Genomic DNA, 71746 nt, shown 5'->3' on the forward strand with positions numbered 1-71746 from the left:
GAGGGTGAGCTACCGGCTGACACGGCCTCTGCAAGGGTGTTGCACGGATGGATTGTTGAAAAAAATGTATGTACCCAATACACTATTTCAGCCAGAAATATAACCTTGCACATCAGACCAGTAACATTACAAATGCGCATGCATGCAATCTCTCAGATTGCTTTATCTCTGGATCTACTCCGAGGCGAAGAATCCAAAGATAAAATAGAGAGTGTGAAAGATGTCTTACAGCAATTAAAAAAAAACAACGGGGCTTGTGACTGGGTTAAAAAATCCAGCTCTTCTCCTCCTTTTCATCTAAACAAGCAGTTCTGCGAGAGCCAGTGCAGCTCCTGCTTGCCTTCAAAAGCCTGAGCTTTGGGGAAGCTTTCTGCTCACCTGCAGCATCCCTGCGAGGTGATCCCTCTCCTCTGCTGATTCCCTGCTGCTCAGCAAGGAGTTGAGGTAACACTTCAGCCTTTCCCGTCATCTAAAGCTCTGAAAAGGATTTTCTCTGCTGTCTGTTTTCACTAAATTTGTAGGAATATCATCGCTTCAAAGCCTCTACTATTGGAAAATAGGGTTAAAATGTGTTAACAGGTTGTAAAGTTGCAAGAAAAAAGGACACACCCTCACACAAGCACGTACGCTGGCAGCCTGATAACACGAGTGTCATTTCTTTAGGAAACCAAGCTAAAAAAATCAATTGGTCCATGCTGTGACCTGTATCCCTTACGTCAACTTTTAGCCAGTTTTTAATTTTGCGCTGCACAAATCCAAACGACACGGAGGCTATTCTGGGCTTAAGGAATTGGAAGAGGACCAGATGTCAGGCAATTGATTGTACTGACACAGATCCAGAGGAGTGCTTTGGTGGATCAGACCCAGCATTCGTAAGGTATTTCAGCAATTTCTCCAAGTCCAATTAGCAACTGATGTGTAATGCATTGAGAAAGCCTGCAGTTAAAGAGTGTTTTCCTATTAACTCTCTTATTACCTGCGGAGTTTGACATGTTGTCAGCTTAAAATGAATTGTAAAAAACTATATTTTAAATAAGGGTCAAGAGAATGAATGAATAGGCATAAACAGCATTTTACAGCTATCCATAACAGAGCCACAGCAATAGAAAATTAGTTAGAAAGAATACACAGCCATCTGAATTATATGATCGCAAAATTATGTCTCGATTGACTCTTGCCTTAATGCTTGCAATGGCTGGCACAGCTGGATCACAGAATTTCCTTCAACTATATTAACATTTATTAAAAAAATCATCCATTTTGAAGGTAGGAAATGCCTCTCTAATTTACTACAGTGCAATTTACTGCTAGGGAGCCAACCACTTTTCCAGACAGACACCCTGGGAGTTCATCCTGGCCTGTCATTTCTTTCAAGAAAATTATTTGTTTGAGTTTTATAACAATGCTGCTGGGGGGTAGCTGGGGGAGATGGTAGAAGTTAGGCAGAAAGATTGTGGTGGCTGTACGGACTATACTGTTTCTTAACCCCAGCTCTAGAACTAAACTAAAAAACTTATTATTCCACTGTGAAGGTTGCATACAAGAAAGAAATCTGAGAGCAATAATTTTAAGTCATCTTTAAGACCGTCACACACAAGCAGTCAGAAACTAGGGGCTAATCCTGACCTCATAGACATGCGTGGGGGAGACATCCAAAATAAGGATGTTTTCTTTCTGCTAGGCACCTGTAACGCTCATGAGCTGAACCGGACACGCATGTGGAGCACATGCTGCCTCCAAGTCCTGTCCAACTTCTCCAAAACACGATAAAACACGCGTAACTCTCCACCCTACCAGCCACCTGAGCCTCCTCCTACCGTCAAGGGGATGAAGAGCCGGACTCCCATCCCAGACACCATCGGATGAACGATGCATCTCACCAACTAGCCCATAGCAGTCGGGGAAAAATGGTTCCTATCCCCTGTGATACCGATGGACATGAATTAAGCATCACCACCATGAGCAGACGGAGACCCAGCTCTCCCCTCCACCACACGCACTTTGGGCAATAGCTTCCCTCCAGCACTGGAAGAAACTCCGGTTTGAAGAAGCTGCAGCCAAAGCCCAGCCCAAGCTGCGGTGTCCAACAGCACTGCCTAACCCGGCTCTTCTCAGCCCGAAGCCTGTACACAAGCAGGTAGCTGGTCTGCGGAGAAACAGCCCTCAAAATGTGTGTTTGGGGCTCAGCTAAATGAATGACGGCTGTAGGTCAAGATCCACATGGTACGTGTTTCTTTTGATTCGTGCCAGACTGGAATTACAGGAATTCATAAGGCTCACGGCTAAAGCAGCAGGTAGGGTGTTTATTTGATAACACACCTTCCAGCTGAAATAATAGTCACATCAATTAAACATGCATCTTCAGAAAATAGAAGTTTCCAAGACAAAAGATCTTCTACCTCACTGCTGAGATTTTCCGGGCTGCCAGGGATTCAATTGCCAAGATCTCAGTAGGAATTGAAAAAATCAATTATTGACGTTGTGATCCACTGCTTACAACAAAGCTGTTCACCTCGCTGGAGATCTGGCAGCAAGAGAAAGCATTCAACGGCTCTGCGAAACATCTGGACGGGGAGCTCTGATCACAGCACCCCGCTTCCAGCAGCCGCTGCCCCGAGAGGTGCTCCTCAGCCAAGTGGGCACGGGGAGGGATTGGGCAGATATACGGGAGACTCTCCAAACCACATGCTTTCGGTTTAATAACAGTAAGCAAATTGCAACACATTTGGCTCCCAATTGTATCTATCCCAGTTGTCTCGTTAAACATTTTGTGTAAGTTTGGAGACTCAGCTTTAGTGTATGTTACTACTAATTGCATTACTCCTCAGCTGTGCAACAGCAAACCTCCCTGAAACACGGTTTTCCATTAGTACCAGGCAAGGATTAACTAATTAGCCAAAAAATGAGATTTTCTTGAGATAACATGACATAGATAATAAAACTAAAAGGCTGCCTCCAAGAAGGACAACATTTTTCATAGCTAAGCTCCAGCTTTTGGCTTGGTTATTCCCCAGTCACACTTTTTCCTTTCCTCTGCCATGCCTGAGGCATAACAAATCATTAAAACTGGACATGCGTCCAATTAACAAGATATTATTCACACTTATCTTCAGGGGTCAAAAAGAAAACTTGCCTACTTCATTTACTTGTTACCGAATGACTAACCTGAAAGACCGATTAGTCGCTAAGTGCTCACGCAGTGGGATACGATGCCATTTCTGTACCTTTTTGTTTAACCAACAAACTCACAGTGTGCAAAGCGGCTGTAAAGCAAAGGAGGAGGGGGACAGAGTCCTTTACCTGGGAGGGCCCCATACTTTGCCCAGCAATAAGTCCCCAGGTCAATAACTGAGAGAAAGAGGTGAGAAGTGAAAAAAAAAAAAAAAAAAGAAAAAAGGTGTAGAAAGTTAGAAATAAAGGAAGAGAAAAGCAGCAGGAGAGGTGTTCAAACTGTCTCTGAAGCTATCAGGCTACCAACTTAGGAACTTTTTACGTGTCTAAGAGCATCAGTTTGCGCAGCTGAAATTTTTATGGCAACACTCGATATGGGCAGTGTGTCAGAGCGATTTTGCAAAAACATCTGATAAAAACATTGTTGGTACCAGCAAGGCAGGAACTTCTATTAGATCCTGACATCTAACAAAGCCTTTCCTGGAGCAGAGCTACAGATGGAGGCATTATAAACCCCAGCAACCAGCACCACTGCCTGCAGCCGCACGACTTTCCCTTTGAACAAGCCTGGAAGTTAAATGGACAATCCTTCTTGCTATTCTAGCAAGCAATGTGCTTGGCTTGCAACAGCAACAGAATATGCTTACTTATTTTTACAAAGCATTAACCAATAGGAAGGTCTCTGTAACTGCAAGCAGGAGAAGAATGAAGCCAGGAGATGATGAGACTGGCCATGGCCACCTCCTCCACAGAGGTCATGGTGTGGTCTGGACAGGCACGTGCCGTGGAGGAGGTAGCAATCCTCTCCTGGGAGAGAGAGGGATGGTTTGGGGAGGCACGAGGGCATCCCTCCAAAGTTGGGAGTAAAAGGAGCAATTAAAAGCTAAAGAGTTATAGTCTAACCTAACGAGGATTACTCAGAAGTGAATGAGAAAATGATTGAGTTGGACCCTAATAAGCATCAGCGAGTCTGTAACTGTCTGACTGCAAAGCCTGAATCTATGAGCGACTGTTCTTGGACTCTGAGAGCGTTTGGAATTAGGCACGGCCTCTTCATGCATTTGCTCGCATTGTTGAGCGGCGAATTCGATTTCACAGACCGCACTAACTCTTTGAAAGGAACTTGCCCATATTTTCTTTACACCAGCTTCTGTGCTGATCCATTTATATCAGCTCTTGTTTTGTTTCCCAGATTAATGAGGTTCAGAAATTGGAGCTCGGGAAACGTGTTAGCCCGATTCAAATGGACCAAGAAATGTCTTCCCAGGTAACAGATTAGTATCTTTTTCCATCATGGACCTTACTAGCACGCATCCATAAGATATCAGCACATGTCCACACACAGGTCTGAGCATCAGGCTTCCTTCAAAGGAATACAATCAAAAAGTTCTCCTGGCTCGCATCAAACTCACTCCTTCACTGTATTTGATAATACTTGTTCTTTATGCACAGACAGGAGAAGGGGAAAGAAAGGTATTATCTCATTACTGACACTGATCACAGTTCAGGCACTAAATCCTGCCTAAGAGAACATGCATCAAAATATTCATAGCTGGATTGCATGAGAAGAAACTATTATCAGTCTGCAGCGTTGAGAGGCATTGTCCTATGACATTCAGGAGAAGATGACCAAAGCACGCCCTTCAGGTTTTATGACTGAGACCAAAATTTGCCAGCATTTCATTATGATCTTGTTAACGTTATGAGATCAGGGGAAGAGTGTGGCAACAGGCAGAATAGAATTATTATTATTATTATTATTATTATTATTATTATTATTATTACAGCTATGTACCCATAACAAATCAGCTCTGTTATGTCCTAGGGCTTTCTCTTCGGCTTTCCTAATCTCATTGCCACTACATAACCTTCAGCTGGCTTTAAATCTGACTGCCACATGCCATTTTCTTATTTAAATCTCCTTGCTTTTTATCAGCTTCATTTTTTAAGTATATAATTTACATTTGGTTCCCAGTGGCTATAATAAAATGCCCAAATGAGTCATTCTCATTGTCTCGCCACAACATGAGGAAATCCCAAATGATGTGATTTCTTTTTCACTCAGCCTTGAGTTACAGGGGACAGTAAAAGCTAACTTGTCCTGGCTGCATCAGAACTTTGGGCACTTGAGACTATTTTGTTTTAAATAGATCAGGGACTGTGGATTATCATGGGTTTGTGTCTATTCAGACTGTGGATATTGGACACTTCCACTAGAACAAGGCACAGATTTCTAGCCCATCCTCTTGGCTGCTAACCTGCTGGGGTGACTTCTTGCCCCAAAGCATGGCCAAAACTTCTGACTTGTCCATGCCTGAACATTGGCACCAACATCTCCTAACCCCTGGCCATGAGCAAGTGACTAATCCTTCTCCTTCACTTTCTCTCTGGGTAAAAAAGGAGCAACGACTCTCCTGGTATAAATCACTGTTGGGAAATTGTAACTATTTTCCAGCAATTATGGGATAAGACAGATTCATTCAGTAAATCCAACCACGCTGCAACTCTTCAGTTGAGAAGCACGACTGCGGAGCAGGGACCTGCCATGGCAGTTTCTTGCTGCGCTTCCAAAGAGGCCCAAATTTGGGAACGAAACAAGGCTAACCTGCCCATTACCTGACTGACCAGGGCCAAGAGAGGTCAGAAAACGTTGGGTCTGCACAACTCTTGGGGAGCCCCAGGCAGAAGGCCTTTATGGGAGATGTTAAGGGACCCGTGAACTGTGTCACCAAGGAGGAAGATGCTGTAATTTACTCTCTGTCCTCCTTGAAGTGACTCCTCTCAGGTGCAGGAAAAGGTGCCCAGCCTAAAGCCCCAGGGACCGCAGAACAGGTAAAACTGCCTCGATAGCCAGGTTCCTCCCCTGTATAGTATTTTCAGAGCACTATTCCTAACAAAATCCGTGAAATCTCTGGCGCATCTTGAGCACAAAACCCATGATTTCACATGACAAAGGAGTGCTGAGATGTCATTCATACAGGAGAAAGACATTTGAAGACATCATTCATGCACCCTCGCTCCCCGGGTGAACCCTGTCACTTTACAGAGTTGTTCAGAAGAGGTTTCTGAAGACAACATGCTCACGGTTTCCATCACACTGCAAGTCTCCTCTAGTCGGGATTTAGATTAGCGTGAGCATGCGCTCAAGTCTTGCTCTTCAGGGAAGAGCACCAAACCAGTAAAATACACTGCAGCTGTGAACTGGAACCAGCAGACGACACAGCAGCCTTTGTGGGGCAACGTGTTCCTGAATGTACTAATTTTTGGAAATCTGATAGTTTGGGTTTTGTTTTTTTTCTCTCGGATTTAATTCTTCATTGCCCTGTGAAGCTGTGCAGCCATTTACGTACATGTCAAACACATGCAGGACAGACGTGAGGACTTGCTGCTGCAGCTGCAAAGCCCCAAGATGAATTCAACCATTTAAAAGTTCCCTTGAGTGCTTGCTAATATTCAAGTATCTATCTAACACCTGGGTTTTGTTAAGTTTTCTGGTAGCGTGGCTTTTGAAACTCTATTACTACATGCTGGGGTATGATTAAAGTGTTTGGCTTTCCACGGTAACATTACCCATCTATAATCTTGTTTCTTAGTGAGATCAGAGCCAACTGCACTAGTAATTTCCTCTAATAATAAGACTTCAGGAATAACTCTGCCCTTTAGACCCGGAATCTGAGGCAACACATGATTGACAGGTATCACGGCTTTCAGCTAATTAAATATTTTGAATGCTCAGACATGGGAGAGTTTTTAAAGGAAATAATTCTAGGTGCCAGACTCCCTATAGCAGTTCTGCCATCACCAAAAGGTCCGGTGCAGCCCCGGGGTGACTCTGCTGAGTGGTGGAGCTGCTCTCCCTCTGCACAGAGGGGGCTCGCCAGGCTCCCCCCCATCTAACTGGAGGTGGATGGAACTCCACCCTCAATTGCACAAAGCAATTAAGCATGCTGTGTTAATTAGTTACAGCAATAATGATCTTCTAGACAAGGAATGTGCTATTCCTTGTAAATGATGCTGCCATAGCAGTGTTAATTTCCTTTTATGATTAAGCTGCCTGGGTATACATCAGATGCTGCAACCACCCCAAAATACAAATTGCCATGCAAAGATCATAGTCAAAGGCAGGGAGAGAGAAGTGCTGGAATATTTTGCACAGACCAGATAGCCTTGCAGTGCTTGTGAGAAAGTCACAGAGACACACCGTGTTGTAACAGCTTAATTTTTTTTTTTGTGGTGTGAAAGCATGTTCAGTACATCACAGCTCTGAGCTGGGTTTAGGCCTTTGGACAGCCCTGTAATAAAATTATTTGGAGGAAATTATAGAACTGCAAAGGAAAGGCACATTGCCACTTAGCAAGTGTCACAGAGGATGAGCTCTTCTGCAGTTTGTCACAAGTTCAGCCCCACTGCTGCGACTGCTGCTCTTCAAGAGACAGCCTGTACAGCAGCAAAGGTATTTGAAAGCCCACCTCCAGCAGAGATGATTTGTTATGATAAATCTCAACCAAACCAAGCGTTTTGCCAACAGCAGTTGGAAGCTGTCCATGTTTTTATTGCATGCACATTCTACACATCCCATTGCTATTGTTCAGTAATAAATGTATTCATAGCTCATACCAGTTCCCTACCTCAGATTCAGAGAGTGTTACAGCCAGAGAAGACACCTGTGTGGACTGGAAAACACATACCTAATTTAACAGTCTCTCTCTCCCTCTCTAATACAGAATAAGTCAGGTGTTATGCACAATTTTGCTGCAAAGCATCTCATCTGCTCTAGGGCCTCCGGGTCAGCCGTAACCCAGGGTCTCCCAGGGCTCTGTAAATCCTTGGGCTGAGCTTTGAACAACAGGCTCCTTGGAAAGAGAAGCAAGGCAAAGGGGAAAAAAAAAAGGGGGGGGGGGCAAAAGCTGCATTCTTGGGGAAAAAAAGCTTTACAACATTTGCAAAACTAAGCCCGTTCACTTGGCAATTGAGCCTTGGGAAAGTTTTAGCTGCTCTACGCAGAAGGAAGTATTTACATCTTTTAGTCACAGGATGCAGGTGGTGATATTCTGGAGAAGATTGCAAACAGATTGTAGGCATCTTGCAATTTTATTGCCATGTTATTGTAAGTAGATCTAGGTACAGGACAGCACAGCCAAGTCCAGAGGGCCGTCATTAGGCACAGAAGTCGGAAATAACCCCTTGAAGGCAGCAAGCGCTGCCAGGATCGGGCTGCGGTCCCAGCCCTCGGACCCACCCGGGGACCACGCCAGGCTATGTTACGTGCAGGGTTAAGATCCCACTGCTTAACGAGGATGCGCGGATACATTGCACGGACAAGGAAAGGCTTGTCTTTCAGTTTGGCATCAAATAAAATACGTGTCGCATCATGCTGTTAATGAACACACACATCACTGGCAGGGCTACTGCATAATTTATCACCACAACTACTGTCTTTCTCCAGAGTTTTCATAATTCTCTTATCTTTATTTATAAAGTGTTAATCTGCTTAAAAAAGGGAAAGACAAAAGTTCACGTGTAAGCCCCAAAATGTGGTCAAATAATGGAAACTGTAACTGGAGAGGAAGGGATTCAACGATATATTTTTGCAACTTCCCAATGCCACATGTTCCTGAAATTCTGAGTTTTGTGGCAGTTACGCTCAGCACACGGGGGCTGAATCATGCCCGGAGCTGCAGCATGCTGCAGAAGAGGAGGAAGAGGCTCTGCTCACAGACTGCAGTTGAGTCACGCTTTAGCTGTGATTGCCTAAAGCCCAGTGCTACATTCCCCACTCTTTGGGTCACTTTGCAGCATTAAAGGCTCAAAAATCTCTTTGGGAGTATAAATTCAGTGAGGTAAGGGTTCTCATCTCTCTGTGTGACACCTGTGTACTTCCACATGCAGCCACAGTATCTGAGTATTTATAGCAACTACACTAACTTTGGCCCTTGCACTTTTCTTTTGGGGTCAAAACTCTGCTAGAAGCAACGGGCTTTTGTGTATCTTCAATAGAGGAAAATATTTGAGGGTCTGGGGTTTTCTTTTTTTTTTTTTTTAAGAGGTTTGATGGTAATAGGCAACTTGTGTATCTTCAATAGAGGAAAATATTTGAGGGTTTGGGGTTTTCTTTTTTTTTTTTTTAAGAGGTTTGATGGTAATAGGCGATATGTCACATTTATCATTTTTGCAGTGAAGACCTCTATCAGACCAGTGATTTCCGCAACAAATGGTAAATGCTCGTATAAAAAATCTGTCAATGTCTCACTCACCAAATGGAAGAAATATTGTGACATTCAAATATTCTCACCAAATGGAAGAAATATTGTGACATTCAAATATTCTCACCCAAAAGCAAAAAGAATCTTTAGCAGACCAGAAATGAAACAAGCAGATTATACCCCCAGAGGTAAGAGAATATGTTTGGAAAAGCTTTTAAGTATCTCAAGAGTAAAGGGTTATTTGAAAACCAACATGTCAGTTAGACACTTTGACATGAACATGCTGGTTCCATCAACACCTCTATAGTAAATATTTCAAGATAATCTTGTCCTGAAATAGAAAAACTAGCTACTTTATTCGAATGCCTTCATTGCTGTTGGGTTCCTAGCAGCAAACTAAGGCTCAGCATGATCAAGCTGGTCGAGCTGAGTAATCCTGGGGCTGGGGGAGAACACAGCCGGGCTCTGGAGGGTGATGTCAGGTTTGCTGGCATAGCGTAAGCACTCTCAACCCCAGCTGCTTGTTGAGTGCTTATGCAAGAGCTACCTGCCCATCTCCTGCCCTCAACACTGATGTGGCTCCACTTTCCCAAGAAAGCTTGCCTAATTTGAAGGGGAACGCAGCCAACGCCTTGCCTGGACCAACAGGGTGTTTTGAGCCATGCTTTGCAGCAAGCACCGTGAAATGAAGAGAAAGGACTGTTTGCTTTTAGAGAAGAAGTGGCATCTTTTTCCTCCTTTTGTAGTCACACCACAGCAGCTCCCACCCCAACAGGGCGTCCCTCCCCTTGGTGAGGTGTCAGCAAAGCTGCAGCCACGAGCCCTGGAGAGAGGGGAGGAAACCACCTTCTCCCTGCTCTCAAACCAGGACCAAGCAGCCAAACCACCCCCTGGTTTTCTGTATTTTCTTTTGTTTTCTCACACAGACAGAAGGTTTCCCCTTTGCTCCTCGCCCTCAGTGGAGCCTCCTGCAGAAACTGCTGACGTTAATCCCAGAAGTGTTTCAGAGAGAAGGAGACAGAGCGCTGTAAACCCAAATAAGAATGAGACCATCTGGCAACAAGAAGCAAAACCTGTTAAAAGCCCACTTCGTCCTTCCTGCACCTCCAGCACAAGCTGATAGTAGCATTTCAATAGGAACAAGTTTCATTTACAGTGCTCCATTTAATGTAGGGAGGTTTTTTCCCCCCTTCAATATTGTTTGGTTTATTGTACCGAAGCTGGTGGGATCGCTTACACAGTAAGGTATAATCCAGCTTGAATAACAGCATCAGAGCTTGGACCATCATCTCTAAAGCCTCAGCCCTCAATTACTCAAGCATCTGTTTGCAATTCAGTGTAGAGAGGGAATTAAACAACACTCAATGCAACAAGAAACTCGACAGAACTATGCAGACTCATTCAACCTTGCTGTGTTCACAGCTCCAAACCCTTCCTGCAATAGTCACTCACACTCTTGTCCTGCCTTTTGAACATGGCCTGTCTTGGGTAAGTTGTTAGCACGACAGCTAGATCAGCGGGGAGCTTTGGTAGGGCCCTTACTCATTACCACTATTAATATCAGGACCTGAGAAGCTTTACACGACCTTAGAATTACAGAATATCTCAAGTTGGAAGGGACCCATGAGGATCATCAAGTCCAACTCCCTGCTCCTCGCAGGACTGCCTAAAACATTTCCAACCTTACCATGAGAAAGAAGCACCATGTCACTCCTGCATTCATCACTGGATGGAAACCAGAGAGGCCCAAAGAAGCTACAGCGCTTTTATTAAATGAATAATAAAAATGAATCCAATTAATTCAGTTCGGTCCAAAACTTCTAAGGATATTCAGCTTATGCAGAGCACATTCAAATATTTCAGACAAGCACTGGAATAATTGTGAGTCACCATCCAATATCACTCTGGTGCTTCCGCTGAACCACCAGTTCTTAAACATTGTGTCATCTCCACACTGTCCCGAAGTCTCACTGGCATATTCTTAATCAGAAACCCTCTCTGCTGCTGATATTTCCACCTCTGGATCCTACTCTGTGTTCTAAGACTGGCATGTTACAGAGAAATAAAGCGGGAAGTCAACCAGGAGGCGTGGTAGGTGCCACGATGGTCGTTTTCCTTTTAATAGTTCTGATTAACCTTTGTTAGGAAATCAATCACTTTAATCTTGGAAAAAGAAGCACATTCATGACTGCACCAATTTAGTGGGTGTTTTAAGTTTTATATTCAATTTTATTTTTTGCATGAAGAGGAATCGTATCAAGGACTGACGTTCTCCAGAGGTACATCAGAGTCCTTTGAACACTAACAGAGCTTTGCTCTGAGCACTCCCTGTAGGGAGTTACAATCACTTTTAAGACAAGGTAATTGCTGCTGTAAACATGAAAATGAATCGCCAGTATAGGACTGGCTTTAGTTGCTCTGGGACTGGGGAGGCTGGTTTCTGAGGACAGGGGATGGGAGATGCTCTTCTGCTCTCAGCTGTTATACACTGAATATAGCATCTGTGCATCTTCTACAGCCCTCAGAAGAGTCCATACGGCCTTTGATGGCTCAATAGCCTTTGGAGGACCCATACGGAGCATGTTGAGACTTGAAGAAGAAAGGCTGGCACGTGGATACTGCAGAAGATATACAATTCCCGCAGTGATGCTCATTGGTCTGAGGTCATTTTTGGCACTGGCACTGCATTTCCCTTAGCACTGGGAAAGGAAGGAGAGCTTAACTGGAGACCACCTGAGACCAAGCAGCTGTTAGCTGGGGAATTTTTCTGTCTCTCTCAGATGGAGAAATGTTTCTTCCCTGTTCTGAGTCTCTCCCACCTCTTCTAGGACACCTTCTTGCCCAACATTGCAGCTCCACGGGCATTAGCAATTCCCATATGGCGACTGCTGTCCTGGTTTCAGCTGGGATGGAGTTGATTTTCTTCCTAGTAGCCGGTATAGTACTGTCTTTTGGAATAACGTTGGTAACACACTGATGTCTTAGTCGTTGCTGAGCAGTGCTTACACCTGGTCAAGGGCTTTTCAGCTTCTCGCACTGCCCCGCCAGCGAGGAGGCTGGAGGTGCACAAGAAGCTGGGAGGGGACACAGCCGGGACAGCTGACCCACGCTGGCCGAAGGGATATTCCAGACCGTATGGCGTCACGCTGAACGGAAAAACCTGGGGGGAGTTGGATGGGGGGGGCGCAGCCGCTGCTGGGGAACTGGCTGGGCATCGGTCAGCGGGCGGTGAGCAATTGCATCGTGCGTCACTTGTTTTGCATATTCTTTTATCATTATTATTATTGTTTTCTTCCTTTTCTGTCCTATTAAACTGTCTTTATCTCAACCCACGAGTTTTGCTCTTCCCATTCTCTCCCCCATCCCACCGGGGGGAGTGAGCGAGCGGCTGGGTGGTGCGTAGCTGCTGGCTGGGGTTAAACCACGACAACTGCACACGTGTGTAATTGGAAGGAGAAATAGCTAAGCAAGTAATTAGGCAAGCAAACTATTTACAGATATAAAATAACCACTTTTCAGACACCAAGTTCAACAAAGAAATAGGTATTAGCAGCATGCATGTAATTGATCTATTAACTAGTGTTTTGGTGACGTATTTCTAAATCTGTATTTACTCAAGCACGTAGCAATCATTTCTATATTGCTCTGGAAAAGGTTAGATGCTGTCAGGTAAAATTCATCATATTATAATCCCATAATTAGCAACATTTTTTCTTTTTATATATTTCTGTTACCGCACAATAACATTTAGGGAGATTGGTGTCTTTGTTTTCCAATGTTTTCCTCTTGCACAATAATAGAAATGTATGCTGGGTTAGGAAACAGATTTATTTTCCCCAGGGTTAGAGAACATCTCTGTGATTTCGAAGTTGGAGGTTATTTTGCTAAGCCCCACAAGAGTAGAGATTATTTTTATTCATATAAACATATTATTACAGCTCAGATGGATTAATATATAAGAGCTCATGAAGTTAAAGAGACATATTTTTCAGAAGGTAAAAAAAGTACAGGTCTGGGGATGCACTGTAAGAAGAACATACTCAAAGGAAAAAAACTCCATTTCTTGGGGTTTTTTAAACTAAAAAGAGTAGGTCAACACCCCTCACCATCTCTGTCGCCTCGGTGCAGGGACCGTGGAGGAGCCGCTACGGCCAGCACCCCAGTTCACCTTGTCCTTAATGCCAGCGCTTGCCGGGCTGTGCAGAGGGGCTGCCGGAGCCCCTCCAGCCTCATCCCAGCACCGCGTCGGGGCAGATCCAGCACCCGCAGGTGCGACCAGAGCCCCTTGGACCAGACACTCAGTTGCACGATGCGATAGAGCCCTATCCCTCCTCGTTCCCCAAGCAAGCAGCTGAATGCAAAGGCTTGTGCTTTACGGGACCACGCCGTCTGTCTCACCGCGCCAGTTTTTGTCTGAAGGGACCCCAACGCTCATTTCTGAAGTTATTTTGCACTTCTCCGGCTTTTTGCCGGCTGGAAGGCTGCGTTGCATGGCGCAGTCACACTCCCCCCTGCTGGCTGCTCCTCCAGAAGTGGGGCAGCATCAGGAAAAGCAGGGAAAAAGAAATTATTTTAATAACGAAACTGATGATTATTTTTCTTCTGGGTATTACTTAGAGAAAAGTTGTCCTCAGCAATGACGGTTTCACGGCACCAGAAAGGTAAGCTTGATTGCCGGTTAAAATACCTTCCTCTGTTCTTTCCGTAACGCGACTTTCATTTAATGCTTTTTCTGCTCACCCACCAGCGGAGTCCCAGGCAGGGAGCAGGCAGTGCTCCGGGCAAGTGCCATGGAAGACAGCAGGATCCTTTTGTTCTCACAGCCACCACCCACCCAGCAGCAGAACGCATCTCATTTCTACTGTCATAGCTATAATACGCTGAAATGAGAAGGGACGAGTGTAGGGCTTTTCCGGGGCAGGAAGATAAAGAAACCACCCAGTTCTTTGTCCTGGCTTTCTTTTAAAAATAAGCTCCCTCTGCAAATCAGTCTCACGCAGACCAAGGATGATGTTGACGGACCAACCTTGTCTGTTAACACGTGCGTCCACAGGTGACTACAGGTGAGCTCACACTTCCCAGCTTCACCTCCCCACACAGGGCTCAGGCTGCTGGGACCCTCCAACCTGGATGGGCAGGAAACCTCCTGAGTCAGCAAAACTCTCCTAAACCTGTCACACCAACATGCAGCTGCTAAGGTAGCAGGAAGAATGAGAGTCAGGCAAGTGCATCCAACCTTTCACAATTTCTTGACCTCCAGAGTGAGAAATCAGGCATGGAGCTGACAAAAAGAGTAAGTCTGGACTCCTATAATGTCACATTCAAGAAGATCTCTCTCCAACTACCTGAAAGGGGGTTGTGGTGAGGTGGGTGTTGGTCTCTTCTCCCAAGTGACAAGCGACAGGACAAGAGGAAATGGCCTCAAGTTGTGCCAGGGGAGGTTCAGGCTGGATATGAGGAAAAATGTCTTTCCTGAGAGAGCGGTGAAGCACTGGCAGAGGCTGCCCAGGGAGGTGGTGGAGTCACCATCCCTGGAGGGGTTCAAGGACCGTGTGGCCGTGGCACTGCGGGACATGGTTTAGTGGGCATGGTGGGGTTGGGGTGGTGGTTGGACTTGGTGATCTTACAGGTCTTTTCCAACCTTAGTGATCCTGTGATTCTGTGACGATCATACTTTCAGCTGTAACATGGCACAGAAGAGCCTGTCCCACAGGCTTCAGCCACGAACAGTTGGAGTGTGCGGTATATAAAGTATACATAGTTGCTCCAGCGCTTTCCACCGCTTACTCAGAGCTGGGGTGATGATATTGGGACTCTGAAATACTCACATCTTACTACTCTCTGGAAGAACCATCCTCATTTGGTTCCAGATAAGGAAGGAGATCCCAGACAGACACTTAAGCTGACAGTCGTTCCTGCTGGTGAGCCTCAGCAAGCTTTTTGGTCAAAGCGAACCACCGTCTAATCACCTTGTCACAAATCACGCAGCCACAGGGAACTACTTCAGATGCTACCACCTCCCCCAGAGTCACCAAACTGCTACGTGTGAGCACGCCGCAGCCACCTCTGTGTAAAGTTGCACACCTTATATTAAGCTAAACATAACAACAAAGAGCCCGAAAGAAGGTTGCGTCTCAAACTGCCCCAATACCACTAAGATAACGTGTGTCAAACAGCCTTATTGTCATTTTGTGGTAAAATCCAGCCCAAACCCTCTGTACTCGGGATCAAGGACAGTGTTCCTTCTCTAGGGAGCAACCATTCAAATGCAGAGAACCTTTCCCACAAATTAAACTGAAAATGTGACATCACTACTTGGGAGATTGTGGCTTAATTTCTGCATGATGCCGTTATGCCCTTTGCTTCCACCTTCTTACACTCCCCAAACAGCGTGGAATATAATTCTCCTTTTCTGAACATCTGGCATTCCAGCTGTTGGGATTCACAGTCAGCGTGCATTAGAAATGAAAACATATTCTAGATTAACTGATATAATTTGTCAGCTAATACTGAAAGGACAATTTTTAGACGTTCAAAACAGTTTGCACCGTTTTAAAGGATAATCAGCTGTTCCTTGCCCCAGTGACTGCAGCTCAAGAACAGTCACCCCGTTACAATTTAATTTGGAGACTTAACTGTTAAGAATAAGCATCAGTTAACCTTAAAAGATAAACCCTGAAGTGAGTCATCACAGCTTGTTGTAACGCAGAAACTATGCCATGTGGGTACTTTTGAAAGTTTTATTCACTGTCCCCCACTTGCAGAGGGGGAACGGTTACGTGGAGAGCATAACCATTTTCCCCTCTGACAAACAGTAAATAAATGTGGGGACAAAAAGGACCTCCATCAGTCATCACAAGTCACCATGTGACACTGGAAGATGAAAGGCAGTAAGGTGCTAACAAAAACATACCACGGAATTCCACTGCCTTGCAGAGCTAGCTGATAATGAATGCCAGCCTTGTGATCAACAAATGCAAGAGGCCCCCAGTTCACGTAGCCTAAATTTGAAATATTTCAGCATCCTTGGTATATCCGTGAACCTGAACTTCAGTTCTTAACCCCAGAAGCTTCCTTAAATAGCTTGATCGCATCCATTTCAGCATTGTTTACAGAATAGTACAAAGTGATTAAATCTGGTTTCACTTAATCTTTAATAAAACCTCAATGAGTGCACCTCAATAAGGATAACATGACCTTCATATTTTCATTTTAATAAAGATAGGAAATTGCCAAGATTAGTAATTTTCAGTGTTAGTAACTTAACAAGGCAATAGACCTTATAATTAAAAGTAAGTTTAAGGAGGCTGCTAAATGATTTTGATAATGATTTAAGGACCAATTACAGAAAAGATGCCATTCTTCCCTTTCTAGTTAGATATATTGGGAACAGTGAAGCTGAGAAGTTCTGATATTAACCATTTTTTATTACAGTGACGACACTCACGCTCTGTATCAAAAAAGTCTAACAAAAAAACAGTATAGAGACTCCTCCTTAAAGGACAATTGATTGTAAAAGAAAGGGTGTAAGAATGATGTTATTAGTTCTGCTGCTTTGCAGTGGCTGGGATATACGGCCTTGAAGATTACTGCTCTATCAGCCTTACACGAGGATTTAGCACTCCCATAAAGCTGCTCAGCCTTACAGGAGCACAAAATGCAGCTTCGGTTTGGATTTGGGACAGGAGAGGGAAGCTGCACGGCCAAGCAGGTACCGTGACGTTAGGGTACCGTGACCACACCATGACTGCGACGGGGCAGCACCACCCCTTAGCCTCTCCGGTGAGTGTCCTTGGGAATCTCCCTCCAAGAAAAGTACCACAAAAAACAACCCAAACAAAAAGAAACCTCAAATCCTCAGGCTGGCCTGGCCTCTCAGCAACTAAAACCACTGTGCTGAGACTGCAGCGACCAGTCACTCACCTGGACTCCACAATGTAAAACACTCTCATTTGGGCTTGGTTTTACAAGAGCTTAGTAGCAGCTTTACAAGAAAGCAAATTAAGAGTTTGCTGCTACCGAACGGGGAACGTCCCCCTCTCTGTCCTAAACATTCCCATCACTTGCCTTGAGCCAGCTCTGATGCTGGTCTGGCCGCATGGTAAACCAGCTCTGTGGCCCAAAATGACTGAAAATCAACTCAGGAAGAAGAAAGATTCAAAAAGAAAGAGGAATTGTTTCCTGGGTTAGGAACCTGCTTACCTTCCAGAGCAGGGGAGCGTGGTGTGGCAAGGGGAAGCAAGAGCCTGCTCTCGGGGTGTCAGGCGCTCTCAGTAACCCAACCCCACTGCCGGCGGTACCCGCAGGACCATCCCACCACCCACCTGCAACCTTCACCTTCCTGATCACAGCTCAGGCAGAAGAGCTCTGCCTGGGACGACCTGCCCATCCCCTTCAGAGCAAGGACAGCTGCTGGATCACACCACCCTCCTCCCCCCAGCCCTGGGCAGCATTGCTGCCTCCAGGTTTAGGCAGAAAATTGAGGCCCAAATGAGTACCAGCTGAGAGCCAGATTCCTCTTTGCTGAGTGTGCCAGCTTTTCACAGACAATAAAAGCTAATAAAATCTCACCCACGGTGGCTCATCGCAGGTTTCCTAAACTGACCATGGCTTGGAAAATCCCTGACCGATGCTCTGTCCACCTTGGCCTGCAGCTGTGCTTCTCCCTATTTGGAAAGTAAGCAAAGATTTCCCAAGCCTGAGCTACAGCTGTAAAAGCATCCCCCTTCTCCTTCTAATATTAATAGCAGTCTGTTAGAGCCCCAGAAATACCCCTTTTCCATTATTTTTGTAGCATTTAAATTTATTTAAGAGACATCACATTTTTCACCTCCACGTTGCAAATTAATTTCCCATAACTCAAACCACTCTGCTCAGATAAACCTTTCTCCATTCACCCCGTATACAACTGAGCAATAGCCAAGGACAGTTGACTTAGCTGAATAATATGCACTGGTGCTAAATGAAAATTAAACTATAAATATTTTAAAATACCTGATTTCCTGCATAGTAAAAGTGAAATGTATCGTTTGTTTAAACTATCCTATTCATTATTTCTTTCTTCATTCCATAAAACCCACCCACTAACGAGAACCTACATAAATAGAGCTTCAACTTTCATCCTGAGAAGTCTAATCAGAAAGCTCTTCAGGAATATTTTATTCCTTTTATCAGAATATTGATGGAAGTCATAATTCACCTTAATGTGAGAAAGTTTCCTTTCTTCAGTAAAGAAATTAATCAAGACATTCCTTGTTAGTAAGATCTGACATAAATCTGCTTGCTTTTTCCTCTATTTGATCTCAGCACTTTATGAATTTTTGATTGCCTGCTCTTAATTTTCCACAAGCAAATTCAATTAAAGAAATTAAAAAACAGTAGCTCAATCCTGATTACCTCATCAGCAAATGGCTCTTTTATTGCACAACGGATGACACATGCTCCACTCTCCCGGTGCTGGTGGGGCCCTTGTAAAACTGGATCACGAGAAATCTTTCCCTTTTTATTGGTACTATTAGCAAACAGCGTTATCGACTACCCCAGCCAGCTCAGCAAGGCACTCCCCCTGCTCAGGCAACAATCCAAGGGCTATTGCGAATGAAAAAATATCCTTGAAAAAAGAAGTGTCGAAGTCATTGTGCGCATTTCAACTCTCTCGTCTCTACAAGGGTACGGTCCCTTTTTTACAGTACCAAGATGACAGAGTGACACACAAGTGCACTGGAGAAGCAATTCAGCACAGTTGTTAGCCAGGGCAGAGGTGATAGTTCACTATTTTCTAACTTTGTTTCTGGTACTGTCTTGCTACAAGCAAAGGCGAGCAATTATATTCCACGTTGCAGGGACTGGATGGCAAGATACCTTTGGTAACAAGGTGAGTATTTTGCATTCATCTTTTCAGAACACAAATAACCAGTGTTAATCGGTACTGCAGCCTCTATGTTATGCTGGCATTATTAGCTGAATGCTGGAGTGGGTCAGCAGCGGACAGGTTTTAAGAATAGTGATATTCCACAAACTTCATTATCTAAATTAATTTGCTTAGATGCATCCACAAACCTGCTTTGCTTTGACCAAACCTATCTGTTGGGGCAGCTTGCCACAATCAGTGCCAACCTGATGGAGCAAGATTCACCCCAAGTACTTAAAACACATTAACATCCTAGAAGTGAATCCATTTAGACAATTCCCCAAATGAAACCCCCTCTTTAAAGAACTTCAAGGATTTCAAATTCACGTTAATTCCCTATGAATTTAAAAACACTCAAATAAGCTGCCCTTAGTACCAATGGTAAAGAAGCTTATTAAAAAAAAATTATATAAATATTTTAAATAAATTTTTCTTACTTGTGAGATACAGAGGATGTGCAGAATAGCTACAGCAAGGAAAGAATAACTGCTCATCTGAAGCGCTTGGAGTGAAAACTTGGGAGTGAGGCAAAGCTGCACTCTGCTAAAGACAACACGCGTGGGAGCCATGAATTCATGACCTCAAGTATCAGTTACCTAACTCAAAAAAGATTTCAGTACTGATATGACTGCCAAGAGCAAAAGGCTCAAGATATGATTTTCTCCTCTAAGGTAACCTCATGCAAGAGCATCTTCAGAGAAGACAGCTAAATGGACATTTCAGAAGAGAATTTATTAACATTTGCAGTACAGCCAAAGCCAGCTGCAGTCCATTAGGCCTAAATACTGTTAGGTGCACCTAATGAATACTAAATCTGTGGGACAAGTATTGTCACAGCACAGCTAAACATAAAAGCATTTTAAAATGTGATGACCACAAAACAAACTGCAAAGAAGCAAGTTTAATAATTGAGTTGATGTCAGGCCTTTGACAGTTTTCCCTAAAAAGCTCACAAAAAGCAATCTTGTTATTAGCTCTGTACATTCCTCCTCCAGTAAAAGTTACAGAGTGAGTTTGTTGGAAGGAGCAGCTCAAACGCTGGAAAGCTACTACCCTTCTCTCCCTACAGACAGTCTTTTCACAAGGACAAACAATTTGAGGGAGGGAGGGCAAGGAAACGCAAGATTTTTCCACCAACATATTAATATACAGTCTTAAAGAGGACACTGTTACTTGTTCAGAAAGCCCAGAAGAAAAACATTTAGACTGGTCAGTTGAACTATGCTTCAAGAGATTTGGAAGACATCCAAGATGGAATAACACATCTATGAACTCCAGAAATCAACAAAATATGCCCTAGTTCTACTACTTTAGGTCAATGTTAATTTTCTAGTATTCTAGCTATTACAGTCAGTCAAGTGGCTGAAAATGTAACGTCTGCCTTGATGGCCTAAGTCACTGGATGGGTTGAAGAGAAAATGACATTTGAAATGAAACTTTCAACGCGGACATCATTGTACTCCTGTGCAGTCGGGTACTTCAGTACCTCATTCAGGTTCTGTGTAAGGCCTGTGGTACCAAGCTGAAAGGAACCACAAGCGTTCTGCAAGTTGGGAACATACTATTGCTAATGTCAAACCCACTGCACTTTATGGATGTTATTTAAAGAGAAAGCTACTGAACTTCTTGGGTCCAAAGACATTAGCCTCCTTCTCTCCAATTCCGACATTTAAACATCCTAGAGGAGCTTTGTAAAGTAACCTTTTCCTTTGGATCTTGACCACAGCAGTGTTATGCTTCAATGTGGGTACATTCAGGTAAGAGTTTCAAGCGTCTTCCACAAGGATTACTAATTATACAACTAGGTAAAAAATTACTTGTTCAAGAACTTACTAATTCCTACAGCTTAAAATATTTCATTTAAGCTTTGCTATCTACCCTACATACCATTTAACAGATGCATAAAACAAAACTCCGTACAGCCCCTACATAGTGAATTTAATCAGTCACAGAAAAGATGGGTTTGAACTGGTTGTCCAATCCCATGCATAAGGAAGCTCTTTATCATAAGGTAGTGTATAAAAGCAGTGAAACAGTTAAGATAAAAACACAAGGTTATTATTGTCATTTATTTTAAAAACCTTATTCAAAATATTAAGTGATACAAGTCCAAATACGATAAAAATTACTGCAAGAAAAGAGTTTTGGGATATTTTGTTTGTGCTTTACTGCTTGTGGTTATGAAAGAATGCATTTAACAGTAGGATTTAGAACTTTCAGCACTTCATTTGTAAGATAGTATCATGCCTTCAGACTCCTCATGCCAACAGCTGTAAAGTTGATTCTTTCAAAATGTTACATAACTACTTGAATACCAAGTCATTAATTACGGGGTTCTGATCCACCATTATTTACATATTTATCAGTTTGAAAACTAAATCACAAACAGAATGTACAGAAAACTAAGATTTTATATTTTACAACTCATGAAAACATAAATAATGAAAGTACAAAAGACAAGGTAAAAAAAACCCCTACTGTACCAGTAACTTGATTTACACTAATGCGTAAATGTTTGTCAAAAATTAGAGTGTGCTGTTCACAGACTGGCAGCCCCACACACCGTTACTTTAATCCGCCTGTTACCTGGGTCAGAGTAACAACAAAATAAATTATTCTTACATTGTCAGGCCTCCCCCACTTGTAATATAGCAAACCACGTAACTGTTTCCCAGCTGTCTTAAACTTCAACAGAAAGCTTCAATGTATTGAAAGCCTGTCAACTATCTATGTTTCAGTAAGATTACTCAACAAGGCTTATTTTCCATTCATTAATTACAAAGGTAATGAAATAGTCATAAATACCATTAGAGAAAAAAACTAGACAGTCAAGAAGCTGCATACCTTCACAGAGATCTTGAACATTTTAAAGAAATATATGGTATATAACTCCTGAAATAAAATGGTTGCTACATAATTACTTTTAAATTATTTACTGCATGAACACATACAGAAATTATGAAATTGCCATGCTAGCTATTCTGCCTAAAATAGGATCAAGTTATGCAACAAGAAAACAGAACCAAAAAAAAAAAAGAAGATGAAAGATTTGCAGCATCAGGATTTAAGCATAGAAAAAAGTAATTATATTTTAAATTTGCAATATAGTGGGATTTATGAGCCATGTAAGTGATTAGCAAAGAGATCATTAATTTGATTTAGTGATGCCAAAGTCATTAATTTATTAGACCTAAAATATTTTACGCTTATTTTTCGTATTACCACTATTAAGACTGCTCCAGACAGAAGGGATGATGCTTAATGAATGGAAAGAGCACTAATTACTAAACTCTGTATCTTTATAGTTGATATAAAACCTGACCAAAGTAGCAAACAGATGTATCATGCCCTTGATCTTGCACGAGATTTAATCTCAAAAACATCCAGGTCAAAGAGAGTACATCTCATTCCAGTACAAGCAGCGTGTTTAGAATACCTGAATATCGTTACATGACTAGGCAGGCAAAGAGTGATAAGTTCAGCAAACTCAAATCACAGTGCTTTCAAAATACGTAGTCATTAGTTATTTTCAGGGAAGGCATTGCTTCATTAACATTTTGATCTAAACGACGATATTCTACTGTCCTAGAGCACAGGCCATCCCTCCATCTTCGGCTCTGGACCAGTAAGAAGATCTGAAAGAAAAAGCAGCCAGCTTACATAATGCTATGGAGAAACACTTCGGGTTTGATAGGCAGCTTAACAGTTCTATTGATGCCGCAGTTCTACCCCTTGATGCTGGCAATGGCATTACTCTTGCTATAAAACACGGCACTAGTAGTCAGCCACTTCCATACCGCCCTTGCCACCCACTTACTGGCAACCTCAGTTGCAGTTTGGCAAATACATGGCATTGAACCCATAACTCTTTCAGCAAAGATATGTGTGTAGCTTTGGAAGTACTGCACAGACAGGCTATTAAACTATCCCCAGATGGTGACATTTGTTAGTTTATTCATCTTACCTATTCTGGCATTTCACCCTTGTTAAAAATAATTGTATTACTGGTGCTGAAACAAAGGCAACAGAAGCAGCAGTGGTGTAATTTGATAAACTGTTTCTGCATTACAGCTCAGTGCCCCCTTCAGCAACAACACCAGACCAGTTAAACAGGCTGTATGATAAATCAAAGCACTCAAGTCATCAGATTTTTAAATGTCTTTTATCTTCACCCTATCTAGCCTTGTTTCTTAGCGACATCATCTAAGAATCCACTTGATTAGACAGGGCAAGAATACTGGCAAAAGGAGAAATGGAACGGTGTAAGTGGGCACAGGGAAAGAAAAAGGAGAACCTAAACCAATGTGACTGTTGTCTCACAGAAAAACATGCCACTATCTATGTACTTAAAGTACTAGCGTATTTTCTGTTCCCAAAATTATTTCTAAGTGCTAAAAAGTAGTATCAACAGACAGCTTTTCAATTACCAAATGACACTACAAGCGTTACCTCACTTATGTAGCAAAGACAAGGCATTTTATCATCACTTATTTGAACTTCCCTCGAAGTTAAATCTTCAAATGTAACACAAACAGTCTTCAACGTTTTCCCCTACAAAGACTTTGCAATCCACATTCCAATATGCCACTGCACTGTAAAGCAGAAGTTTTGGGGTTTTTTTAGCTGTATTCTTTTCAGAGTCCCCCAAATCCTTGACCAAATTAGTGTTCTCTACAAGGATAAACACTAAGTTTTCCTCATATCTAAAAACTATGATTTAATTGCAAATTTGTGCATGCATCTGTACTGGGCCTGGCTGGGCTGGAGTTAGTTTTCTATGCTAGCAATATATTGTGAAATAACACTAAGCAAGCTACTTTTGAGATACAGGGAATTAGTTTGTACTGAAGAAACAGTTACCTGAAAACACTAACTTTGGGCTTCTCTAAATCTGGAAAGAGTGTTAAACATGTCCTAAAAGTTTGTAGTTAGGCCCTCAGAAGATCTATGATACAAAGACCCCCTTAAAGCGAATACTTATTACAAGGATTATCACAGTCAGAACAAGAACATTCCCACGCCATTTGGGATTAAACCTTCCTTAATTTGCTGTTTATAACCCTGTGCAGAAACCAAATTAGTTACTCAATCACATTCACTTGACTTGGCTCAGGTCTCATTTATAGAACTCATGTTGTACACTGCCAGTGTCCATTACTGAACTGATGGATTACTGATGTCATCAATTAATTGATTTGCCAATCTGTTTGATTCAAGTTCATTTTCATTGTGCAGATAAAAATGACAGTAATGATCTGCATATTAGTAACACGACAAGACTAAGCAGTCAAAGATTTCGTTCTCCAAAAAGTTAAGTTCCTCTTACTAAAAAAGTATACAAGGCAATGCAACTTCATTTTAAATACTAAAGCTGTTTCTCTCAACCTTTTGCAGCATACCTACCTTCCTCTTATTGTGATAGGTGACATAAACAACAGCTACTAAGAAGGCAACTACAACCAGATGAAAAAAGAAATGGCTGTCTTCTTCTTCTTCCAACCCTGTGACAGAAACACCTTTTATCTTCTCATCAAGGGACTTGATCTCTTCATTGTAGTTACTAATGGTGTCAGAGTCATCGTCTTCTGGCATCTCTAGGAGGTCTGGGTTGTACCTGGAATTCGGTGTCATTTCATAAGGACCATAGTCATCTCCTCCATCTGACTCCATAGTCTCTTTTATGATGGGTGGCGAACTATTTAGTGTGTCCTTCAAATCTGTTAGAAGATCCTCTTCCTCAATTCTAGTATCTTCAGAAGCATCAACATCCATTTGAGATACAGGACTAGCAGTCACCGCATGAGAGAGAACATATGGCGGGGAATCACCTTTTGCTGTAGATGGTTTTACTGCAGTCACCGAATTGATTTTAGCTGTTGTTGGGAACACCTCTTTTTTTGTTGGGCTTGCCTCTTTTTTTGTTGGGGTTATACTCTGCAAGCTGTCTGTCAAATTTTGGGATCTGTTTAGTGTTTCATTCTCACTGTTAGAAGAAATATTTTTTTGAAGCATCTCCACTCGCACAGAATCTGAGAAAAGGTTGAGAAACAGTCAATATTAAGCACGAGGCACTAACTTCTCTTGTGTATATATGTATATATATATAACTTCAGCTATAAATGAAAATTATTGCAAGGCATTTACTTTATAGACAAGAAATCATATGATGCACAGGGCATATTTCACACTGCAAACTTTTTAGAATTCATAGGCAGAAATACATACTCCTGTACTTTGGCAACTTCAAAAGCGAAGTCTTGAGTGGGACAGGAATTAAAGCTTGGAAACATGTGCTTTCTACACTAGTATGCCAAAGCGTCCCTGAAAAATTTAGCATGCATATTTTCCAGACTTAGAACTTGAGACATGACCTCCCTCCCTCCGTGGATTTATGATGTCTTGTAGAATCATATGTGATTAGTATTTTCTCCATCATCAAACTCTTTCTCCCACAGAATTTGCTGAGGTCTACAGAGGAAGAAGTTCTTACTAAAGCTTTTCCTGCAGTTCAAGTTTTTAATTTTTCACCATTGCATATTTTGCCAGCAAAAAATGAGAACACGCTGCAATGTCTCCTTCAGTCAGGACATAAGGTCCTAGTATCTCTTCCCAGGCACTAATTTTTATTGAATTTGTAGACACAGGAAAAGATTTCCAACCTTACATTAACTCGAATGAAACCCCCAAACCACACGTAAAAAACAAAGCTGAAGAAAGAACAATCTGTCTGCATATGCTCCTGTAGGAAAGCCTTTTGTCAGCAGCAAATTATTACAATTAAGAAAGTCAGCAACAGTGCTACGTGACAGTGCACCCTTGGGCAAATCATAATCTCTCCAATGCTAGGATGGCTTTGCAGAACTACGTAAAAAACAAGGTGAGCATCAAAACCACATGCAGGGCCCATCACCCTCTTCTCTATCCAAAGGAAGGTAAAAAAAGATGCAGAGGGATTTTATAAATAGCCAATGTTTTTTTAATCCTAAAAAAATAGCAGAGAGCAAACTATTCACGTTTACAGCACGTCACTTCCAGATTCAAAACAGGAGGCACCTTAAAAGACTTTCAGTACACATCATAATTTAAATAGTGGAATCATACTTGCCTTGTATTTTGGCATGCCAAACTATTTTTTAATTTTTTTTTATTTTAAAAAAGTAACAATACTTTCATTAAGCGCTCCCAAGGAGCTCCCTGGTTCACTGGAAAGTTACAGATTCTAGAAACGAAGAATTCAACCAACTGCTTGCGTCAAATTACTCATAAGTAAAATATTATACAGGGGACACTGAATCATGCTATTCATGAAACATGTATATTTACAGAGGATCAGTTACAACAGACTCCTTGTTTACATGGTACACTTTTCCAGTATGAATTACTCTTTAACCAACTGTAAAACAGAGAAGACTCAACTAATCCCATATGAACTAGACATTACGGTGCCGCTCTGCTAAAGTTCAAAGTAAACTACTTCACATTTAACGCACTTACTGTTGTTGAAGAAACAACTAGTCTGAATTATCATATCAACATTAACTTGTTCAATTCTGGTACAGAACAAATTTAGGGAATTCTTATCTCCCCTCAGGAGTCAAGCCAGCTAATTGCATACGTGGAGACAAATATGAGGAAAGGCAGCTGCAAGATAGTTTCAGATTTACAGCTAGTTGGCATGTTACGAGTGAAGTAGGTAGACCTTACTGCTACCCTCACAAAATAGACAAAAAGTATTAGAGAAATAGCTAAATTGTTTGAAATACAAACAAGCATATTTTCCCCACAGAACTACACTGCATGTATCCTTACACTTCAAATTATTCTTTTAACTCATTTTAAACTCTTAAAACTCATTTTAACATGGAAGTTTTAGAAGGATGTATGCTTAAATGCAAGGGACTCCCACCAGCTAATGCTGCAGCTTCAGAGTGAGAAAGAATACTTTCCTATTATTCCTAAAAGAAGTCATTTTGTGTTTCAATAGGAATAGCAAGTTTAGCAACTACACGACAACTGATTTATGACATCTACGCAAAACTATTTGGCATTCTGAACGGTGGTTGCACTGTTTACAGTTACACAACACTGTCAGATGATGTTAGACGTAGTGCCTGGACTCCACAGATGCCTCAGCTTCAGAAACAGATATTAATGTTCAATCACGGTGACAGAACTAGCAACAGAGTCCTCCTAGTAAACACTATACATAAAAACATCTGACAGCATCAAATTCACTTCCAGGAAAATTTACTTTTTAGAAAGCAAGCTGTTCCATGATTTTTTAAATTAAAAACTTTTGGTTTCCGACAGGTTTCTGTCCATATCCTGAACCTCTTCCTTCGTTACTGCCTACCCATTAGGCCAGGTGAGGGGCAACACAAATAGAGCTGGTTTGGATACACTGACAAGCAAGAAAGGAACTGCCAGCTCAAAACAGCTCCCTTCATTTCCTTCTAGTTCCCTTTCTCTTCACTGCCCAACCAATACTCCATCTAAACAAAGAGGAACTCACTGCACTTGAAATACGTATTTCTTACTAGCATTTGACTACAGTTAGAGGACAAAGGGAAGTGGGAGAAAGAAAATGGACTTAACTAGGAGTCAACTTGCAGAATAACATAAGCTTGGGGGGGTGGGGCTAAAAACAGGCACCCAACTAGAATAATTAGAACACACTATTAAGCCTGATGAGTGAAGCAGTCAGCTATACTGATCTTCGTGGCAATAAAACCAGGTGAACACCCGGCGAGACAGTCCCACGCACACCCGCTTCCTCCCGCAGCGCTCACTCCCGCCGCTGGCTGGGACCAGCTCCCTCAGAAAGCGAAGAGCCGGCCGAGGCCCGTTCCCCGGGCCGGGCCCTGCCGCCCCGAGGCGCGCCCCACCGGCGGGCCCTGCGCGGCCGCAGAGACCTTGAGGCCCAGAAGCGCTGAAGACGAGTCCGGTGAAAGACTGGCGGGGCGGTCGCGCAGCGCCCGCAGCCCCCCCACCCAGCCAGCCGCCGGGGCCCGGCCCGCCCCCCGCCGTGCTTACCGGAGGCCTCCTGCCCGCGGGCCGCCAGAGCCCAGCCGCAGAGCAGCAGGAGGCAGAGAGCGCGGCCCGCCGGGACGCCCCTCTCGCCGGCGGCCGCCATCTTCCCGCGCACCCCCCCACCGACGTGGCGATGGCGCCGCCCCCCGGCGCCGCGCGGGTGGGGGGCGGGCACGGCGCCTGCGCGGGAGGGCGGAAACCCTGCGCGCCGCCGGTGACAGGGCCGCGCATGCGCCTGGGCGGAAGGCGCCGCGCAGGGGCTGAGGGGAGCGCGGCGCACAGGGGGTCCCCGGGGCCGCGCACAGGGTGCCCCAGGAGGGCACCTCCGTTGGGGCTGCCGGGGCCCGAGAGAGCGGCCTGAGCGGGCAGGGCCTTGGGAGCTGGAAGCGCGTCCAGCCCCCTGACAGAAAGCAGGGGGTTTCCTTCTCCTTCCTTCAGACGGAGGGTGACCTTAGGCGCTGGGCCCTCCACACAAAGCCACAGCCCGGGGATGCTGTTTGTCGGTGTCCGCGTGCGTGACTGGGCTTTGCGCTATACCGCTCACAAACGCTTTTTGCAGAATTTCATAGATATACGGGAAAACGCATTCCTGCTCTCACCCCAAGCAAGGTGATGCAAGCCCTGAGAGAAACCTTGAAGCTGATTAAGGGAGAACAAATTTTAAAATACAGATGCCTCAAGAAGAAGGAGTCGAAGGCTTATGGGGACACAGAACACAAGCCATGCACAGCATACAGGAACGTAAATTAATTTTGAGCCAAGTTACTGTGAGCTGGTTGCATGCCATTTGTTTGGATTGGTGAAATGTAGACGAGGACTACTTCCTCCAGAGTGATAAGTAAAATGTTTGAGATAAGACATACTAGGAAATAGGAGTAGCCTGTGGTAAGAGGGAAGACGGCCAACGTTGTGCAATTAGCAGGCTGTCGCTGAGGCAGATCTACCCGTCTATGTTGTAACGCCATTGCCTCATCAGGCACGTCCTGTACGCACAGCCTCTTGCCATCTGCAAACCACCCACCTTGATTGCTTACATAGGAAAAAATACCAAGTTTTAATGAAAAGCCACTGAAGTTTATCCTAACTGATACCTGTTGATCACTCACACATACTCATTTATAGAAAGGTAATGCAACTCGGTGAATTCTGCCAAGAAAGAAAGATAAACGAGTCATGTTATCTTGTTTTCTCCACGAGCTAAACGCAAGCATCTGTGCAGTTGCCAGAGCTTAGCAAGCACTAAGAACATGGCCACGTCTGGAACTTAAATCTACTAAGTATTTTTTGTGTGGTACAAAATATGCACTAAGATGTTGCCAGTCTGCTTCTGGAGCCAAGAATTAATATGAAATTGTTTTCACAATTAATATAAAGACAAAGTAAAAGGTGACATTTCAATATTTTATTCAAGTTGGGTTTGGGTTTTTTATCCATTTTTAGTAGTGTCAAGTACAGCATTTTGGGGTCTAGTTCCACACAAAATGGAAGACTCTCTAAAAATGTACCCATTTAGTTGCTAAAAAAAAGTGGTAATAAAACAAAAGTCCATTTTAAATTCAGTGATGCAACTATGTGATTGCAGGTACAAAGACTCTTCCCTGATTATGGCCCTGTCTTACCAGCTTCCCAGTCAGTGCAAGGGAAAGGAACCACAACACAGGACAGGTAGTATTGGCTGAGTCACATCAAACCTCCTCCGCAACGGACTTACTTACACAAGGTGGACAACCTAAAGCATTCTGGAGACAGCTGTAGGCGTAAGATAACCCAAAAAGACAAATCATTCATGAAATGCCTATCTAAAAAAATTTTTTTTAAAAAAGATCCCTTTTTCAGACAAGTATGCGCATTCCATTGTGAATTGAAACCTTAGGTGTCGGAACATTTTGCTTATGGAATTAAGAGTACAATATAGTGGTCTGCGATTCTTAACATTTCAGTTTTTATACCACATTAACATATTCTTCTGCAGTCAATACATTAGTAAAGGTAATCAATACCTTCCCACTTCCTATCATGTGGCAGCTGACAGATGTGATGGGCAGTAACATTAAAAAAAAAAAAAGCCTGGAATTAGGATTTTTTTTATGCTTTTGTCTCCATTTCTGTAACAACATCATTTTTAAAGCTTAGCTGTCTTTAACCAGGACTAGCAGGACTGATACTTAGCAATACTTGCATCCCAGACATAAAACATTGAAAGGTACACTATATTCTGAAGGTAGCTATGCTGTATTTTCAAAGTAGCGATTGTAGAATCACTCCTTAGGCTTCAAATTCCAATCCTAGACCAAGTTTGTGACCACCTGCGTTGACATTCTTGCCATCCAACAAAGCTGACAATGTCAGTTTGATACCTGCGAAATAGAGAAAAGTGAGAGAAAAGACCAACTGTTAAAACTTGGAATGAGCTTTACATTCAGTAAGTGCAGCGTCTGTGTTGCTGCTTTAATTTATTGGGTGGCTAGGTTAACGTGATTTGGCAGCTAGCCTTGTAAGGACTGGGCGTTTTAAAACAATTTTAGATACGCAATCTTTCTGAATTATGGAAGTTATAATAAACGACAGTGATAGATTCTGCTTTTTATCACTCCAAGTAATTAAAGCTCTGAGTCAGTTCACTGCTGCTGGTCTACTGATTAATCTAATTTTAGAGTCCAGTATTATAAAAAATTGGGACCTTGATACATATCCATCTTTCTAAACCACTTTAAAATCTAGGTATGAAAAGGCCCAAGCCCTGTCTACTCTAATATCTCATGTCAATCTTCTGGGTATTCTGGCAGCAGATTTATTAGACTACATTAAAACCAATTTCACAGCAGTAAGATTGTCCTCTTCCTGGACCAGGAGACCTTGAGAAAGTCACATTTTCAAGCAAAATAAAATCAGTAATAGGAAGCCTCTGAAAGTACTAAAAACGCATTTACTTATCTGTGAAACACCTAACTGTAGATATATTTTGTATCAACCTAAAAGAATATCTGACTGGTCAGTGAATGGTGGTCTCTAATAATCCTGCTGGCAATAGTAATCCAAAATTAACAGAGCAGTCCCTGGAAAAATTCATAATTAGGTTGCCAAGCAGAACAGCAATGTTACAAAATGATTCATGTTTTGTCACAGAAAACCTCTTTGATATTTCCAGACTAAAATATCACTTATTGATGTCTGAATTTCTTCTGCATAGACTTACCTGGCTTTAAAGTCTGAGTGTATCCTAATCCGATCAGACTGGAGTTGTTCACTTTAGCCTTAAAGGGAAAAAGTACTGTATGTAAATAATTTGGTATCTTTCTTCAAAGTCCGTCCTACTTGAAAACTAAGTAACACCTTTTAAGCAGGTAAAGGATTTAATCTTTTAAATCACAAAAAAAAAAAATCTAGAGTTAATTTTGCCTCAAAATTAAAATCTCAAAACAGTGCCAAATAATACGATAAAACATTCTGTGTCACTTTTAAGGAAAATCCAATAGTTGTGCTCTCATGCTGCCAAACTCAAGACAAACAGATATATGTGCCAACTATACACCACACAACTGCATCAAAACCGTGCTTTACCGATGTAAAAGTTGCTTGACATTTCCGTTACAGGAGCCTATTTTCAAATGTTTATAAATGTCCATGCATAGCACTCACAGAAAAAGAGGCATCTGGGTCAATCTGATACTTGGCTGCTATTCCAAAGCGAGTGTTGCTATTACCGGCCGTCCAAGCAAGATTCACAGCAGTTTCCAGTTTATCATTCACCTTCTGGTAAATGGAGCCTCCAAATTCCGTTCCATCATTCCTGGAAGGAATGCATTCGTCGAGTTTTAAACTGCACCCCAAAACAATCTTTTTTTTTTTTTTTTTTTCCCCAGTGAGATCTATATTTGCAGAACATTCACTTACACCTCATTTAATATCCCTGTAACAACTAGATAGAGACATGAGGCCAGATTGGTTATGAAGTGATTTTTAAATGCTTAAATTCATTGATGGTTACTATATTTCAACAAACAACTTACAAAACTGAAAAAAAAGCCATGACAAACTATCAAAAATAGACTAATGATGACAGCTTCCAATTTTCCCTTCTCTCTAGATGGGAGTCTTTGTAGTAAGGAGATTTATTCTTCTCTGCACATCTCTGAAATAACTATTTTCCCAGTCATACGTCTCCCTTGTGCCCTGAAAGGGCTCTACTCCAGTCACCGAGCCCGAGCAGTCATCCTAACGCTGCCTCGTCAGCGTGCTTTTACCAAACACAGATGAACCGTATCAGAAGTGAAGATGCCAATGTAACGTCCAAGTCTATCGGCTTTTGCAAATGAATGCCATTTGCAATAGTCCTTACGATACACCTGTACTAGAGATATCTCTCTACTAGAAACTGAAATGAAGCGAATTTTACTTTGCGGAGAGCACTGACCAACAGCTGAATGATGACAGCCTTCTACCGCTGCTACCGAGTAGCACAACTTCCAATGACTACTGACACCAATGTCACGCAGGGAATAAAGTGTGGTAAATAAAATGCAAAATGTTAGAGCGTGCAGGTCGTAAAAACAAGAGCAAAAGACTTCTAAAAGCCTTGCACTCCTTGTAAACCAGTGAGCATCTGAATTTCCATTTTCGCTCATTTTCTTAAAAGAGGATACAAACACATTGCTTTAAACCACAGGAAGACCTCGGCAAATAAAACACTTATGAATATTTCTAAACCATGCAATAATCTGGTTCCAATTATTACAGTATTCCAAACCTTAAAAATAGGGGCAGATTTAGAATCTCTCCACTTTTGCCCCTTCGCCCTGACGTTCCTTAGTTCATAACAGTTGCACAAACAGTCGTGATACGCCTATTTAAAAGTTCAAGCAATAGCAGCAGGCTTGTAAATTGTTAGAGCAATTCTTCCAGAAAAACACTACGATACTTACTTCAGATAAGACTGAAGCTCACATATAACTGCATGTGCTTGGCTCTCAAGAAAAGGAGAGATTAAAAAGGACTGAGGAGAGCTGGTTATACAGGCAGATTTTGTGCAAGGTTCCCACACAGCTCTGTCTTGACCTGCAACATTAGGGGGGGGCGGTCTGAGCTATGCTTAAAAAATGAGGAAAGTAATATTTAAAAAGAGAAATTATCCAGCCCTACCTCCCTTTAGTTATTATTTATTAATAAATAATAATAATAAGTCAAACCTCCTTTTAATTCTAATAGTAATAACAGCACTTTTCAGAAGTAGATAAAAAAACATTATTCCCCTATGAAAATTAATACATTAAGGCACCATTAAGGAGAGTAACTTGCTGAAGTCCCCAGCTGGTCTGTACAATGCCAGGAGCAAAAGACGATGCTTCAGGCCCCACCTAGTTAAATTATCAGCTCTGCCACAGCATCCCTGGGCAACACCGAACCGTCTAGATAAAACAGCAGAACAGGCTAGTAAGGGGAGTTCACACACAACTGTTTCTGGGATTCTATAAAAACTCTGACACGTTTCAAAGCCAAAACACATCAAATACCTAACTAATCTATTAATATCAGTAAATAAAATTTCTATTCATATCTATCACACATTTATGGTTTTGCCCATCAGTTGGTAGAGTCTGAACAGTAAACAAACAAACTATGCATCCTCCTGAAGATGATTTATCGTCCACGTACAGTAACAGCGACCTAAGAAACAGACCTTTGGGAATCCAAGAAACAGTACTGTAAGATCTGCGCCCCTGCTGCTGTTACAAAGTTATTTTCTGCTGTTGCTTTAATTGAGAGTAATAATAATTACAGCATTTCATAGGAAAAGCCAGTAATACAATGTTTTGAACTGCTACAGTATGACAAAGTTGAAAGTCATTGTGCTTGAAGGAATAACTTCTAACTCCTGAGGGGAGGGGGAGCCCGCATATTGTTTTGATGAAAGTTTTCTGCCCACATTTTTGTGCTTTGGCAATCTTTCAAACATACTGTCTGGGCTGTGAAGGTTCAATTGTTCTGGAAGGCAGTGTGAGCTTCCTAAACCAGATCTCTGCAAAACAGCACGACACAGAACAGAAAGCCTTTGAAGAAGCAGCTCCAGGAAGGCAGAACAGTTGTTCAGCCCCCAACTGGGACCAGTCTGCAGTAGCTCTGCTACATGCAAAATATCCAATTACCCAAGGGAATGGGAAAGGGAGGGTGGGGGGAATGGATTAGGGATTGCCTAATCTTAAAAAGCTGTCTTCCCCAAGGGCATAAATTGCTTCTTTAAGAGCAACAGGAGACAGAGAAATTAAGGTTTTCATGGAATTTGTTCCTGGTTTCCCACTGTCCATGCATTCAGAAAGGACAAATGCTTGGGTAAATAGATTATTAGGAGTTATAATACTAAAACAAACTTTTACACCGTGTCCCTTCCAGTACTAAAACAAACCCAGTCCATATCTCTTCCATTCATTCCCTTTTGCCTGTTCTTGTTCATCCTCTGATTAGCTCTTTCATCTACAGATCAAATCACCATTTTCTTTGATTTTGACATGTGCAAAAGAAAGGCACTGCCTTTATTTCAACTTTCACAAAGAATATTTTTATAACCCACTTGTTTTATTATTCTGCTAATAGATTCTAATAATCCTTATCCATTAGAAAGATAGACACTGGGTGCTTGGGTGCTCACTGGGTTCCAATTCCTTCCATCATACACTCCCTCACCCACATAATTCAAAGAAAAGTTAATGCAGCCGAAAAAATACAGCTTGCCGTCTTAAATGAAGAAGTCATTTCAAATCCACCATTCCCTCTTTCACCACTGCTGGAACTCCGTCCCTTTCATTGTTCTAGTAAGCAGAAAAATCCTTCTGAATTCCTTTTTAATGCCCATATGCCAATACTTACACATTAGTATGAAGCTGGAATTCGTCGGTCTTATAGCCAACAGCAAAGTTGCTCTGGGTTACTCTAGACTTCGTTGTCTCAAAAGTCATTTGGTAACCTGCCAGCCACCCCTCGTAGCCAACCACCAGGGCTCCACGTATTGAAGGACCAGCAATATCAAAATCCATGTCGCAGCCCATGTTGATGTGTTCCCTTTTGTACCCTGTCTTAACTTTAGCGCTCTTCTTCCTGAAGAGAAAAGAAAGATTCTCATCTCTTTGAAAAGGGAGCAAGTCAATCAAATCAGTTACTCAGTGTAATAGTTCTTGAAGGCAAAGTGTGCGCACCTGGAGAGCCACATGGTATGTCACCTTCTTACCCTTCACATTTGCAAATGCCTCATTCGGCTACAGTGAATTATTTGCCATGAAGCAGTAACACATGGTGTGGCACCCCACTAAGCGCTTCTGGGCTGCGTTCCGAAAAGCAGCAGCACAGTAAGCCAGATGGGAGGTGGCAAAAACAAATCCTCATCTCCAACTGATCTGATGGTTTTGAAAGTTTGGTAGATGCAGGGAAGGAATGGAAACCATAGCAGTTTACAGGTTGGCCACAGAAAATCACTAGCAGTTGGCCTGTCCCAAAAAACAACTTTTAAGCAATCCTAGTGAACTGGGTAATTTCATTTACTGTGACAGACGTCAAGAAATCACGACTTTGTCTCCAACTTCCTGAGGGAAAGTCTCTGCTGCTAAGGAAGTAGGCTGCTCCAGTGGCTCTGACACCCCGTTTTCTCCTTAGGATGCTTTATGAGTTTAATGGTTACAGCCATTAGAAAGCTGCCGGGTTAACGCAGAAATAAACTTTCCTGAGTCACTTGTTTCTTTTTATACTACTGGCCAGAACAGTGTTTCCTCATGTGTCCTTAGGTCGGTTTAAATCAGCGGTGCAGACCATCGCAAGGCAGGAAAGTTATATCTACTATATTCAGCTACTCTTACGATTTGTTTTCTTCTCTTTTTACATGTCTTTGACCAAATCTTTTACTGAAATCTTTCTGGAAAATTCAGGGTAATTTGAAATTTCAAATCAACCTTCCACTTCAGCTGGCAAAAACAGTCTCCAAGAACTGTTTCAATGCTGTATCAGACCCACATAGAGATTGCTCTCTTTTTTATTATTACAATTTCAAATCAGGTATTTAATGTGTTTTGCAACCCAGAAATAAAAAGCAATAGTGCCAACCACACTCAGCATTAGCTTGTCTGCAACGTCTGTAAAAGTCAGAGGTACCTCTCCCACCAACGTCAACAGGGACAGAGCCAAGCTAAGATGGAGCGCTCCTAAAAATTACTTTCCCTGTTGAAAGACTCGTCACAGCCAGTAAGTAGTGAGGAAGGGGGAGAAGGTGTCTCGTATTCAGATGTGATGCATCCTTGTCAACCTAAACCAGGTCGCACCAGGACTCTCACTCCATTTATTCCAATTATAATAGTCCTCCCACAAGGCAATTGTTGTAACTTGGATACTATAGTGTTTGTGAAGTGCCTAAGAAAGAGCTATAAAGCTGTAACTTGCAATTCTCAGACAGGTTTTTTCTTTTGTATTTTTTTAAGAATCCTACCAGCTAAGAAATAATTATCAACAAACATTAGAGATTATTCTGGTTACCAAAATACCTAGTTAATGTAGAATTGGGAATGGACTGGAAGCAGGTTATAACGCAGGACACAATCTAGAAGACTGGGTGAAACCTCCACTGGGACTATAACCCCGGCAGCCTGCAGTGCAGCGTGCTGCTCTGGGAAGCTAATGTGCAGAATATTTTGACTCACTGGCAGCACTGCTTGCAAAAAGATAATCAGGGGGAAAAAATAAACCAACATCTAGACCTACAGCTGCTGCTTAATCCCTCTGGCCCACATAAAATGTGGCATCCAATCGCCGTGTCAGAAATACTCATCCACCACCAAGGCACGCTGTGGCCAGCAAGAATTCAGATAATAAATTCCGCTCGGGAGAAGAGCCCAATTACTGTGTCGACCTATTAGAGCCGTGGCCAACTGGCTCCTGGAGCTTGTTAAGCTTTGCATTACAGCTGACTTGTTTAGCGCTTTTATTCAGACAGTAGCTCATCCTCTGGCACAGCCAGAAATAAGCAATAGGAGTGCAAACAAAACCTTATTTTCCTACCCTAATTTTGACTATAATTTTCAAGTTACTGTATTTAAAAGTTTGCTTGCTACAGCTTAGGATTAAAAGGGAATTCTTAATACTAAGATTTAAATCAGATGTACGTGATTTCATCATACACAGGGTAATTATTAACTGTCTTGGTATCTTAAGACAGAAGGAGTAAAGAAGCAAGACAGTATTCTGGAAAACTAAAATAAAAAATGCCTTTTTTTGTCACTTAAGCTTACTCACTTCTTACCCAGTGTTAGGAGAGAAGGAGGAGTCAAAGGTCAGCTTCAGGCCACGTGCAAGCTGAACAGAAAAGAAATTCAGTGGTTGGATTTATAATTAGAGATTGCCATAAGTCAATTTGCAAATTGCGTCTTTGGAGCCAAAAATTACCTGATCTTCAAGAGTAATCTCAGTGCCTAGTGTGTTGTCGGTGTTCCACTTTTCTGTGAACATCAATCCATATTCCACCCATTTGTATTTTGTTTCCAAACTACCACTAACTTTGCTCGTTTCTGAGTTTGCCGAACCTGAGCTTGTAAATTCCTAAAAGGAAAAAAAAAAATTACATAGATATATATTTGCAAATATATATGTATTTGCATGCAGGCAAATACTTATACTTGTAGAACATATTAGGCATTATAATTGGGGATATTAGTCAATACTCCAGAGTTCTCAGAAGATTTAAGAGCATGTTTGCTAGTCATTAATATCAACACACTCTTGCCCCACAAAATTTCAGTGTCAGAGAGAAAAGGGATTGCATGCTATGGGAACAGACGTGGGACAGGAACGTGGATAACCCTGACCAGCAGCATAACGTAAGAGCAAGGTGCTAGTCCATACAAAGTGTATCTGTGAATCAGCATGCAAGTCTGCAAATGCTTCATAGCGATGTTCTAAATATTAGCTCCAATACACAGTTACATCGCAACTCTACTTGTGCAGTGACTGCTAAGAAAAAAAGCATGCAGCACGCTTCGAAACCAGCATATTTCTGCTCGTTCCATCCAGTAAGGCAGGAGGGAGGCACTGACGCTTCCTCCGAGCACAGGCCATGGCGATGGCCTCAAATAGCAACATGATTTTTATAGTAAGCAATTACCGTGGTTGCAAAGGAACCCTTCTCTATGTCTGCCACTCTAATTTGTGCACAGTCCCATATATTACACAAAAATTATACAGGCAAAGTAACTTGCAAGGTTATAATATATCTGAAAAATGGTAAGGGGAGAGTAAGGGATACATATTTACTTTTAAAAAGAAATATACAGTAAACACAAGAACATTGCAATGCTTTGGATTTCATTGTGTTTCCAAACTCACCAGTCCATTTTCAGATTTTGTTTTCAAATCAAGTTTTATTAACCCAAAACCTAGAAGATGAGTAAAAAATATGAATTATATATATGTTCATTTGAAAAACATTTCTGATTTATTTCTTAAACTCCCTCCTAAATCGCCTGTGAACTATTAAAAACCAAACCAAGGATCCAGTTATTAAACCATGTGTTTCTATGAAGCAGATTATGCAGCTCGTACTCACTTCAGATAGCACTTGACTGATTAATCCTACTGCCCTCAGCAATGTAATTGGGACCGAATTGGGTAATAATGTCTTTATTCATACTGAGCAGCTTTTTGTTCCTAAGCAAACTACTGACATCAATGATCCTATTCATGATACAAGGAAACAGTCAAAATACATCATACAATTTTCTTTCAAAACAGACAACAGTCCTATGGAGGACAGGAAGAATTTTGTCAAAAGAAGAGTTACCCTCCCTTTCCAGACAGCAAGGGCAGTGAGAAGCTGCAATAGAGAATTCTCTGGATTCTAATGGAAATTATTGGAATATTTATCAGTGAAGAGTAATAAAATCCTAATAGTTTCAGGAATCAGGCAGACAGTGAAAGACCAAACTTATTTTGGCTTTATTTACCATATCCCTTGGTGAAAACATCTCTGGCGGATTTGCCCAGATCAGCATAAGCAGGTGGAACAGCCATTTTCTGGGGGAAAAAAAAAAGGAGGTAAAAAAAAAAAGGGACATTACAGTGTTCAGAAACTTAATTAATTGATTTAAGCAACAAGAAACTTAACCCTGTTTCAGCCAGTTTTATTTTCTATTCACCACCTATCAATTAAATACAGCCTGAAGAAAGTAGCTATAGCAAATAGTGTGATTTGATTTTGCTCATCAGCCAGCAGAAGCAATTACCATGCATTTGCCACTGAGGCTCAGAAACAGGTTGCAGATCAAAAATATATATATATAAAAAGAAACTGTGCTTTTCCAAAGAGTTAACTGTTGCTGTCTTACCAGTATAACTGCATGAATGGACAACTTACTTTTTTAAAACCATTTCTCGGAAACATTTCTTCTGTTTCTTGCAATGGATCTATGCACTGTGATGCAAAGAATTAGGGCCCCGAGTCTTCCATTCAGGAAACCTAACCAGGACAGGCAGCTAGCATCAGGAGCATCTCTCTCCCCCTAATTCACAGCAGCAAATGGGTATCATTTATGTTAGCAAAATCGATAAGTGGTCCTTCTTCACCTTCAGTTTTCTTTGACTTTTTCTGTTCATCAACTGGGAAAGAAATGAGCTTGCCAAGAAAAATGAAGACTGAAGGGATGCTCCGCTGTGCAGTCAGCCAGTCAGGAGGGTAGCCACAACCCCGCTTCAGCAGCCAAACGCAGACGAGAGCGCTCGGCAAAGCCTGGAGCGAGGCACCAGCCCAAGGGGCAGCTTTCTCCAGCATGTTTTGTTTGGTAGGGATGCCCACACTGCCGTGCAGGTCCTCACTTTCACACCTTCAGCCAGCCCTGACCACTCTCCATTCAATGGCCTCCCGCAAGAAATTTAATGCATCCCATTTTCTCCGCCACTGAGAAAACTGTCTCATCCTATACGGAGGAGAAAATAGGACACTGAGAAGAACAAGCCAACCAAATCTACTTTCTTATCCAAGTACAGTAATTTGTTCTAGGGAAGCAAACTCAAACAATCTGCAATGGTGTATACCTGTTTTTATAGACAAGATTTCATCATTTTACAAAGGCGAAGGGGAGAAATCATACTTATAAAGCTGGTCCTCTTGACACCAGATGCTGCACTAAAATTCTGTATTCCCAAACTTTTTGGTTATGCAAAATTAATAAGCAGCTTATTACATAAGCCTGCAAACGCTTAAAAAAATCGCCCGTCAATCCTTACTCCAGACTATTCAACGTTAGCAGAAAACTATTCCTTTAAACCACAAAGAAAACAGCTAGCTCTGAACACGAGGGGTGCTCTTACTAGTCTTTCCGGCTGTAGGATGCGGTGCTCTGGGCAGGCACACCACCCCGCGAGTATCAGATAGGGAGTTTCAGCAGTCACTCAACGCCTCGAGCACTCCATCCCACAAGCTGTTGCCTGTTAAAGCAGGATATTGCTATTGCATAAATGAAGAATCCCTATCCTAGAGGGAACAAAACAGATCTGGTGGCTAAATAGAAGCAAACGGTCTTCTCAGAACATAAATAAAGTAGGATACAAGGGCGCGTACTATGATGCAGCTTCAGTTGCAGAGACTACCTGGATGCATGTCACCTCTTTCCAGTTATAGTTCAGCAATAAGATGCAGCCCCAAATACATAAGCAGCTAAACAGTTGCATTTAAAAAAAAATAAAAAAGAAAGTATTCCATATTCCAAAGCAGTTTTAGCTACTTATGTTAGACCTAAATATCTCTCTTCATTTTTTGTGCATGAAAGCAGGGGTTTAATGTTTATACCTAAAACCAGCCTTTAGGAAAAAAAAAAAAGGGCAGGAAAAAACTCCATACGCACAAAATAACCCCAAAGCAAGCATTAACTGATTTCTTTAAGTAATTCCTCTGCTCCTCATTAATGTCACTAGAAGCAGAGTACAATGCCCCGCTTGGAGATCATACCTTAAAGTCAAGCTAAGGCAGCGCTGGGGAGAGGGATGGCAGGATTCACTAAGGGCTGCATGTGTTCAGGAGACGCCTTTCCCTGCCAGAGCAGCCCGGCCTCATGAGAACCCTCTGATGGGTATTTCCATTTAGCACCATCAAAAATTAAAAATGTTAAAAACTCCTACACTTAAAAATCAAATAAGCATTGCTTTGAAAGATAATGCACTGCTCCGCCAACCACAATTTGGGATCTACACAACATATTTTATCAACAGTCCCTTTGAGTCACTTCAGAAAATCAAAATATTTTCTTGAAAACTGAATGCTGAATGCTTTTGGCTTGGATTTTGTAGGTCATGTTTTCCCCTTATCCAAGTCCATGAAGCCACGTTTTGCTCCCACTGACGTTGGTGTATCATCTCCACTGGACGCGGCCGGGCTCGTGGGGTGGATGAGCTGTGACAGGCTGCTCCACTGCTGCAGCCTGGGCTGTGGCCGTAGGATAGCGGGAGACGTCAAGATCTCCACTTAGGCAATTACTATAATTAAGGGACAATACTGAAAGCCAAATCCCTGCCGGTTGTAAGGCAAATCATGTAATGTACACAGAGCAAGGTGTTTAAAATTGCTGAGTGTGGAAAACACTACGAGCTAGGTGCGTGGTGGTTAACCTTGCTGTTGTCAGCAGGAACAAAAATAATTATTTCTGTATGCTCTGGCTAATCAGAAGCCTCTTGTTTAACAGATGGAAAACAAAACTGATTACATCCTGTGCGAGTGCAGTTGTAAGACAAGCATGCTTAACAAGGATTCAGACTCTTAAAGGATCAAGGAATGGCCGTGGCCAAGTGCCCTTGCTTTTCACCGGTGGGATCCCAGCACATTAACTCCGATTAGGTTAGGGCTGAAATGAATCACTGCTTTTATCCTTGTCCAACTGTGCAAATAGCTCAGAGCGACTGCGTACCTCAGCTCCCGCACAAAGCAGGCCAGGTAGAATGTATAGAAGGTGTTCTCAGTAGGAAAATACTTTGATTTTCTTGAGTAGGAAATACTGTAGCGCAAGTCATGCCTGGAGAAAACCTGAGCTGAGGAGTTAGCACCAAGTGCTGCTGCGAGCACCACCTCCACGACCGCCCGGTTTCTAACTGCCATAGGGAGCAAATAGGGAGCTTCCTCTGGAGCCGCAGGACCCAAGAGCCGGCCCTGGTGAAGATTCCATTGAAGACGAAGCACTTCCAGCAGGCCGAACTTGAATATTTTCCAGTGTCACAGATGGCAAAGTTTTCACCCTACAATGCAGTTCTGGGCAATTAAATCAAAATCAGCCCCATAGGCCGCAAACCCCCGGGGCGCCCTTGGCAAACGTAAGGGTTGGCTGCAACCTAAGGAAAACTCATCTCTGCTTGGTAACTCTCTTACGTGCCTAAGTTCAAGTTTCCCTACGCAGACATACCAACTTTATGATATTTACACAAGGGGAAGGAGCAATCTAAAAATTTAAGATAAGAATAAAAGCCATGATAAGAATAAAATTCCCATGAAGACAAGGGGAGTCTTATCAGATTCAAGGCTAAGAAAATAAAAAGGTTGGATTTAACCTTACTCTAGCCACATTTTTTCCTAATAAATTTGAACTCGTGTACCATTTCTTGATGGTAACAGTAGTTCAGAACATTTCAGCTCCCTGTCTCCACAAGCAAGACCCCTGAAAAGATGATAACTGCAGAGCTGATGCTAACAATTGCCGGGGACGCGTCCCAGCGGCATGTGAGCTGGGAGGGACAGAGAGCATCGGGTTGTGACACCAGGTACAGTCTGTCTGCATGAGGAAAAAAGCACAGGAAGGTCTCTTGCCTCAAGATCAAAAAAAACCTGATTAATTTATTTCTCATTTATATCTCCTTCTTTAAAGGAAAAATTATTCCTTGGTATGAAGCAACTTTTAAGCGCCTTTCTGGACGCCCAGCCTGTGCAGTGTCATTTCCCAATGAACATATGTTGTATCAATAAAGACACCACAAAGGACGGTGCTTTTGCTCTCAGGCAGAACAGGGCCCAGCTCTCTCCGCGTGCCCCGGCAGGCTGGCCAGAGTCACCAGCTCCGCACGGCACCGGTGTCCCTGTCCCACCCGCCAACATCCCGGTCTGCCAGGTGAACCCGGTGCCAGCTCCACAGTTTGGGTTTTATGATCCAGATCCTAAATCCATTCAAGCCATGACTACAGTCTGCTTTGACTCAGGTTCAGAAGCCTAATTCTGCAGGGATTTAAAGGCACGCTCAACCATAAAATACGTGAGTAGTCGCACTGAGGTCAAACATCAAGTTTGGCACATTCACAAGTCTGTTGAGAAGCCACTATAAGCACGTGATTTGTAAATACTCTGCATTATGGGACACAATACTTAACAACACTTTTTGCCCCAACTTGCTACTGTGCCGACATCATGTAATCCATGCACCCTTATGACTCAAAATTTAAGACTCCGGAGTCCACAGTTTCTTTCATGCGGGTATTAATAAACCCATGCAGCGTCCCTCTCACACTCGCAGGATCACAGCCTTCCTACCTCGGCTTTGCTTTTGAACTACATACACGATGGAGCAGATTTCATTTTTAAAGATTGGTTTATGCAGTACCTCTGTAGCCCAATAAACACAGGAGCATAAAGGAGATAAACCCCTTAAAAGCAAATGTAAATGTTATGATTTAGTCTATACTAATATTTATGGAATTAAAGAAAGAGCCTGCTCTTAATTGCATGGGTATAAATTAAGAATGACAATGTTATATGGAAACCCCTTATTAAACTATCACATATAAGTATCAATTAAAGTTGGGGGATATTGCAGCTTGCTGTAGCTACTAAAACTGCAAGGGAAGAACAAAGAACCACATACCCTGTACGTTAAATTAAACGTTCAGGTTAACTACCTGGTCCTTTCAAACACCTGCAGAGAAGGAGGTGAGCAGCGCTGCCGTCCCACCCCGTGGCACCAGGACGGCACAGGGGCAAGGCCGGCACACGCCCCGGCAGAGCGCTCAAGAAGGGACACGTCCCTCGCTCCTGGCCCCGCCGTGGGAACACCCAGCGCCAGATCAATTAGAGATGACTAATTAAAACGGCATTTTGTCTTCCAGCACAATTTGACAGCTTGCTCCTCTCACACAGAAGAGGAGCATCCACCGCACCGGAGCTCCGGCTATGGAGCCGGTGGGTGGGTTTTTCTTGGATGCCGAACCCAGGAGGGCCTGGCCTGTGCTGCCTGCCTGCATCCCGCCCGGAGACAGGGCTGGGGACATGGGGACATCGCTCCTGCTGCTATGGCAACCGACCGCGATGTCCCACACACCATCACACCCCCCCACACCACCCGAAATGTGGGCAGGAGGAAAAGGTGCAGAGTGCGGATCAGCATAAAGCTTCAATGGAGGGTGCTGGGGGGAGGGATTATTCTGGGATGTCTTTTCAATAGTGCAAAAGCCCTTTTTTGAAGGAATTCTGAGAAAATTTCATACATGACATGCCATGAGGCAGGTGATTATTCAACCACCCACTGCACCGAATCTAACAAACCGCAACGCGCTTCTGATCCCCACTAGACCGTCTGGGAAAGGAGATGGGATCTGTTTCAGCTGGTATCGCTACGAATATTCCCCAGGGACGCAACCCTGCGTCGTCAGTAAGGATGAGTCAGCTCCACTTCGTTTTCAGAAAATTTTGTTGCTCTTTTTTTTAAGAAATGCCCAAAGACTGAATGAGTCTTTCAGCCTCCAGCAAGAGTTGTTCCCAGCGAGGGCTGTGACGAGGCAGAATGGAGGCAATCGCACTGCTGCTGCTGCGGCTGCACGCTGCTCCCTGCTTGGTTCGGGAGGGGAAAACTGAGTCCTGGAGATTTTTAAACTGACATTATTCCCCCCAAGAAAAGAGCTACATTTTGAGAATAAGCAGAATCAAATGAAACGAAAATCCGTTTGGCTGCTCGGGGTGGGGTTTGGGTTTTTGGTGCATCTCAGCATGAATTTGCCAACCTGCAAAAAAAGATCCCAGGGGCGCGGATGAGCGAGGTGGAAGGGATGTCAGCGCCGAAACGGTGCTAAATCCGTGCAGGTGCGGCCACCCACGACCTTTGCTCCCCGGGAACGTGAAAAACGATCTCCGCTTGCGGACGCGTTTGTCGAGAAACCTGCACACACCTCCGCGGCCGAACGACCTTTAAATCCCCGTCATGGGTCCAGCGCCCGGATCGATGCGTGCTTGGCCTCTCCGGCACAGCCCATGGCATCGCGCGACGCGCCGGCGAGAGGGGCGCGTGGCAGCACCCCGGCCCACCGCGTGCCACCGCCTCGCCGCCCTCGATGTCACCGCCACCCCATGCCTCCAAAACAGGCCCCAATGTCGCAACGCCCGGCATTACGTAAGAAAACAGTTATTCCCTTTCCGACGGGCCGCCGATGGCAGACGCCCTCCCGGGTGGCTGTGGATTGCCCCCGCTCCCACCCGGGACCCGGGACCGGCTCTCGCCGCCCAGGCTGCCGCGGATCCCCCCCCCGCGCCGCGGCTCGGAGGGGGCGGCCCGGGGACGAGCCCCGGGACCCCCCGGGACCCCCTCCCCGCCCTACCTGGCCCCGCCGCGGCGGCAGCAGCCTGCGCCGCGCTCCCGCTCCCGCCTCGGCCTCCTCCGGCGGCGGCTGCCCCTGCCCGGCGCCTCCCCGGGCTCTGCGGCGGCGGCGGCTGCGTGACGGCGGGCGGGGACGGGAGGGGAGGGGACGGGCAGGAGGGGCGGGCGGCGGGGCGGGCCTTGCCGCCGCACCGGGCGGCGGGAGCCGCTCCCCGGGACGCGCCGGGAAAAGGAGCCGCACCGGCTCTGGGTCCGGCAGCGGGCGATGCTGCCCGGGGCGCACCGGGACCCCACCGGCTCCCGGGCACAGCATCCCCGGGATGCACCGGTTGCGGCCCCGGGGCGACCCTGGGCACCGGCAGCCTCCGGGTCTGCCGCACCGGGTACCGGCAACCCCAGCTCTGGTGAGAACTAGTTACATTAGAATTACCTAGAATTAGTTAAATTCTACCTCCCCATCTCGTTAAAATTCCCATTCCCGATATTCCTGTTGAGCCACGAGTGGTGAGAGAGGAGGAAGGGAGAGTTTCGGAGACAGTTTTTGAGCAGGTGAAGCCATGTGCCGGGGAGAGTGTCCGAAGGAGCAGTTGGAAGGACGGGCGGCTCCGAGTCCCCGAGGCGGCAAGGCTCCTTCGTCAGGGAGCCGCCACGGGGCGCGGAGATGCTCCGGTGAATTGGAGAGCTTTGCGTCTTTCCTAACTCCCACTCAGACACGAATCACAGGATCACAGAATCACTAAGGCTGGAAAAGACCTGTAAGATCATCAGGTCCAACCACCACCCCAACCCCACCATGCCCACTAAACCATGTCCCGCAGTGCCACGGCCACACGGTCCTTGAACCCCTCCAGGGATGGTGACTCCACCACCTCCCTGGGCAGCCTCTGCCAGTGCTTCACCGCTCTCTCAGCAAAGACATTTTTCCTCATATCCAGCCTGAACCTCCCCTGGCGCAACTTGAGGCCATTTCCTCTTGTCCTATCACTTGTCACTTGGGAGAAGAGACCAACACCCACCTCCCCACAACCCCCTTTCAGGTAGTTGGAGAGAGCGATGAGGTCTCCCCTCACCTCCTCTTCTCCAGACGGAACAACCCCAGCTCCCTCAGCCGCTCCTCATCAGACTTGTGCTCCAGACCCCTCACCAGCTCCGTCGCCCTTCTCTGGACACGCTCCAGCACCTCAGTGTCCTTCTTGGAGTGAGGGGCCCAAAACTGAACACAGCATTCGAGGTGCGGCCTCACCAGCGCCGAGTACAGGGGCACGATCCCCTCCCCGCTCCCACTGGCCACACCATTTCTGATACAGGCCAGGATGCCGTTGGCCTTTGTGGCCACCTGGGCAAATCAGCCCTCATGGCTTACAGGGAAGCTGGGGCTGCGTCCAGAACGAAATTCTTCCGGTGAGAGAAGGTCAGGCGGGGAGCGCTCTGCTATCAGAGAGGAACAGAGGCTGAAGCTGTGCTGCTTTCAGGATGAGATATAAACCCAGTCCTTCACTGTTGGAGGCTCCTGGAGAGCTCGGAGCATCACCCACAAGATAAACAGGAGAATCAGCCCACCCAGGAAACTGCTGGTGGTTTTGATAGTCACCCTTCTGGCCCCAGCACCCGGGGGAGATTTTTGTTAGAAAAAGAAATCATTGCTAAAAGTTCACATCCCGCCCGTGTGAACCTTTATTGACTTCCCCCCCCACCCCCAATGAATTCTTTCCTACTCTTTCTCCCTTGCACGGTGGGAATGGACAGCGAGAGGCAGTTTCCCTGCTTGTGCTCTCACCTGACTCGTGCCTTTGCTTTCCCAGCAGCATCTCTCCAGAAAGGCACCGCTCCCCCGGCCGTCGCAGGGCTGTACCCACAGCAGGCGACCGGTCCGTGCCCCAGCACACCTGGGAGCGGAGGTCAGAGTCATCCTGCTCAGAAACACAACGGGAGCACACATACGAGGCGCTTGTGAGCTTTCAATCAGGGTTCGAACTAAATCAACCTTGCAAGGGACTTTATGTTGAACAGAAAAATGAAGTGGCATGTGGGATTCAGTGAGATCTCAGGAATTTCTTAGCATTCGTGATGGGGTGGTAGAGGGGAAAGGGTTGTGTGTAGCCACGGGCAGACCTTGGAAATGCAACTGTGGCAGCAAAGGCTGAAGTAATTGTGCCTAATACCAGCTCCACGCTAAAATAAAGTGCACAGTCTGCCACCAGCATAGGAACCAACAGAAGCAAGAGGTCTCTCTGAGATTTGGAGAGGTACTCCTAACCACAGTCATTTTGTTGATCCAGCTTCCAAGGCAACCCTATGAGCACCGGTGTCGTAACCAGAGCATGGGGTTGAAATCAGGGTGAAGTGTTGGCTTTGGCCAGCCTCTCGGCTCTGCCGCTCGCAGCAGCCCATGCCTTCCCTCTTCGCCGGCGCTCTGGGGCTTGTCGGAGCCTGCCCTGGGCTGATTTCACTCGCTGGCCCATGAAAAAACCTAGCCCAGGAAAAACAGCCGGGCAGCTCTCTGCTAGGGTGCACTGAACCCCACCACCCGAGAGGCAGAGGAGCGAGGGAAGGGAGGGGGCTGCCGGCGCAGAGGCAGGAGCCCGGAGGGGAGCGGGTCCGAAGGGGAGTGGGACATCCCCTGCCATCCCTTTGGCCCAAGCACCATTTCCGCAACCTGCCAAAGCGGGTGCAGCCCCGGCTTTTTGCCTGCTGCAAAGGTAAGTTGCGCAACAAGGAGCGTGATTTATAGAGCACTGCCTCCCCGCCTTGCTCCCTCCTCTAGCATCATCCCCACTGCCGCCGCACCTCAAATATATTCTTTTATTACCTGCAGGCATAAAAACCTCTTTTATTACCTGAAGGCGTGCAGAGATTGCAGCCTGTTCCCTACAGCCTTTCTGCAGCTCAGGAGATTTTTGTACCACAAAGGACTTGTGGCGTGGGCAGGGGCGGGATGCGGGCAGAGACCCATTGCAGGCGGCGTGTGAGGGACCGCAGCCGCAGGGCCAGCCTGCTGCCTGCCTCTTCCTCTTGCAGGTGCTGGTGGAGGGAGGGGGGCAGACAGCTCACGGGATGTCCCCTCTGCTATGGGCACAGGGAAACGTTTGACTGGCACCTGCAGCAGCAGGAACAAGGCGGCAGTCAAGCCCTCACCACGTTATTTTGAAAAATCCATCTTGCACACATGCTCTTTACCCTGCTTTTGACTTTTCTGGTTTCCCCCAGTGTTCAGATTCCTCCTTCTGGCCTTTCACCCCCCGCAGTCTCTGCCTGAGCCTTTCCCCTTCACCAGCAAGACCAAGAAGAAACCACCCAGACCCCCTGCCCCTCACGTAGCCCTCCCGGCCCCATAGGCACGCTCGGGGTGCTCAGGGTCTCCTTGGGGGTATCAATGGTTGAGATTAACTTTCACGGGCTGCCTCTGCAGTAGGGGCTGAGGGGATGCTGCAGGTGGGCTGAGAACGAGCGGAGGGAGATGTTTAGTGTCTGTGCAGAGATGTTTTCATTACTTTCTGGAATGTGCATCTACCAAAAGATGGCAGCAAATCTCCTCGTGTGGAGCTGGGCATCAGCGTCATCCGCTCTGTTGGGCTCTATTTTTCATACAGGCTATGAGCTGTAGATTATCCTGGCGAGTACCAGATGAACTGAAGGATTACGCTAGATGTTCTCAAGGGAGAAAATCTGTGCTTGTGACTTCGGTTTAAATTTTAGAGACTCCTTCAACAGTACAAGAAATCACCAAAATGCTCTAAACGTCCATTCCCTCTTTTATTTTGGCAGCCCGTGGTTTTTAGTAATCCTACATCGTAATTTCTTTTACCAGGTGAAAATGGAATAAAAGGGAATCCATAATAATAGATTTGACAAATAATAATACCACAAGTAGTTCAGACACAAGGTCCCTCTGAATGTTCCTTGCCATCACAAGCTTTAGGTCTTGAGCGCTCAGAGGGGTTTGTTTAATACCAGTTTGCTGGAAAATCTGGAACTGACCCACCCTTTGTTACATAAATCTGCGTGTCAGCCAAAGGATTATTTTTAAGCTCTGTCCTGTGTCACTCATGGATATAGCCGTGACCCTGGTTCTGGTACTATTTCATACCGAATGAACTGGAAATAAATCAAAGTCAGCACAGTTTCGCTGCAGGCACCAAGAACATCAGGTTAGAGTCGTGGGGCTGGGCTCCCCGCCGCGCTCTGCCCTGGGCTCCGGCTGATGGGGCGCAGCTTTACCCTTGTTTCCTACAGCAGTTAGTGCAGAGAAGGGAGGCATGGGAGGATCAGCCCTTCTGTATGTCAAAGTACGCTTCTGAGTCAATTCCTTCGTAAAACGGGATCAGTAAATACTATTTTCATTAAGCACATTTATATAGCTAAACTGCAAAACTGTCATTTTCCCCTCTGCCTCCCGAACAAATTTAGCTGCCTGAAATGAAGCTGTGAGAAAAAACTGCCCTGCTGCTCATTTGCAGCTTGTGAATTTTACATGAACAGCTAGGTCTCATTCAACTGCAGCTTCATTCGTATCACGTATCGTGTTTGAACAGCTGAAAAACTCATTAACCATAGATCCAAGATGTATTTGTTTGGTAGAGTTTGATTTGGCCCTCTTTAATAACAAAAATGTTTTCAGCTTGTTAACTTGCAAGAAATTCATTCATAATCAGTCAAGAACACGCTGATGGAATGATAAAATAAGCGAGGACGCCTTGCTGTTCAGTATCACGCTATCTAAACACATCTTCATGCCTCTTACACTTACAAACTCAAACCAAGTTTTGCTGCCCGGAGGTGAGCCCTTACTGCCTGCTGTTCCCGTGTCAGAGGACAGGTTGTTTCCACCGCAGAAAACACTGCATCGGGGATGCTTACGTAGCTCCAGCGCTCCGTGGGGCAGCTGTATATCATAATAAACAATTTCTACCTTGACCAGTGTAAACAGGCTGCTTCTGGTCTCTAAGAATGAGCATAAGCAGCTCTTTGCCTCCATCGGCACAGCCACATATCTGTGTGCATCAGCAAACAACCACTTGTGGGGGGGTTGCAGGGCTGCACGGCTTTACCCCCAGCCCCGAGCAGCGGGAGTGCTGCCAGGCGGGAGCTCAGGAGCTGCGGGCAGCCAACACCAGCACAAGCCCATGCGCTGCTCCAGCTGCAGCTGAGCCGGGATGTGCCGCGCACCCTCACCACCACCCTGCTCCTCCCTGGGTGCTTAGCACTCTCAAACCCGCGCACGTCACTGCTCTCTCCTTCCCCATTCTCTCAAGATGCTCCAAATCTCTTTTACAGAAACACATAAAATCACAGGATCGCTAAGGTTGGAAAAGACCTGTAAGATCATCAGGTCCAACCACCACCCCAACCCCACCATCCCCACTAAACCATGTCCCACAGTGCCACGTCCACACGTTCCTTGAACCCCTCCAGGGATGGTGACTCCACCACCTCCCTGGGCAGCCTCTGCCACTGCTTCACCGCTCTCTCAGCAAAGACCTTTTTCCTCATATCCAGCCTGAACCTCCCCTGGCGCAACTTGAGGCCATTTCCTCTTGTCACTTTAAGACTCTTAAAAATAGTTAAGTGGTTTTAACTGGTTATTTTCACAAAACAGTATGGACCAACTCATCGTGCAAGTTATCCTCGAGGATCCATCACCTCTGGGACAAGCAGCCAGGACAGCGACCACAAAACCAGCCCAGCTGCAGCCAGGACAGGCAGGCTGCGGGTACCCTGGGGTAAGCACCGGGAGAGGGACGAGCAGGATCAAAATGTGCCTGGGCGGTGATAGGGATTCTGGATGACCAGCAGAGATGGCTCAGGCCAGCAAGGTCACTAGGTGTTCCCACTCCCATTTGTCCGGTCCATCACCCGCCTGGAGTTTCCAGGCACTGCTCAGCTACTTAATCAAGATATGGACCCACAGAAGTTTATATTCTGCCCTAGCAAGATAAACCAGCCCAGAGCCTGGTTTTCCCCAGCGCACCAGGCTCAATCCTTTGTGATGCTGACAAAACCACGGTAGTTGGTAATGAAGGAAAAAGATTAATTGAATTCTGTGGATGGATGCTGTGAGGATCAGCGCATCTCTGGCGCGATGGAGCCCTGTTCAGGCTCTCTCCCGGCTGCACCCAAGCATCTTTCATCAACGCGGCAGTGAGCTCCGCTGAGAGAATCAATCCCAGTTCAAAGCACAGAAGAAAGGCTTATTTTAGCATTTCTACCAAAGTAGCGCCCAGCGGGCTGACCGGCGATGAGCATCCCTGATCGGTGTGCTACACCAGCACTGTGCCACACAGTCTGCGGTGGGCTTGGGGTCAGCAGGGGCGGGGGGCACGGGGCTGTTACAAGCCCAGAGAGGGCTGCATTGATTTTTAAGGAAGAAAGGCAAAAAGCAGAAAACAAAAGGGGAAGGCAATAAAAACTAAACTCCCCCAGCTTCTTTTGATCTCAGAGAATAAGAAAGAGATTGACCTGACATTATTACGCCCCTCACTCACTCCCCTTGGGTTATGTTTTTATTTCCCGTAACCAGCAATGATCAAAGCCAAGAGCCTCTCCGTCACTGTATATTTTCCTTTTCACTCCGAACAAAAGTTGCAAAGGCTGCAGCACTTTCTCTCGCGCCTGTCCTGGACCAGTGATCTGCTTCAAACAGATCTGTTTGCAGGAGCACAAACTCCCGTGGTCTCAGTAACCTCATCTTCATGCTGCGGAGGCAAACGTGTGCTTCCCTGGGCAGGGGAGAGGGGAAGGTGATACGCACCCTCAGCCTTGGGCGCGGGCTGTCAAAACCGATGTCGTGGCTTTTACAACTTGAATTGTTTGGGGAGAGTTGGAAATTTAATATGTCAGGTGAGGCTGGCTGGAGTAGTTGTCTCTTTGAGGACAGAGCACGGGCGATACCAGTAACCACGGGGAAGCGGTGAGTGACACAGAGGCATCAAGCATCCCACCATTGCAAGGAGTTGTGACTGCAGGTACCCAAGAGATCTTCAGAGAAGAAAAGAGGACAGAAGCCGAAGACATGCCCTCCTAGCGTACGTTTTTTCTGCAGATGTTGAAGGACGTGGCAGCCCTCTTCACCTCTCAGGAAAAGGAAAAATGAAAACCAGAGTTTTCACAGGCCACAGTATTTTCTAAATATACACCATTATCTTGTCTTGAAAGCCACGTTAGCGAAGCAGTGAAGATATGGTACGTGAGATAAATAGGTGATAAATACATGCCAAGCAAAACATTATTTGTAGGCTATTTAAATTCAGGAAGCATTGGTATTAATTTGGCAGATAAGTCTTCCACATTGTGGTTACAGAGCTGCAAACATGATTATGAGCAACACAGGGTAACACTTCTTTTACTTGTCCAGGACCAGACTGCTGAATAGAACTGGAAGAAAACTATTCATCAAATAGGCTACGAACAGTGGGGAGTCAGTAGCCACTGGCTACTGAACCCGTTTGCAAAGCAGAGCACAAATAACCTTTCCAGCCTCGCCAGGAAACGTGTTCGCAATGAAGAGGGAACGCAGGGACACGAAGCACCTTGCAATGACGCCTGCCCAACCCCGTGGGGCTGGATCACGGGACGGGGGTCGGGTGCGCAGTGGGTCACTCTGCGTGCACCGTCCCCAAATACAACCTCAAAGCCTGATGCTGATGGTCAGAGCCACCGAGCACGGGGTGCGCTTCGCTGCCGCGGGTTCCGGGGCAGGGACACAGTCAGAAAAGGAAGATATCCAGTATTTCACATTGAAAACTGGTTCGAGAGAAACCAGCTCTCGCACAAGGGGTTAGCTGGGTATCAAAAGTGCAGTCGTGGCTCATCCTCGGTGCATTTGCCAGGGAGCTGCAGTGATGGACGAGAGATTCAGGGAAGGAAGAAGGCGCCGGGGCTCGCCGCTGACTGCCGTCATTGGCACGGCAGCAGGTTTCATAGCCATGTAGAATGTTCAAGGAAAATTCACCTTGGCAAACAAGAACTGCTGGAGCTAAGAGGACGCTTGTTTTTGTCATCTTCACCAATGAAGTTTAAGCACTAGAACACTGGTGGAAACAAACAGGGGCTTGGCAGCAAAATATTCACACTGGATTGATATTTGCCAAAAAACGGCAAGTGGTTCAGCTCTATTTAAGTGATTATTTAATCAAGTCGTATTTAGGCTGCTTGACTGAATAATCCTGCAAATACAGACAAAATGTAACACTGTTTTTTAAAAAAAAAAAAGAACTAAGAACATCTGTTCATCAGCTGCAGTGTTTATTCTGTGCAGTTAAACCGAATGCATGAGATCAAATCTAAATGCGGCTGGGTTATGTGCACATATCCCCAGCCTTAAATGCAGCTGTAGTTTCAGTACCCCATAAAATAGGGCACATAGGTTTAGGCTACAGGTCTTTAAATTCCTTCAGATAAAACTGAATATATAAATGAGATCTTCTCTAAGCGTTGTGACAAATTGCTTCTGCTGTTGCTGAGTGGACACAACTGTGATTAGCACTGAAGGAGATGGTGGAAACTGCCATTGGACTTGGACAGTAGATTAATTTTAGTTATTTAGTGTAATAAATAGCATTCATGAAATTACTGGATGTCCTAAATATGACAGGTACACCCATACAGAAGGGCATACACAGGTGTCTATTAGAGTATATATTATCTTACGTACAGCTTTTCCATTTGAGCTATTTCTTCCGATGGCGGAAAGGGGGATCTGTGGTTCAGAGAAGAACAGCCCATGCCAACGAGCTGCATTTTTTAGTTTCCTTCCCACACAGTACTGCAGAGAAGCAAAGCACCCACGGAGAGGACCAGAGGTGGCCGGTGGGTCCTTCCCACCTCCCTGTGGGTTTAGACCCATCCTTGGTGTTATACAGGAATAGCAGACTTCTCGCTTCAATTCCGCCACACACGGGTTTTCCTCTTCAAAAAACTCAAAATATTAGGACTGACCAACAACTGACTGGCAAGAATAGTAGGGATGTAATATCAGAAGCTCAAGAGGAAGGATTACGTGGTCAGGAGCCTGCAAGAGAAAAGAGCTTTCACAGCCCTTCGAGCAAGTCCTGGCATCAGATTAAAGTTGGGTATCAAGTGCACTTGTAATCCCGTCCCTTGCAGGAACGGGAGGACTGCAGTAGCACAAGACAAATTGCTGGCTGCAATTGAAGCCGGGGGGCTGCTCTGGGAAAGAAGGTTGGGTTTTTTCCTGGAAGATGAAAGAAGATGGCTCAGCTGCAAAGGGGTATTCCTCAGAGGGCACGGATCCTGCTGTCGGGGAGCAGGCTGTGCCACACTGCTGAGAAAGTCTGTCACCACGTCTGCTCCAGGCTCCTCAGAAAGGGGCTCTTTATGGTCGTTACAATTCAGACTTCCCAGTGAGGAACTCCTGCAAAGTGCTGGCTGGGAGCTCTCCTTTCCAGCCTGCTTTGCATTTATAGAAACGTCTGAAAAAAAATTTATCCCTAAAGAAATATGTTCTAGAGCTGGTGATGAGCATTGCTGGTCACCTTGGGCTCACCCCACTGAGCCTCACGGGGAGGATCAGTGGGTGACTCAAGCCAAGTACCCTTAAAATTTCTGATTTGGTGTTTGTACAAAAATAAAGGCAGGTGCAGGGTGAAAGTGCCACAAAATGATGGCGCAAAAGATTTTGCAAGTGAAGTTCATGTGGGAGAGGTGAGGAGAGCTTTCCTTCCACGTTGGAGGGAAAATCAGAGCAAAACCTCCACCTACTTGCTCAGACACGGGTGAGAAAATAGTTCAGGCGCTTCGCTGCAGTAAGCTGAGCTCGGGGCAGCCTTTTCATGGATCCTCACGGGGTTTGGAGCAGACATTATTTCCCAAGCACAAGCCAAAGCATTACCCGACGTCCGACACTTCTGCTAGGCTGGGAGCAGCCCGTCTCCCAGGGACGCTGGCCTCGAGAGCTCAGCAGAGATTTGTTTTCCTTTCTGCATCCAGCCTGGATTAAGTCCAGCAAGCAGGACAGTAATAGCAGCTTGCAGAGCATCCTGTAAGAATGTGGGTTTCCTCTTTTGGAAGAAATCCTGCTCTTTGATCTACTCCACCTTAGAGAAGGAAAAGGCAATTTTCCTCTCGGCTCTGAGAAACATCACTCACAGCGTGGAAATACATTTAAATTGTTTCAAAAGAATAAGGCAGAAGTTGACAATAAGCACTGCCCTCAGACTCCGTACACACTCACGCACATGCACATCAGCCTCTTTATTTCATCGATTATAATTAGTGCTACCAATTTCTACTCTCTTTTGATCGAAGTGTTTTATTTCTGTCTGTCCAAAAGCCTCTTTTTGATCTTTGGTCTTAAACTTTGATTGAAAGCTTTAGTGAATGAAATTCCTCCACGAGTTCAACACTTGGCACGCCAACCCCTGAACAAGGCACCTAATAAACAGAATAATTCCTCTTACTGGATGTGGCAAAGGTCCCATTAAGCAGCAGATGTTAACGCTAGCCCGGGGGCTGTTTAGGAGCACGTTTGACACTTGGTTTCAGCCACTTCGGGCCATAACTGGGATGCACGGCACCCCCGTAGTGACAGCGGGGGGGGCAGACGTCCCAGAGGAAGGGCACCAGCTGCTCAGGGCCACGCGGTGGGACAGCCACCCCCCTATCCCCTGCCAGCACAGACCATTAGACCGCTGTTATTCTGCATCTTTAGACTTTGATTGCCAATAGTTTTACAGGCAGTTATTTATTCAAAGACAGAAGTCATAAAATATGGTAGAAAGCAATTATTTATACAAAGGCAGAATTCATTAAATACACTAAAAGACAATCTTTATAAAGATAAAGCATTTGTTTTACTTATTGGATGGTATTTCTTCGGCTTATATTTAGGGCTCGTGAAGGATGGCAGAGCAACAGCTCTATCCTGGTCCATCCCTGGGATGGAGAGTGGAGGAACAGGGAGGTGGCAGAGCCATGCGGGATCGCAGGACAGTATTTAATGGGGCTATAGCGCAGGTTTGGCTGTGTTATATGTATCCGGCTGGCAGAAGCAGCCACAGAAATATAAAAAAATAACACTGAGGGAAGAAACCTCACTGCCTGGCTTGTCTCTGCTAGTCAGGCAAGAACAGCTCACATGTGCCATCTAGTGATGCTGATATTTCATATATCAGGAGTTCACCGAGCAGGACCAAAAATATTCAGAAAGGATTGAGAGCCCGTGGCCACGAGGACGGCCACCCGCGAGGCTGCGCAGTCAGCCCTGCCTGACAGCCCCAGGCTGCCGGTGCAGCCCCCCCGTGCACGGCTTAGGAGTGATATGAACCCAGACCCCAAAAAAAACCCAAAACCAAATTCCCCAGGTATAGCAGGAAGGCTTGTGTCCAAATCCATACACTCTTTCATGCAAGTGTACAAAAATACACCTGGCAAACTAGAATAACTAAATAGCTACGAACTAAATAATATAACTATTCTATAACTAGAATAACTAATAACTAGGAACTAAATAGCATGGAAGGCACCGATGCTTAAATCTGAAGAAAACCCAAGACTTTTAAAAATATCTTAATCGAAGATGTTCTGGGACCATTATCCAGGGGCAGAGCACACATGCTGATCAAAGCCTTGGGGTTGCGTAGGATTTATAAGGGCAAAGTAACAAAGGCGGCAAATGAACAGCAGACACTGGGATTACCATCTTAATTACTGGAAGTGGGTTCGAAGGGCACAGACTGAAGGAGGATGTGGGGATAACCATTAAAGAAAAAATGGAAATGTCTTGTGCCGATGCGCTTACTGCTGCGTGTGTCACTCAGATGCAGAACGAGTTGTGCAGAGCTTCCCGGCGCGCTGGGGAGGAGATGGGCCGGGAGACGCCGCGGAGCCAACAGCCTCTCCCGTGCTGATGGGCTCGAGACCATTTTATGTGGTGGTGGCACTCTTTGCTAAGTGCTGGCAAAGAGATTCTTCCTCAAGAGCTTATTAAAAACCAATGGGGCAAACAGCATGCTCCAAAGCAGCTAACAATGGAAAAAATGAGCCAAGAAGGTCAGGGCAGAGAGCAACTACCCAGGAGAGCGGGCTCTAACATGTTTTGGGGTGGATATTAGAGGGGTGTGAATCCGCCTGTCACCTGGGAAGGTTTGCTCAGACCCGAATCCGTGGCCGGGCCAGGCTCTGTCACTCGGGGGGTAAAGCTGTGCCGGTGGGGCAGGCTGCCAGCCATGCTGCGCCGGGGGCACGGGGGGCGGGCTGCAGCCCAGGGCTCCTCTAATCCCGAAAACCCGTTAAAGCTGTGACACGAGCACTTTGTCTGGCTGCGTCCAATCTGTCCAAACAAGTTCCCATATTTACCTATACCTGCCTTGTCTTTCATGCTCCCATCTACCCTCCTTTATTGCAGGATATTTTCAACCTTCGCCAAGGCAATTACATCTCACGCAGGATTGCTGTCGCCCACCTGCTACTCCAAAAAATACCTGCTCAAAGCACACGACGCAAGGGAAGAATGGATTAACATTTTCCTTCCCAAAAACTTCCACTGCAGGCAGTACTCGATTATTTGCCTCCTAAGGAGGAAAGCTGCTCTCTCACACGTGTCTTCGGCCACCTCGAGGGGTTGGCTTGCGGGGATGCGACCTGGCTTTTCCCTCGGCTGTTTCAAATTCTGCTGTTTGCTGAGACCTTCCATAGAACCTGGAAAACACCCCCAGATTCTTCCTAAACCATTTAATCCCCTGCTTTTTCAGTAATAAGATGAATAGTTTGACTCACTTTCAACCCCCAAATGATTGCCCTTTTCCCTGAAACAACTGAAGATGTTATCTCTCATTTCCCTATACACCTACTCTAATATTTCTTTAAGTTTATCCCTGAAAGCCCTGAATTCTTCTTGCTCACTCTTCATGGCCTGCAGCTTTTCTTCTAACATTAAGAGCATTGTTTCTGGCAAGACATTAAGGTGCTCACCACTTGCCAACCTGAAAGCCATAAATACTCCATTTGCATTCGTATTTTGATAGTCCCTCCATCTCTGCTGCGATGGTGTCTCTCCCCTCTCTGAAAAGCCTGGCTGCCTCCATCTTCTTGGCCCAGGCTGGGTTCATAGAATTACAGAATCACTAAGGTTGGAAAAGACCTGTAAGATCATGAAGTCCAACCACCACCCCAACCCCACCATGCCCACTAAACCATGTCCCGCAGTGCCACGGCCACACGGTCCTTGAACCCCTCCAGGGATGGTGACTCCACCACCTCCCTGGGCAGCCTCTGCCAGTGCTTCACCGCTCCCTCAGCAAAGACATTTTTCCTCATATCCAGCCTGAACCTCCCCTGGCACAACTTGAGGCCATTTCCTCTTGTCCTGTCACTTGTCACTTGGGAGAAGAGACCAACACCCACCTCTCTGCAACCTCCTTCTTTCACCCAGGCTGGGATCACACCTTTCCTCTCTCCATCTGAGGTTACTCCATCTGAGACAGTCACCCACTCGGTGCAGCAACAGGGGACATTGCTGTGCTGGGACTTCAGGAGCCTTGCTCTCTTCTGCCTCGGGTGTCTTCTCTTGCCAAAATCTCACCTCCCGGTGCAGAGCTTGGAGTCCCCATAAAACTGCAAGTTTGGGGAGGTTTTGGCAGGCTGCTCACAAACTCAGAGATCGTTTCTCTTTCATTTTGTGCGCTCCGATGGAATCGTGCTGCTCGTTTCCAGCGGTGGCTGGTGTTCCTCCAACAGCTGTACCGCAGGGTACCTTCAGCACCACTCTCTGAGTTAACGGCGAGGTTTTAAATACATTGAATGTGTTACAACCTGGCATGGCCTGCCTGCCTCCACATCCACAACCACCCACCGCTTGCAGAGTGAAGTATTGCTTGAATCTCTTCAACTACAGGCCACATTTCTGTAGAGATTTAGCTCCAGCAGAGCTGTTGCCTGTTCCCTTTTTCCTCCACTGAGTTCAGAGCTGCCCTCCGCAGCTCCAGCAGTCCCTTCCCTGGTTTCCACCACAGTAGAGACAAAATCTTAGTCTGCCTTTGTTGCTGAATTACAGAAAATGCTTCAAAGTGGACAAAACCAGACCTCCACTGGAGTGTGAAATGGGATGAAGCAAGAATGACTCCCAGAACTTTTGAGTACCAGCTGATATTTTTATGTCATCAGATTTTATTAGGTCTTGTCCCCTTTTAAATCAATTTCAGGACTTCAGCAAAAACATTTTAACTGTGAAGTGCAGGAATGTGATTAAGAGCCGCCTTAAAAAAAAATGAGCAAAGACCCCAAAAATTATGGCCAGCGCCATGTATCCTGCCAATTAACAGCTTTGTACGCTCTGGGGAGAAAACATCACTTGCTTTTAGCTTTCCTGCATCCCTTGGGGACATCGGTGTCATAGCTCTCCTTCAACAAGTTCTTAGTAGATGGAGGCATGAGTTAAAGAAATTAATTCATTCCCGTTTTAGGAGCAGTAGGATTTGCACTGCCAACTGCCCACATTTGATGGGTATCCCTCTAGCTGCTCTGAGTTTAACCTCAGATTCAGAGATGACAAGTTAGAAATTCCCCAAAGAGTAAAACTCACATTCATCACTTTCAAAGCCATGGATGGCATTTCCCAGGTTGCAAACCCTTCCTCGTTTGAGTCTGCAGTGTGCAGGGGAACCAGGGAGAAGAAAAACTACATTCACTTTTCTTTTTTCTTAGTATTACTGTGCAAAAGGCACCTTCTGAGACTGGTTTTGGAGCGGGGCACCGACACCAGCCTTCATGCCCTAGCCTTCCTGGAAGGTACGCCCTTCACAGGCTCCTGCAGATCACCTGCGGCAGCAGCTCAGCCGTGAACGTGTGCGGTGCACATACGTTACTGTTTGAACCCCGAAGTGGAAACGGGTTGCGAACTTTCCCAGCGCAGATCACACACAAGGCATTAACATTTGGTTCTTCTTTGAAGCCAAGTTTGACCCAGTTTAGGTCTTCCTTTCTCTTTCTTTTAGTTCCTTTGGCCTAAACGAGCTCTTGTGGAGCAGCTCAGTGATTTGGAGGTCACCATGTTCCCCCTGTCCCACTATCCTTTCCATCCAGCTCCAAGCCTTGAGCCACGGGGCTGGCTCTGCCCACTCCTGCCCTGACTCTTACACCTCTGCCTGCACTCAGCAACCTCTAAGCCAGAGACTGTGTCATGAGCACAACCCAGGCTGAGACCAAGCAGCTGAAGGGCTGGCAAGAACCACCCAAAAACGCCCCAAAACCTCTACAAGCCATACGAGCGGCACAGCATCAAAGCAAAGGTGCAGAGCGCTGCTCTGCATGGGCCCAAGTAGGTCACAGGAGAAATAACGCAAGGTCTTCCCCTTCTCGAAAGAAGAATCGTCTACTCTTTATGTGGGCAAGGAACGCACAGTGGAAGCGGCTATTGCAGCGTGCTGCGTCGTTATGACAGGCTTGTGCAGAAGTCACATTCGCAACCGTTTTCAGGAACAGTGTCATATTAAAACAAAGGGGCTAAAAGCTTTTAGCTTTATGGCAATCAGTTGGGGGTTTTCGGTTTGTTTTGTTGTTGTTTTTTTTAAAGTCAGACGAAGCAAAACCAATTCATTTTAACGATGGCTGTTCAGTGGGTTTCTTCGTAAAAGGCAGCAGTGTCCGTGCAGAGTTCCCTTACGAACATCAGGTCTCTCCAGCCCCCAAATAGAATTGCTGCATTGGGGAGGCTTTCCTTAGGCTAAGCCTGCCAGCCCAAACCGTGAGCTGGGTGGCAGAGACATGGCTTGAGCGTGGTTAAACTGGATGCAAAACCCTCTTCTGTGACAAAGCAAGCAGCTGGTGCTGGCGGGGCTGGAGGGGGGTCAAACAGCAAAGCTGAAGCACTGCACGCCCATACCCTTGCCGTTATAGTTGAGATGTTTTTTTCTGGGTGAGTCTGACGGTCCCACAAGATTTAAAGGTCATTTTGTTCACCCTCTCAGAAAAAAGTGACTTAGTGGCAGATTTTGCCCAACCTCCCGGTCTCATACAGACTCACAAACATCCTCTAATACCTCTGAAATCGGGGAAATCAATCGTGAAGTCCTACTCCTTCACCATACTAAAAAGGAAGCGAAAGCAATTTCTCCCTCCAACTCTTTGCTGGCCTCAGCGATTTATGCTCTTACGAGCAGGAACAACGACCAGTCGAGCCGGGCTGTGAGAGAGAGGGCTCGGGAGGACGGCGCTGACGGCAGCACAGCCCGGGTTATGAGCATGACACCTTACAGAGCGGGGCTCCTGAACAGGGACACCAACAAGCTGTAGCAAGGTGCCCCCATACTGCACAGCACCACCGCGGAGTGTTACTTATTTGCCTTTTTTAAAATTATTTTCCTCTAATGGGAGCAAAATGAATTCCGTACCAACAGCTGAAGTGCATGCAGCTACTTCTGACACTGGTAAAAACCAATCTTGCGGTTCTTTGAACATTCGCCTGGCATCTTCCTGAAGCACTTGACCTACATCTTCCTCCTACTCTTCCTTTTGCTTCTGTATATTTAAATTAACTACTTAAAGGGGTTATCTGTTTCTCTGTGCTTACCAGTAATACAATCTCTAATGATATGGAGAAAAACCTCACAGATCAATCATGTTTTCAGTCTGTGACTTCTACCACATACCTTATTTTCGTAGCAAATCCCCTTCTCCCTTTAAACTAGCTCATGAATTGCTGAGGCTCTTTTATACCACCTTAATCAGATGGGAGATTTTAACTGAAACTTAAACGGTACGTGGGCTTTGCCAGCTTTTAGGAGCTAACGAGCAGTTCCCATTCGATTTGATCAAGAAATATTTAAGCAGAGCTGGACACAACCACAGTCTTTACAGAAGTGGGGTTGTGTGTCAGGCTACAGCTGCTTCACCTGACTCAAAACACGTGTCTAACAGGAAGACAAGAGATTTTTTTTTGCCATCTTTCATCCCCCCCATCTTTTGCCAGCCTGCATCTGTATCTTGCACCAGTCAGAGTACTCCAAGCTGTGGGTATGTGGCCTTAAACCGAATCCAGACCTCCCAAATCCATTGCAAATAATTGCTGTTATAAGAAAAGCTTCCACCGGGTTTCGTGCTGGGGCTGGCGCTGCCAGGGTTGGCTTGCAGTACTCAGCACACCTTCACCAGCCAGGACCTAGTCACTGCATCGCCTGCTTTCTGCATGGAAAAGAGGTAGGTGCCATGGCCCGTTTCTGGTGCGTCACGTGCTTCGTAATAAATATCGAGAGCTACCGGCTCGTAGCATGACTTCTGGTAAGCCATTTAGCTTATTTCTAAAGGCAGCACCTACCAGCAGGGCACTTACACGGGCCGAGTGGTTCAGTTCCTCAGAGTGTGTGACAGTCTCAGACGGGAAGAGGTACAGAGCGGAAGACCAGCCACCGCTACAAAGGGACTTGCTTCATTTTGATCTTTGCAGCATTCATCAATGGAAGAACCACCCTGTTTCATCAGGTCTCTGCCCTGGACATAGCCAGGGCTCCGTGGTTCATGCCTAAAGGTGGCACCAAGCACCAACCCCACCACCACCTCCTGGGCTGCCCCTTCGCCACTCGATCCCGAACATGCACACGCAGCCAGGGAGGAGCAAGGCTTTGCAGCTCCGAGTAACAGACATGGGTATTCGATACCCCTCCGAGCAGCAGCAGCGTGGGATGCTGTCTGCTGCGATCAGCTACCGCTGCTGCTTTTGTCAACAACTGGACATCAGTAAAATATGCAGCTGCCCCATTGCAAAACCTACTTCCCATGTGCATTGGGCAAGTGAGCAATCTTACACATCTTCCCAAGTCAGGAGTCTGCTGGTGTTAGCACTGTGGTCTATCCAATGCTGTTTACTCCGTTACAAGTAAGCAGGCTGCATTAATGGTGTGCATGGCCTTAAATACCCATATGTGTTATAAAAGCATTTGGACTAATTAGCAAAATCCACATCAGAAAGTCCAAGTTCCTGCTACCCCTCCCGTTTCATTATGAATACAAGATCAAGAGGTTAAAGACCAGCCTTTCAAAGGTGACCAACACTTGCATACCTTGGCAGCCTGGCCCCGAGCAGTCAGCGTCGGGCTGTGCAGTGCCCGTGTAGGAGCCAGGATCCTCTCGGGAAGACATCTGTTGCAAATACTTGTTTTGTTCTTACAGACACAAACCTCCTATGCCTTCGGTAGCAGCCCCATTTGCTGATATACAGGGAGGTAACCTTAGCAGGGAGCAGAACAAGGTCCCAGAGTCTAAGAAAATCAGATTTGATCTTCTGAATATGCCTGAGAAGTGCAACCCGTTTCCACTACTGGAACTGTTTTACTCAAAGCTCTGCCAGGGCCAGAGGAAGGTATTTGGAAGAAGGCTATGACCTTTTTAGATGTTTCTACAAAGATACTTCCACAAGATGGAAACACGTGATACCTGAAAAGCCATGAAGTGCCCTTATGTACGATGGAAGAATTATTCCCATGAGAAGACCACAGGTGTGCATACTGCTCCGTCCAGGCATGTCTTCTAGGTCAAGCAGTGGGTGTCATTCCCTGTCCAGTAAAGGCACCCTGTATTCATACCAGCCTTTAACTGTGTACGTGGCAATTCTGCCTATCTCATCAACTGACCACCTATGAAGAAAAGATAAAGCTTTATCAGTAGCACAGAGCAACACTTTTGGACCCTACTCTCATATACAGAGGTGGCAGAGGAGAATTTGTGCAGCTCTGGTTTTGCAGGCAGAAGTAGGAGGCTGGATTTAGCTAAGCAAGCACTTTGCTACTCCGAGAGCGTTCTCAAGTGAAGTTGGTCACATTAGCTTAAACTCAGAGTATAGTGCAAGGGATGTGTTATGCTGGCATGGTGATGATCTTCCCAGGTTACTTGGTGTTCAGGATCTTGGAGAAGAGAGTAAAGCTACCCACTATTTCCTAAAGGAAAAAAAAAAGTCAAGGGTCATTTTATTTTGTTGTTTAATTATTTGGTTTCAAGAGAAATGCATTTGGAAATACAGACTCTTACAGAACTGTTTTTAAACTGTGTAGTTTGCCCCATTTGTGAAAGGACTTTGGATCTGTTGCCCAGCGAGACAGATTAGCTCTTCTGTGCACCTCGAGCGCCTTGCCAGAGCCCAGGAGCTTCCACGGACACCGGCGCAGAATCGGCATCCCCTGGTGGGTTCTTCCAGAGATCCTGACACTTATGATGACTACATGTTCAGTGGCCAGTAGCTTGATACTCATCTGTGTGTTCATTAAAGCTTGTAAGTACAGCTGGACGCTAGATAAAGCATAGGAGTGGACATGACTGTCATTTTAAGTCATTTTCCTTATGAGAGATTCTTTCACGGGTATACTTAAAAGTTACATTTAGGTAATTCTCAATAAGACCTCTATAAATTCCCTGATTACTTGCTCTTTTCTGACTTTCTCACTGCCAATAATTACCGTGGTTTGCCCGTCTCCCAGCAGAACCTTTCTTACTTTTCTAATTAAAATTCCTTTGTGGCCATCATCTAAGAACTCGTAATCCAAAAAACTCAAGCCATTGCACAAACCAGATCCAACTCATACCTAATGTAAGCCCATTGCAATGGAGTCAACAGTTACACCCAAAACCAAAGAACCAAAGCCTGTGAAGAGCTCCTGGGCTCCTCCAGCCTCCCTTTCTCCCACTGGGATCGCTCTTTACCAAGCCTCCCTGAGATTGGTAGCAATGTAGTTTTCAAGGGACTAACCTGGGCTTCAAAGATCTCATTTCCAAGGGCACATCCTGATAATTCATCTGCATTTTGCTTCTCCCCACCCTTAACTGCAGCTCCACACACTGCACTAATGAATGGTGGCATCCCCAGTGCTGAAGCCCTTCAGCATCACAAGCCGTGACCACCTTAGGCATCGCTTGGCTAAGCTTGCCATATTTTGCCGGTTTAACCTTTCTTCTCCAACACCCCAAATATTTTCACCCTTCTCACAACTCTTAATTAGCTAAGGAAAAACCCCAAACCCCAGTGATGCCCAAACCTGAACACAGCCACTGATGAGGAATAATGGGTAATACCATGAAAATGCCCATTTGTCTGGATAACTGAGATTCATTCCAAAATCATGCCTAACGTGGAAACTAACACACCACCCTAATGCCAATTATTAGCTTCAAAGGCAGCAGCACAGACTAATGCTGTAGACAGATAATATCAGACATCCCTATATTAAAGCAAACACAAATGGTTTAATTTCATTTCAGATTCAGCTGGAAAATTCTGGCTTTCCCATTTATTGTGCTGGTCCCCACGTGTCATGGGAATGGCATCAGCCATGTTCACCCATCCTACCTCTGTCCCAGGTGTTATCGCTGCCTATTTGCTAACCTGGGCTGGTGGCACCGTGCCTTGGCTAACAGTCAAGCCCGTCACTACAGCATATTCTAATAGCAGTTACTGGCTATATTAAGGTGAAAATGAGACTCTTGGGGAAGAGTTAATGATTAACTTTGGGTATTAAGAAAAAAAAAAACAACAGTCTCTCACCCAAGTTACAGCAGAGTTCTCATCTGACATGTATTAATAAAATGAGTACCAAAGAAGTTTAAAGTGACTTGGGCTGTATGGTGAAGTTGCAAGATATCTTCTGATTCAATCCATTTTTAACAAGGTACTTTATTTTTCAGTTTAGTAGTGTTTCAGTAGCTCTCAGGAAGTTTTAACTGGCTTGTTTCATGGAATAACATGTTGCAACACATGCTGGTTGCATGGCAGATGACGGGCAGTCTATACTGACTAATCCATGTGGGTCCTGTTGGAGAAACCACCCAGGTCAATGGGAATGGTCCAAACTGAAACCAGCTGTTTGTGCAAGCTTTTCTATCGGCCTGGGTCATTTCAAGAATTATCTTGCATTTGCTCTACCTAGTGAGAAGAGCACATCTTCTGACACAACTACTTGCGTTTCTGGCTTTTTCTGTTCCGTGAAGAAAACATCTAGGGAAGCACCCCCAGCCCTATTCCCAGCCAGTGTCCCACGATGAGTTACACAGGTTGATGAGGAACAGATAGAGCGTGCTGGAGTCCTACACCACTCAGATTGCATGGAAATGCAAGGAATGAGTATAGTGCAGTTAAAAGAGAATATCTGCATAATGCATATTTACCTTTAATTGCCAAGAATAAATTCCGTGAATGTTTTATGTGCCTTTTCCAAGGTTTCTGGCTTGAGTTCTTTACAAAGTGACTGTAGGTTTTTCAGAACAATCTTGCGCATCTGGTTTCATTCATTAAACAGTTTGTTTCCTCATATGATAAAACTAAATCTGGCACTTGATGTATTCTGTGCAGAGCAAGAGCAGTGCAAGCCATCTTCAAAGCTACTGCAGTTTGAAGTTGGATCTAGACCTGACAAGATATTCCACAAGTTTTTCTCCTCTTTCTCAGCTAAGAATTCATCACTCTGTGTGACAGCAGCCATTTCAGTGCCTCCAGCATCCGAGATCTGAGAAGAGAAGTGCAAATTCATGGGCAACTCCAACAGGATGCAGACAGAGGGGTAATAACTCCATAAACTCATACATCAGCCACGCAGCTCCTTGCTGCCAGAACACTGGTTGTAGGAAACCCTCATGCAATGGGGATGAAAGCAGCGCAGAGCTATAAAAACATTACAAGGCTTCATATAAAAGTGCTGCAGAAACATGGACTTTTGTTTATGTTCTCTCCTGACGCATCCTGTAGAATTCTATAGGACTGAATGATCCTTATTCATGCGATGGTTATAAAGCCAGCAGAAACTTCATGGTCATGTTAAATTCTACAATTCCCTCCAATACTTGGATGTCAGAGGGACTTTTGGGGGTTTGAACTGTACGTTGGGAGTGGCCAAAGTCTCTGGATGCCTCTCTTCACATGATATAAATCTTCAGCTAAAAAGGGCTCTCTCGTAATTCCCTCTGCTCACTTGGAGTGAAATTCCCTGTCGGACAGAGCCCGTGCAAGGTCTGCGTTTCACTTAAATCCCCCTTAAACTGTGAAAAGAAAAGGGTGTTGCTCAGGACTTTGGCAAAGCAGTGAATTTCACTCTGACACAAAAAACCACTAATTGCTAGGGCATGTCCAGTGCATCGCCTAGACCAGCCTGTGGAATAACTGGTGATTATTTCCCCTCTTCCTCCAAGCTGTGAATTACTATTTCCATCTCTAACCTAATTACCTTCCATCAGTTTCATAGCCATTTGTGCTGGCTTAATCCAAATAGTTTGGCTGGAGTTTTTAGAGGACCCTCAAGGAACTACTCAGCCTTATCCCTTGGACTCATTCTAGGAGGGATGCATAAGGGGAATATTTCCATTACGGGGAGCTCACTCCATTAAGTCCCCATGAAATGCCAAGCTTAAACGTACAAATCCACCACTGGGAATAGTCATCGAGACAGCAAATTGTAATCCTATATTTCAGGATAAGAGCAAAATGCACGTTTTCAGCTCATCACACTGAACTTTATACCAGACGCTGAAACCTAGAAATACCCATTCCTAAAGAGGGAGAAGAAGCGCGTCATGCAACATATACGTCTAGTGGAAAACAACATGGATTTACAACCCAAAGACACGCATAAATCGCTCAGAAGCGCACAGAAATAAATTATTCACAGAACTGATGTAGTGGACAGTGTGGAATAAGGAATACCTTGCAGAAAATTGTTAGGACCTGACTTAGGCTCCTGCCTCTGCCTCCTCCCGGAGACAGAGAGGAGAGCAGGCAGCGGGTCTGGCTGGTGAGCAGGCATCTCCTGGCTGTGGCACCACACCACAGGGCATGCTGGACCATGCACCAGACCACACATGGCTGCAGCATAGCTCGCTCCTTCCTTGGAGCAAGAGCCAGCTGCCCGTTTGCAGACACGCTTGGATGTCCGGCACAGACATGCCCGAGCCCTGCCCCAGCACAGGACCAAGCACCACGAATCTCTGCCCAGCCTTGCAACAGCCCAGGTGGTGATCCCATCCAGGACTGCTGCAGTCCAAGCAGCCCGCTTTCTTTCCTCCCTCCCTTCTTTTTAATTCCCCAGTAAATTGCTGGGAAGTCTTCTTTAAAAGAGATCAAGTCCATGCAGATTATTTTTAAACAAACATTTGGCAAAAAGCTGGACTGCAGCTTAATTGATGAGCAGGGATTTGGTCGGTGTGAAAATCCTATCTCCAAGCGTTGGGGAATGATGGAGTCCTTTTTTTTCCCCCCTTTCACAAGCGCTGTGGCAAGAAAGCTCTCTGAGATGTGACAAGGAAGAAGTTTTGACTTATTTTCCTTACTTTTTGAGTTTCCAGAGATCAATGGGGAGAGCAGATTGGGGTTTTCCCCCTTCAGTTTTTGTTTTGCTTGGTCCTGACCGATCCTCAGGGCATCGCTACACACATTGTTTTACATGATCCAAACTGAAAAGTCATATTTCTGTCAACCAGTCATAAAAAGCAGCCCCCTGTACTCCCAACCACCAGCCAAGAGCAGGTCACGACAAAACGCCTCTCTTAGCAAACCTTTCTGTCGAAAGATGCGCTACGTGAACTCCAAAGCACATGAAAACATTTTGCCTTCCCAGATGTCAGCAGCAATTGCCTTATTTTTGTTTTCACATCGTAAAATTCTGCCAATTATTCTTAAACAGAAATTGAGCCCAATTAGGAGGATGAGAAAGGAGGAACCGAAAGACTGACACATATGCGTTTGACCCGCGCTGTCAGAACTTGCATTTAATGGATTTAGGTGCATTACCCATTTGCGCAAGTCCTAACTGAGCCCTTTGTGCTCCAGCTCTCCAGGAGATGTACCACGGCTCTGCGGTAATAAGATGTCAACTGAAACCAAGCCAAAGCCCCAAACTTCCTTTCACAAAAGATATAAAAACAGATTCTACAGAACACCTGTGTAAAATATCATACCCCCTTCTCTTTGCTTTTCTCATGGGGAGGGAAGGCGAAATTTAAGTCGTTGCTTCTCTATAGATGAATTCAAAACACACCAGCGAGGAGAATCAGAAACTTGGAAGCAAGTAGCAGAGTAGGTGTCCAATTCATCTTTTGGACAAAGTCAGCAGAAAAGGTAAGTGGATTTTTCCCCATGCACTAGACATGGTTTATTATGCTGGGCGTAAAGGATTGCTACAGAGAGAGACATCAAAGCCCAATGCATTATACAGAGACATTAACTGAAGGTTTACCATACCTGCCATGAGATGCAAAACCAAGTTCCTGTGGTCAGTGGAGACCTCATGACCTCTCACAAGAGTTGACCACAGCATCCTGGTCAAATACCAATAAGTTAATTACATTTTGGCTTTAAGCATCCTCTGCTGTGTGAGCAGACTGAGGGAACCTCTCCTGCCGGGTCTGGAGAGCCCCACCAACCCTTGTTGGCACTTGGCTTTCAGTGAGGAGCAGTGCAAAGGGTAGGGATCTGATTTTAGCCGTTTAAGAACTATTTAGGTATTTAAGGCAATCTGTAGGTAGATTTGGACCTTACAGGAACAAAGCCGCAATTGAGGATTAATACTCCAACTGCTTGGTGAGCACGATTCCCCCTTCCATGCCCCGATACCCACAGCACTGAGGATCGTACCTGTAGATAACTCCATTTGCTGCCTCTTAATCAGGACTAAGCTTGCTAAGTATTTTAATTGGCAATGCCCCAGAAGTAGGTTTCCTGAATACAGTTGCTTTCTTTTTTTAAAGTGCGTCAATAAAGGGAAAAGGAACCGTGAGTTCTTCCCTTGAAGCCGAGATTTCAAGGTGAATAAATATGAATATGCATTCAATGCTGTTAAGACGCACCTTCCTCCCAAATACCATGGCAATGTAATAAAAAAGGCCCTCCTCCGTTTTCAAGGTCCACGTGCACTCCCTCCCTGAACCCAGGTCCCCTCCCCGCGCTGATGCCCAGCACCTTTCCCAGGGGAGGAAAGGAGACAGGAGGCCACCTCGGTGAAGCTGACAGCTTTACCACCGATTTCCACAGGGTTGTCGTTCCACAAGGTGCTGCAAAGCCTCAGTGTTGACAGCTCCATGTAAAGTTAGTTGAGGCCAAAAGTTTTCTTTTATTTGCATACATCCCACTCTGGCTGAAGAGAAACTCTACACGTACCCTGGGGAAAAGAACTGGCATTTAGTGTTTTGGGCCATTCTCAAGAGAAACTCCTAACTGCTTATCCAACCCTGGTTCCAGGGAGACCCCAGTAATGCTCCCATATGAAAGATCTTTACAGAATCGTTTACCTTCCTCAGTAACAGTTTTATTAATTTCTTTGCTTTTCCCCCACCATTAAAAATGTGCTAATGCCAGAAAAGTATGGCTGCTCCATGGAGACATGTATGCTACTATAATGACATTTAATTAAAAATAAAAAACCTGCGCACGTTCCAGCTCTCCATCCTGTAAGTCATATATACAATATAGCATAAAACTCATAATAGCTTAACTCCTATAACTTAACTCAGATTTTGACCAGAACTCACACAATTCTTTCAGTAGTTTGTATCAAATCATCATAAGAGGAGCTAGCAGGTATCTCAAGGAAGCTATGCGTTTGCTATTTCACTATGCTTCATTAGCGCCAAGCTGCAGCCAGGAGTAATAATAAATTTTAAAAAAAAAAATTAAGAAAAAAGCAAAAACCCCGACAGTTAGCTTAATTGGTCTAAAAGCAGTCATTTTCATCTTCTGTTCTTTGTGAGAGTTATGCTCTTGTTTTTTCAGATGTGGTTACCTTCGTTTTTCTTAGAATAGCTCCTTGTTTGCGCTCTCCCCTGCTCACAGGGCACTTGCTAACTAGAGAGGCAGATGGATAGGGGAAGGTGTCTTTTAAATTTAAAGATAGGAAACTGAAAAACCACATGAAGTTCTCAGCACTATGGATGAGACA

At 45.0% G+C, this 71746-nt stretch overlaps 2 protein-coding genes across 2 annotated transcripts; both read right to left on the reverse strand.

Moving 5' to 3' along the window:
- Nucleotides 1–21332: 21332 nt before the first annotated feature.
- Nucleotides 21333–28417, reverse strand: C16H5orf15 (chromosome 16 C5orf15 homolog). Its single transcript, XM_059825406.1, has 3 exons — nt 28318–28417; nt 24688–25313; nt 21333–22919 (listed from the first exon to the last, which is right to left on the reverse strand). Exons 1-3 carry the CDS (start codon nt 28415–28417, stop codon nt 22788–22790), a joined length of 858 nt encoding a protein of 285 aa, XP_059681389.1. The 3' UTR covers nt 21333–22787.
- A 1284-nt stretch (nt 28418–29701) lies between these two features.
- VDAC1 (voltage dependent anion channel 1) lies at nt 29702–45909 on the reverse strand. Its single transcript, XM_059825172.1, has 9 exons — nt 45895–45909; nt 39285–39354; nt 38668–38717; nt 37732–37884; nt 37589–37641; nt 35176–35403; nt 31954–32104; nt 31511–31568; nt 29702–30671 (listed from the first exon to the last, which is right to left on the reverse strand). Exons 2-9 carry the CDS (start codon nt 39349–39351, stop codon nt 30580–30582), a joined length of 852 nt encoding a protein of 283 aa, XP_059681155.1. The 5' UTR covers nt 39352–39354; nt 45895–45909; the 3' UTR covers nt 29702–30579.
- Nucleotides 45910–71746: the final 25837 nt, after the last annotated feature.

Source organism: Gavia stellata, chromosome 16, assembly GCF_030936135.1.
Source record: "Gavia stellata isolate bGavSte3 chromosome 16, bGavSte3.hap2, whole genome shotgun sequence".
Classification (NCBI taxonomy): domain Eukaryota; kingdom Metazoa; phylum Chordata; class Aves; order Gaviiformes; family Gaviidae; genus Gavia; species Gavia stellata.

What these genes read in the sequence shown, in the direction of transcription:
- C16H5orf15 (XM_059825406.1), bottom strand. Translation starts at nt 28,417, where the DNA reads ATGGCGGCCGCCGGCGAGAGGGGCGTCCCGGCGGGCCGCGCTCTCTGC. An exon ending in CCGCGGGCAGGAGGCCTCCG is followed by an intron (nt 25,314 to 28,317) that starts GTAAGCACGGCG and finishes ACCTTTTCTCAG; the next exon opens with ATTCTGTGCGAGTGGAGATG. An exon ending in CCTATCACAATAAGAGGAAG is followed by an intron (nt 22,920 to 24,687) that starts GTAGGTATGCTG and finishes TTTTTCTTTCAG; the next exon opens with ATCTTCTTACTGGTCCAGAG.
- VDAC1 (XM_059825172.1), bottom strand. Translation starts at nt 39,351, where the DNA reads ATGGCTGTTCCACCTGCTTATGCTGATCTGGGCAAATCCGCCAGAGAT. An exon ending in TCCTTCTCTCCTAACACTGG is followed by an intron (nt 35,404 to 37,588) that starts GTAAGAAGTGAG and finishes TTTTCTCTTCAG; the next exon opens with GAAGAAGAGCGCTAAAGTTA. An exon ending in TTCCAGCTTCATACTAATGT is followed by an intron (nt 32,105 to 35,175) that starts GTAAGTATTGGC and finishes CATTCCTTCCAG; the next exon opens with GAATGATGGAACGGAATTTG.